General features: G+C 42.0%; 1 protein-coding gene and 1 long non-coding RNA gene across 2 annotated transcripts; both read right to left on the reverse strand.

The window, feature by feature from the left end:
• Window positions 1–26878: 26878 nt before the first annotated feature.
• Window positions 26879–57311, reverse strand: LOC308292876 (uncharacterized protein; the record flags this gene model as incomplete). The annotated part of the gene is made up of 9 exons (XM_080735299.1): window positions 56868–57311; window positions 56567–56726; window positions 55504–55600; window positions 30709–31195; window positions 30353–30509; window positions 29438–29531; window positions 27821–27940; window positions 27617–27725; window positions 26879–27031 (listed from the first exon to the last, which is right to left on the reverse strand). The coding sequence occupies exons 1-9, from the start codon at window positions 57192–57194 to the stop codon at window positions 26879–26881; spliced, it is 1704 nt and encodes a 567-aa protein (XP_080591425.1). The 5' UTR covers window positions 57195–57311.
• On the reverse strand, window positions 33925–34408 carry LOC308293429. Its single transcript, XR_013962467.1, has 3 exons — window positions 34373–34408; window positions 34175–34276; window positions 33925–34011 (listed from the first exon to the last, which is right to left on the reverse strand). It is a non-coding gene; the product is annotated as an uncharacterized lncRNA (long non-coding RNA).
• Window positions 57312–72089: the final 14778 nt, after the last annotated feature.

The following is a 72089-nucleotide window of genomic DNA, read 5'->3' on the forward strand; positions in this document are numbered from 1 at the left end:
TAGCACTGGGGCAGCAGGGGCACCAAGTTCCCCAAAGCTATTTGAGATGTTTATAGATTAGAATCTTTACACACCTGCTTCCGAATAATTAATTATATAATTCCAGATCACTGCGCATATTATGTAGGTGACAGTTCATTTCAATTAAGCTCTCACTGCAGTCTGCGCTTTTCTGAAAAGAGTCACGCAGCTCACTATAGTTTAAACTAGGCTATAAAATGACACAATAGGCTATAGAATGGATCTTCAGACAAGAAGTTAATTGTGAATGAAAACGTAGGCCTGTGCTTTCTTATTGTCACCTCAAAGTAAACGCTGGATTATTATTTCTTCAAATTGACTGGATTCAACCTGGATCACACAAGTAATGAGGTAACATCCAGCATATGCGTGTGAGCCACACTTTATATGCGGTGGCGCATGCTTAAAAATAACATATCTAACAGGATGCTATAGCTTACAGATCTGTTCTTAACCACAGGATTCATTTAGCTCTGAAACAGCGTAACAGTGTAAGCTTGCAAATCAGTTATTTTTGCGCACAGCACACGATGACAGGAGTTGGCTATGGACATCTTACTGCCGTCCCAACAAATTGTGAAAAGTTTGACTCATGAACGCCTGTCCTCAGGGGAACAGCTAGTGAGAGAGCAAAAAGAGAGCGATATCCTAATCCCTTGAAAGAAAAGCCAAGTTTGACATTTCCTTGTTGGATGTCTCCGTCTACTCCCGTGGGCCGTGTTACACACAAGATGGTGACCTTACTTTTATTTGTGACAGTATTTGCGTCAAAAACAAACAATGATCACCGTGTTCGGAGAGCGACCCCTGGAGTCACCGCACACGATGGGTCACCAGTTTCCATGTAGTGCCGCACCGCAGCGCCGACTTTCAGGGAGAAGAGATGATACTGATACAGTATGAGACAGACTGCTATGATATTACGATTTTCGATTTGTAGCGAGTAACGAGGTGTCAATTTTAATGTAGCGGAGTAAAAGTACGATTTTTTCCTTTTAAATGTAACTAAGTAAAAGTAAAAGTTCAGGGTTGAAAAAATATAAATAAAAGTACAAATTCTCAAAATGTGTACTTAAGTACAGTAACGAAGTACTTGTACTTCGTTACTTTACAACACTGCACACACACCTGTTACTGTGTTTGTGTTACTGTGGAGACGTTTGCTTGTATTTGTCTTTGAGACATGTTTTGTAGTGTTTTAGAAATTTTACTTAAAAAGAATAAGGTTTTAGGATCCCGGGCAATGGGATTTACAGTATATATCCTAGAACCCGCAGGGACAATCAGCCGTATTAGTGGTTGTTGTTGGTTTTCAGAGAGATATCACAACCAATGCATTTTCAAATCAGATCCACAAACACAATAAAAGTCATGCTCCACTCCTCAGTCTGGAGTGGCCACATAGAAGAACGCCTTGGTTATAGACATAGTGGAGGACAGATGTGATCTGGGATTGTTAACCTACAGTATATGCACTCAATATACACCTCTAGAACACATAGAATATGTACAGTAAGGTTCAGTAGAGTACAGTAAAAGTACAGTAAGGTTCAGTAGAGTACAGTAAAGTACAGTAAGGTACAGTAAAGTACAATAAAGTACAGTAAGGTACAGTGGAGTACAGTAAGGTACAGTAGAGTACAGTAAAGTACAGTAGAGTACAGTAAAGTACAGTATAGTAAGGTACAGTAGAGTACAGTACTGATTGAAATATTATTTGTAAACAACAACACCTTATTCCCATATGAGATACAATAATCCATCACAGAAATAAGACAGGAGAGTGATCAGAGTGAGAATGGAATATTTACTATGGAGAGAGAGTATTCAAGACAGGTATACAGTACATAAATAATGGTTTGTGCTCTCTCTGACATATTATGTTTTGACATGAGTATAAGTATGGTCATTTCATCAGTCAGTGTTAATAGGATATGTTTCTTGTCCACACATCACAAGACTAAGAGTCCCTGTACAGTAGGTTACTGGAGGGAAAGATGTCCTTGCTGGTGTCCCAGGCGAGCCTTAGAATCCCAAAACAATTCTCATTGTTTAGGAACAGGCTCCAGGCAGTTGATAAGGTCTGATTTCTACCAGACGGAGCGAGACCTTGTGGGTACTGTAGTGACATTATATGACAGGACACAGTCACTGTGTATGAGGGTCAGGTGGTCAACAATATGTATTGATAAAAAGATGATATGAACCATAACAAAAATACCCATCAATATCCACCGGCTGGTTAATATTGATCTTTTTTATCAAATAGATCAACAAAAGAAAACAAAATAGTCAAACAGTGGGATGAAAAATGGTTAGGGTTAGGGTTAAAACATTTCTTCAATAGCTTCAATAGCAAAAGGAACTGTAATTCGTTAGGGTTAGAGTTGACATGAAAAGCATGACATTAATGACAAAATGTTATCATGTTTACACATTAATGAAATAACCCCTTGTAGTCTTCCCCTGCAACCTGTTCAAAAGAAAAAGGACAGAATAAAAATAAAAAGGGGTCCATAAGTCCATAAGTCCTCGATATGATGAGGGCTAGAGACAGAGCAAAGTCCAGGGATCGAGTTGAGGTCGGAGATGGGTTGTAGAAGGGCGGAGACGGGTCGGAGATGGGCGGAGACGGGTCGGAGATGGGTTGTAGATGGGCCGGAGATGGGCGGAGACGGGTCGGAGATGGGTTGTAGATGGGCCGGAGAGTGGACGTGGGGTCTTTTAGGTGGGTTTCAGACAGCTCCTACGGACAGAAGCTTGCGGCAGTTCACTAATATCGATACAATGGATTCTTCAGTCATAATTATAGCGGCTTAATTCTTCGACAGTGCGATTTCAGAATACTCACAGGCCCGGGAGGCTGCAATAGCCCCCCGCTGTGATGATGGCGCGTTCGCACTGCCCTCTGGCCTCTGGTGGTTCCTTGGCTCCGCCTGGCGTCCATCGGGCCTAGAGGATGACAGTGCTTGGCGGCAGGTCACTTGTATTTCAACAATTTACAATCATAATTTCTCCACCTAAATGTTTTTCTTCACAGTGCATTTCCGTTACCCACCGACAACCAGAGCATAGCTCTGGTCCTGCGGTTGATTGGCTCGTGCACTGGTGGCCCACGTCTGTTGGTGGTGCCCCTTTTACTCTCCGCCCTCTGTCTTTTTGTCTCCGCTGTGGTGTTGTCATGGATAGCCCTTGGCCAGTTGGACAACGTCTCTTGTGCGTCATACACAACTGTAAGCCATTCTGATAGTCTGTTTGTGTTGGGCAGAAGGATTAATGCACACAACACAAACATACTCAAAACATACAAAGTTTTAAAATCAAAAGTTTCAAAATCAAAAGTAAACGTTAAACAATGAAAATCAAAGCATAAGCATACAGTAAAATTCAAAGCATATTCCAAACAATCAAGCATATTCCCCCCTCTTGACACAAGGTGTGGCAAAAATGATGTTGTTGATGTTTTGGGGCTAAATGGTAAAAATAATAAAAATAAAAATACATTTTCAAACTACAGATTTACAATCTGTTCACAGTTCTTCAATTATTCTCAAAACTTTCAAAACAAATTAAAAATGACTTAAAATCATAAAATTGTTACATCTTCAGTCAGTGTCAAATGTTTCTTAGTAGGCCAGTAAGACGCCCCAAAGAGGAATCAGCCGTCCTCCTCAGGAGTGGGATGACAAGACATTGAAGGTGGTTAATTCTTAGTGTACAGAATCAGGTCAAAACAAAGGGAATGTTGATGAAAATGAAAGATAGGAGAACAAAAACATCGAACACTTTCTCACACATAAAACCCATGGCCATGGCACACAGTCACACGCACGCTCACGCACGCAGAGGCAGAGAGGGAGTAAAGTGTCCGAGCCTCTTCTGTAACATAGGCACTGTATAACCAGGCCCCCTTTGATATGAGAACACAGACAGAAGGTTTAAATAAAAATAAAAGATAATAATAACAAAATAAATCAAATATAATGAAATGGACACCAGCCCCTAGGGAAGCAAAAAACAAAATGAACGGCTCCACCGGACATGGTGCCCCTTTCTCAACAAGACAGGAGGACAGAGAAAAACGGACAAAATCAAATGTAAATAAAACATGAGGTCAAATCCGTCCAGTCCAACCAAAATAAATAAACCTGTCATAAACCTGGAAAAACAAAACAAAATGAAATGAACAGTTGACATGAATTTATATAGTTACTGTAAGACATGATGTAATATCATGTCAAGTGGTCACCTCATGGGCTGGGTTGACCTTAATCAGTGGACAGAACACAACTGAGTTGTTGACATGATGGTGAATCTTGTTGTTGACAGCTCTTGCCGTCACCCCATGAGGATAAAGATTGTTTACTGAAATATGGTTTACCAGTGAAATATCAGAGACTTGTTACAGTGTCAAGGCTGTCGGAATCACGATGTTAGAATACCAGGGTGTGTTAAGGAACATAGAGTGGCAAACATCACTTTTAGGAGAAACACATAGAAACAGATTCACACAACAGAGTAAGACCCATTTTGAGAGAGAGAGATAGAGAAACAGTATGTAACAAGTCACTTGAAGTTTATAACGATCCCCACAGTTTCTCCAAATAAAATAAAACATAGGCAGAGCTAGCGCAAGCAGCAAGCGTAAGCAGCAAGCCTAAATGCGAGCCAGTGCTCACTTCATACTGGGTTTGATTTTTTTCCTTTTCTTTCACTCAATTGACAATCAAGGTTATAACCAGGGGAGAGAAATAGGATTAAAACACACATACATACAGTACATGTATCCATGTAGACAATATCTCCTACATTTACACATGTGGGTCAGTCAGTTCAGAGGTCATCATTCAGAAGGGGGGGCTTCTTTAGTTCTCAACACCTCAGCTGGCCTGAGATGGAATTAAAAATAATAATAAGATAAGATAAGACTGAGACGAAAACAAAGACGTGTAAGCGTAAAGCATGAAGATTTCCGTCAGAACGTTCTGTTCTGGAACATAAAGGAAATCTACCAATTAAAATAACCACGCTATTTCTTATGTGATTAAGTGGCTTGAAACAGCCGTTGTTGGGGTACCGCACTGGCCGATAAGACTTCTTCAGAACAAGAATATGTTCTGGCTCAACACAAAAGATTTCTTCTCAGAACTTAAAACCGCAGCCGTTCTGGAGTATACTCAACATGAAGATTTTTTCTCAGAACTTGAAACCGCAGCCGTTCTGGAGTATACCTGAAATCTAACTTAAGTCTCGTGCTAATAAATACACCAACTATTGACATGCAATCTCCGCGGCCAAACGGCTGCTATGTCTTCAGAATAGGAAACCTCAGTCTCTATTCTGTTACTCCTTCGTGCAACAAAAAGCGACAAAACCAACTTGACTAAAAACATTAAACATTAAAACTGCAGCTGTGTTAAGAGCTAGCTAGACTCTCAAGACAGCAGGTACAAATCTTTAAGTACTGGACACCTCTGTGATTTACAGTCCAAAAAGGCATGAATAGCCTATAATCAAAACTGAGAAATAGATTTAGAAAGTTAAGGTGTAGAAAACCACCTCAGAACTTTAAAGACTTAAAAAGAATAACACAACCGATTTAATGGCTGTTTTTAACAGGGCCGCAGATAAAAAGTAATGTGTAAGGCAAACCGGAACGGAATTTGGAACACATTATTTAGGACACAGGGGCCTCATGGACAAGGTTAAATCATGGATAAAAAATACGATTTATAACAACTTAAGCAAGTTTTTGTCTCATAACTATCGAAGGAAACGTGTAATGAGAGACATACCGGTTTTCTTTTGGGGACACGGGCCTGCCTGGAGTGGTGAGAGCAGAGAGACGTTTTATGGAACTTTGTTCTTTTATAATGTAAACAAGGCAAAGACTGCCTGTGATTCAGTGATGAAAGTAATTGAGTACATTTACTTGGGTTCTAAATTATTAGACTTCGAGACTACATTATTTGAGCTTGTAGAGCTGCTATTTTCTTTCACATTGCGAGAGAGAGGGAGATAGAGAAAGACAGGAAGTAACAGAGAGCATATTAGAGAAAGAGAAGAGTATAAATGTTGAATTGTATAAATTCAACATTTATACAAGTTTTTGTCTCTGAGCCTTTAACTTCCTGGGCCATATTAACCTAGTCTGACAGTGTGTGAGTTGTATTAGGGTACCTGGGTGGTGTCCTGGTTGGCTCTGCTGTCGGCTTGCCTCTTTACAATTTGAGTGACATGTATGATAAAACTCACATGCCGTGGTGGGGAGAAAAAAATCCTGGGGGTTCCACCGACAGCAGGTCCAATCGGGTCCACTCCTTGAGAAAGTGGAGAAGGAGACATTTTAGTTCTGTCTTAACTTAACTTGTCAGATACATTATAAACATTTGAATATTATTAGAGGCCTTCATGCCAGTTATTTTACCAGAACAGAAATGGTCAAAATACGGTCTAAAAAATAACATATAGCTTCTGACTCCCTCACTCTGCTTCGCGACGGCATGCGAGGGGGTGAGAGGCGCAGAGTAAACGGAGCGAATTCGGTACCAAAACAGACAGATAACAAAATAATACTGGACATTATTGATAAAATAACCACAACTTTTCTCATGATTAAGTTGCTGGAATCAGCCGTTGTTGGTTTAAATAACACCGGTCAAAAGATTTCCATCCGATACAGGCAAAACCTCTGTACTGGGAATCCTCCAAAGACAGGAAAAACATCTGTCTGGGTCAAAATAAGTCCACCGGTCAAAAGATTTCCATCCGATACAGGCAAAACCTCTGTACTGGGAATCCTCCAAAGACAGGAAAAACCTCTGTCTTTTACCCTTTTTTTTAGAAACAGGAACAACATCTGATTCTGTGGACCGTGACCACCGGCGGCTATGTCCAAATTCTTCAGAACCAGGCAAACCCTCTGATTCTGGTAAACAATGTGCAACAAAAAGGTACCGAAAAAAATAAAATAATAATGTTTGAAAATCACAGAAATAACGACCGATAATCTACTGTTATCCAAACGCAGATAAGGGTTAATTTACGACGCGTGTCAAACCAAAACATAATTAGGAGTTATCTGACTCCGACGGGGAGAACAATAATTCATTATTAATTCAAAATTCAAAGACACGACACGTAAATGTTATAATTTAAAAGAATGTTATAAATCTGGTCCTACTGTATTTCCCCTATGTTGGGCTGGCACAGACAATAGCCTATGATAGGATGTGTCCGAGCAATTTATGTGTTAAAACAAGTGAAGGTAAAATAGACTGAGCAATACTAAAACATTATTTAGCCTTGTCCGACTCCCTGAAATATCAAAAATCAAAACAATAATTCAAACTGAGAAGCGACTCATCGCGCACAGATAACTGAAGAAAACAGTATACTTATCTTAAAATATTATTCCGGTCACCAGTGGTGCATAAAGATCCGTCCTCGGACCGTGGAGCATGCAATCAGAAAACCATGTGTCCAGCGGTCCAGTGGCGGATGTCCAAGCAGGGAATGTTATAAAATAAATTGTACTGTTGTCAAAATAATAACCTTGTCTGAAAACACAGTAAACTTCCAAACTCACAGCTGGTTCTTTTATACGTGTTGTAACACCGACCCACCGGGGGAGAGAAAGTGCACCCACGGTCACTTGTCCATCCATCGGTCGGTCAAGATTACATCTGTATGCGGCGACGTAGGACCATTTTGATTGAAATATTATTTGTAAACAACAACACCTTCTTATTCCCATATGAGATACAATAATCCATCACAGAAATAAGACAGGAGAGTGATCAGAGTGAGAATGGAATATTTACTATGGAGAGAGAGTATTCAAGACAGGTATACAGTACATAAATAATGGTTCGTGCTCTCTCTGACATATTATGTTTTGACATGAGTATAAGTATGGTCATTTCATCAGTCAGTGTTAATAGGATATGTTTCTTGTCCACACATCACAAGACTAAGAGTCCCTGTACAGTAGGTTACTGGAGGGAAAGATGTCCTTGCTGGTGTCCCAGGCGAGCCTTAGAATCCCAAAACAATTCTCATTGTTTAGGAACAGGCTCCAGGCAGTTGATAAGGTCTGATTTCTACCAGACGGAGCGAGACCTTGTGGGTACTGTAGTGACATTATATGACAGGACACAGTCACTGTGTATGAGGGTCAGGTGGTCAACAATATGTATTGATAAAAAGATGATATGAACCATAACAAAAATACCCATCAAGTACAGTAAGGTACAGTACGGTACAGTAGAGTACAGTATAGTATAGTACAGTAAGGTACAGTACAGTACAGTACAGTAAGGTACAGTAGAGTACAGTAAAGTACAGTACAGTAAGGTACAGTACAGTAAGGTACAGTAGAGTACAGTAAAGTACAGTAGAGTACAGTAAAGTACAGTATAGTAAGGTACAGTAGAGTACAGTACAGTACAGTAGAGTACAGTATAGTATAGTACAGTAAGGTACAGTACAGTACAGTAAGGTACAGTAGAGTACAGTAAAGTACAGTACAGTAAGGTACAGTACAGTAAGGTACAGTAGAGTACAGTAAAGTACAGTAAGGTACAGTACAGTAGAGTACAGTAAAGTACAGTAAGTTACAGTAGAGTACAGTAAAGTACAGTAAGGTACAGTAAAGTACAAAACAATACAGTAAGTTACAGTAGAGTACAGTAAAGTACAGTAGAGTACAGTAAAGTACAGTAGAGTACAGTACAGTACAATAAAGTACAGTAAAGTACAATAAAGTACAGTAAGGTACAGTGGAGTACAGTAAAGTACAGTAGAGTACAGTACAGTAAGGTACAGTACGGTACAGTAGAGTACAGTATAGTATACTGTACTGTACTGTACCTTACAGTACAGTAAGGTACAGTAGAGTACAGTAAAGTACAGTACAGTAAGGTACAGTACAGTAAGGTACAGTAGAGTACAGTAAAGTACAGTAAGTTACAGTAGAGTACAGTAAAGTACAGTAAGGTACAGTACAGTAGAATACAGTAAAGTACAGTAAGTTACAGTACAGTACAGTACAGTACAGTACAGTACAGTAAGGTGCAGTACAGTATAGTAAGGTACAGTACAATACTGTAAGGTACTGTACCTTACAGTACCTTAAAGTATCCTATTTGTTGGGTTGGAAGCGAGCCCACACTGTTTCGGAGGAACAGTATTTCTAGTTTATTTATTTATCTATCAGTCAGTCAGTATCTCCTCAAAACTTTGGCGCGCTTCATCTCTTAAACGCTTACACCTTTCAACACCATTCAAATTTTTATGTGTTCAGCTTACTGAGGACACGTGTGCTTGTACTTTTGGTTTTGAAATGTTTTGTAGTATAAATATAAAAAAATAAAAATGTTTAACTTTAAGCACCCAATGCATTTCCAATGGGTTTAGTGAGTGGGGACAGAGTGGAGAGAAGGATAATAGACCCATGTTTATGTTAAGGCGCTGTGGCTGCAGTGTTCACACTTTAGATATGCTATCTATATCATTGCGTTCACACAGGTCTGCTCTCTGATTTGATCCAAATGTCTAAGCTGTGTGATGTATAAAACTATAGTTATAGTTAAAACTATAAATAAATGTCCCTCTCCACTCTACTGATTACACAGCTGTGATCAAGAATCAAGTCCGGGCGATGGGATGTAAATCCCATAGCCATATATCCTAGAGCCCGCAGGGACAGTCAGCCATATTAGTGGTTGTTGTTGGTTGTCAGGGAGATATCAAAACCAATGCATTTCCAAGTCAGATCCACAAACACAATAAAAGCCATGCTCCACTCCTCAGTCTGGAGTGGCCACATAGAAGAACGCCTTGGTTATAGACATAGTGGAGGACAGATGTGATCTGGGATTGTTAGCCTACAGTATATGCACTCAATATACTCCACTACAGTTGGAGTCCATTTGACAGTTGCTGGTTCCCAAACACAGAATCAAAAATGTAGATCTAGAACACATAGAATATGTACAGTACAGTAAGGTTCAGTAGAGTACAGTAAAAGTACAGTAAGGTTCAGTAGAGTACAGTAAAGTACAGTAAGGTACAGAAAGGTACAGTACAGAAAGGTACAGTAGAGTACAGTACAGTAAGGTACAGTAAAGTACAATACAGTACAGTAAGGTACAGTAGAGTACAGTAAAGTACAATAAAGTACAGTAAAGTAGAATAAAGTACAGTAAGGTACAGTGGAGTACAGTAAAGTACAGTAGAGTACAGTAAAGTACAGTATAGTAAGGTACAGTAGAGTACAGTACAGTAAGGTACAGTACGGTACAGTAGAGTACAGTATAGTATAGTACAGTAAGGTACAGTACAGTACAGTAAGGTACAGTAGAGTACAGTACAGTAAGGTACAGTAGAGTACAGTAAAGTACAGTAAGTTACAGTAGAATACAGTAAAGTACAGTACAGTAGAGTACAGTAAAGTACAGTAGGTTACAGTACAGTACAGTACAGTACAGTACAGTACAGTACAGTACAGTACAGTAAGGTGCAGTACAGTATAGTAAGGTACAGTACAATACTGTAAGGTACTGTACCTTACAGTAGCTTAAAGTATCCTATTTGTTGGGTTGGAAGCGAGCCCACACTGTTTCGAAGGAACAGTATTTCTAGTTGTAAACGTTATTTCATTTTGACCTGTTACTATTAAGCTCTTTATTGTCTCCGCCAGGCCGAAAGGCGTGGAGAGACTATGTTTTGCACCCTGTCTGTCCGTCCGTCCTTCTATCTGTGAACAGCTAATCTCTGGCACCGTCAACACGATGGCAGTGAAACTGTGCACGCACACTCCCTGGGTGCCAGAGCAGAACCTCTGCCACGAATCTTTCACATGGGCCTGTTATAGCGCCTAGGAGGCATATTCTTGCAATACATATTTTTCAACAGTACTCATACCGATTTTTTCCAAGAATCACGCAAATCGGTAAACAGTACTATATTAAACGAACCGGGTCTTTCATATTTCTCGTATTAAACTAAACATTAAACAAAATATCCAAAATTAGCTGTTTTGAACACATATCGTGAACACAGTGTGCGATTTCAATGAGATTTTAAACAAGTGTTTGCACTGGGTTGAGGAAGAAATCCCACTTGAAGGTTTTCAAATTAGCCAGATGGTGGCACTATAACAATAACACAACAGGTTGATTTGTGTTCTATATAACTGCAGTGACCTGTGTAAAACTTCGTATGCACAGCTCTCCAGAGCATAGTGGTTTCCAAACCTTTTGGCCTGTGACCTAAAAGAGACATTTGATAATATTCAAATTATTTTGAATGATACTAAAAAACTAAAATTAGGGGACCCACAAATGGGTCCAGACATCTGTCTTTTATAGCGCCACCAGGAGGCAGACTCTCTCTCTCTCTCTCTCTCTCTCTCTCTCTCTCTCTCTCCACACACACACACACACACACACACACACACACACACACACACAACATGGGGTTCAGGTGACAGTCAGCTTATGCTGTAAAGAACATTTGGACACTTCACTTAGATCAGCTATGGATGGAGGTAGCAGGGACAAGCTGCTGACAATAACATAATGATCCCATGTGGATCTACCCATGAGCTTATGTCCATTGTCCCATCATAGCCACCACATTAAACTAAGATTAATTATGAGAAAACAGGGGTCTGAAAAAGGAATTAAATTGCTCCATTGCATTCTCCTGATACGGTATCAAATAATAAATGCATGGCAAATAGGCATACATGATCAGGAAGGTTTTCTTTGTAAACATCTGCAACCCACACTCACCCAGGCATTGGCCTCGTCCGCAGAGGCGGAGGACCATGGACGGATTAATCCCCACAAGGGCCCCTGGCCAATAATCTTTTAGGGCCCCCCCACCCTCCACCATAACCCCCCCTCCTTCCCGACACGCACTACCCAGCTCAGGTTTTAAACCATGATGATCATCTGTGGGCCAAGAAAGCACCGGTAGACAACAGAGGAGGGGCCCACACATTTGATCTTTAATTAATGTATACATTTATTTTTTGTAAATTGTCAATGACCACGTGGCAAAGTTCTCCCAAGGGCCCCTGAGAGCCAAGGGCCCCTGGCAGCGGCAGTCCCTCTTAGCACCTGCAAATAAACAACATTCTCTGATCATCCCATCACTGTCATCACTCCTAACTTCTCTACTAGTTCCAGTGCCCTGAAAGGATTGGCAGTCTGTCTATACACTGTACAGTATCTGTGCATGTGTGCCATTGACCAACATGGTGAAACAGCCTTAAACTGAAACTAAAGTAGACCAGCAACAATCCAACATTAAGAACACATGGGCATAAATGGACACAGGCAAACAGATGGTCAAAACGGGTCCTATGACAACAGTATAATGGGGTTTGCATTAAAGGGCGGGGCATTCATTCCCTATTTACATTGTTCCCGAGTTGGCCAGGTCGCCGACTAGACGCTTCTAGTAACATATAAATGGCGGTAAAAGAGTTGAGCAGAGTGCTGAGGAATTATGGATATTTATGTATTCAATCTGAACAATGCATAACACTGTTCTTTCTGTACACTAGTATGAATGATTATAAATACATGATTATAAACTCTGTAAATGATTATAAATACATTATAAATTGTATTAATTATTATAAATACAGTGTGTGACACTGTTCTTGTATAACATAACTCTATATAAACTATTTTAGCTGGGGACCCCCTGGAACCCTCTCAGGGACGGACACCTGGGGATCCCCGGACCCCACTTTGAGAACCACTGGCATGAGAGATGTTGAAGCAGTTTGTAATGCATGTGTTTCAATTTAAATGCAAAAACAAGCAGCGATCTGATGCAACTTGTTGACATTCAACGATCAGAGGACAAAACATGTTATGATGAACACACTGAAGCAGTTTATTAAACATACAAACCAGTAAGACTCCCTAATCGGGAGATAAGCGACCGTAGGTCGCTTATCTCCACAAATAGGGCAAAAATGTGTTTTTTCCAAAATCTTCCTGATCCATGTTGATGACATGAGTGTAGACATGCTGTCTAGTGATTTTAGTGATTTTAGGGCAAAACCTGTAGGAGCAGTGTCCAAAAATGTGTTTTTAAAAATCGGCCTGAAGGTGGCGCTATATGGGACAGATTCATGTTGATGGGATGAGTGTAGACATACTGTGTAGCGATTTGTGTGATTTTAGGGCAAAAACTGTAGGAGCAGTGTCCAAAAATGTGTTTTAAAAATCGTCCTGAAGCTGGTGCTAGAAGAGGGCCATGTGAGAAATGAGGGGTGGGGTCTCCGCGTTGCCTTGGCGGACGAATAGGTACCGGCCCCGGCTCTCCCGGACGCTCCTAGCCCGAGTTACGGCATTTTATGTGAGCTGCAGTGGAGGGGGTCCTCCACTGGGGGCGCCACCACTTTTGCATCCGTTCTGGAGCACCAGGAGTGGGTGGTCCCCAGGAATTCCCCGTGAGCAGCCCCGTTGGGGTGGTCATTTGGTCATTTTTGCACATTTGGTCATTTTTTACACCTGGGGGTCCCCCAGGGACCTGGGGGTCCCTGAAGCTCCGGGTAAGGAGTGTGTGTGCAAAATTTGGCATGGATGGGGGCACCGGTTGTGGAGATATGAGCAGGGCAAAAGTGTGACGTGTGACGGACGGAGAGACAGACAGACAGCCGGTGGAGGTTTTTTGTAGTAAATGCGACCTACGGTCGCAATAAAGATGTATTCATTCATCACAATACGTGTTCAATCATTTGAAAAAAAAATATGCAAGCATAAACACGTAATTGTAAAAAAGTCTCCGCCAGATCCGATTGTTTATTGTGGGCCAACAATGTTAGGAATTTGCCAGTCAGGATAGAATATGGCAAATAGGAACATATCTGTCTTGATCACATGACTATAGAGATAATGTGTACACATTTGCATGATGTTAGGACACATTTTAGTGGTGCTATAATAACAGGACAATGTAAAATGGGTGGCGTTTCTTCCTTGGCCTAGTGGGAATGTGTGTGCAAGATTTCACGGAAATTACATACTGCATTCATGATTTGAGGCATTCTGTTCAAAACAGAATTTGGAGCAAACTTTGGAAGCCAATTTGTTCAGGATGGAATACAAAAAATCCGACAGATCTGTTCTGATCACATTACTATAGAGATAATGTGTACCGATGTGCGTGATGTTTGGACAAAATCTGTAAAAGTACTATAAGAAACGTGTTTAGTGTGACAGCAAAATAATAAACATTGAGTTAAATGATTAAAAGAAAATACTTTAATAAAAAATACAATTACGGTATTTGAGATAAAATACGCTGAGCAAGTTTGAGGTGGATCTGACCGTCCCATACCGTTACCATAAAAGTTGCATAAAATGCACTAAAAAGCCACAATAAATTCAAAATGTTCCTGTTGGGTTTATGTCATGGCTCAATATAATTAGGCCCCTTTAGAGACCAATAGATTATTTAAGTTTTCTCCACTTGAGTACACGTGCAAATTTGCGTGACTTTTTGAGTATGTTTAGGACCTCAGTCCTGTTCAGTTGTAATTCACTCAACAAACACTCAACATGTTTGTGGACTCTCTGACACCACTAATACATATTGTAATGTTTGTACAAACAGTATGGAAGTATGGAAATATTGTAAAGATAATCCAGCTGTTTCAGATTTTCTTGTTTCTTGAATTACCGGTACATTCCAGTCCAGATCAAGAATGTATAATGTAAGAGAAAATGTCCCTCTCAGATCTTTGTTAGGCAATCAAAATACTGTACATATAGGCCATGACATCAACTGAAACTCGTAATAACGTGATTGAATCTTTAAAATATATTAATATAATATATACTGTACCATGTTCATGGTCATCAGATTGGTCGATAACTCCATAGACACTTGTGTCGCCTAAACGTAAACACATTTGCATTATAATTATTATTATTTTAACAATGTTTTCTCCAACAACGGATACAGTGAGTATTCTGACAACAGGTACAATGGGTATTGCATAACCAGGTGGGACGTTCCACATTTAGATTTGCATGGTCCCTAGATGGACCAGTGACCAAAGGGCCTGGTCTAGTTATGCTAATGAGAACAAATAAACACGACTGAACTTGCAAAAAGGACATTTAATGTCCAAAGAGTGAACATGTTTAGTTTGACGTGCTTTCATTTATATATTATAATCCACCACATTTACATTGAATCCATCAGCACATCAAGGGAATGATCATCAGTTACTTTGGCCGAATCCAGCTACGATTCAAAACAGACCATTTTACTACACAGTGGGAAAACCTGGAAAAGGGGATCGTAACACTGGCTGTACAATCTCCCCCATCCTCTTCATCATGGACATGAACCTCCTAATAAAACCTGCTGGGAAGGAGTCCCAAAAATGTAATCTGGCATCCGACAACCCCCAATTAGAGGTTACATGGACAACCGTACTGTGCCGACCACAAGTCATGTGGAGGCGAGGTGAGTGCTGACAGTTCTGAACCACATGGCAACGTGGGCCAGAATGAAGCCAAAGAAATCCAGGGCCATGGTGATCAGAAAGGTAAAGTGCCGAACAGGGGTTCGGTTGCAGGTGCAAAGAGAAGTGATTTCATCGATAGAGGAGAATCAAATCAAGTGCCTCGGAAAGGGGTTCGATGATTCACTTACCGACGGGAACGACGTTACAGTACAGAAAAGCAGACAGAGGAATGGCTGAGAAGGATAAAACAAATCAGGGCTTCTGGGGAAGTTTAAAGCATGGTTTTACCAGCATGGATTGCTGCCAAGACTCATGTGGCTGTTGACAGTGTATGAAGTTCCTGTTAAGCGTAGAAGGAGTGGAGAGGAAGATCAATAAGTACCTCTGAAGATGATTGGGAATCACTCAAAGCTGCACTTCAGTAGGCCTCTATATGATCAGGGCAGCTCCAACTTCCTCTGCCATTCGTGTTGGAGGAGTTTAAGGTAGCAAATGCAGAGTCGTAATGACATACAGAGACTCCCAGGATGAACAAGTCAGACATGGAGGCATCCTCACAAGATCAGGATAAGTGGGCAGCTGACTTGTTGCTCAATCTGAAAGTATTTTGAAGCTACATGATATCATTGCAACGCCGTGCACAGAAAGACAAAGTCTTGGAACTTCCCATATAGCATATAAAATAACAGATCTACAAGCTCATAGCACGGCACCGATTGCCGCGCTGCAAGATCTGCTATTTTTGAAAAAAGTCGTGAAAATGTGTGCAAATCTTTGAATATATGTGCTTTTAAAGCGAACGTTTGTAACTCAAATTTTGCTTCTGGGGGGTCCCTGGAACTAAATATTTTGAGATGGGGGTCCGTGGCCAAATAAATATCAGTTTGGGAGTCCTTCACATGAAAATGTTTGAGAACCACTGACATTGTAGTCTCTCAAGAACAGACTAACTGAGCTCCAGTTGAGTGAAAAGGACCTTTTCATAGAAACATAGGTTTTTCAAAAAATCTTAGAAGGATTCAAAAGACACTTATAGAATCGGGTCAAAATTCAAATTTTCACGATTTTTCAAAAATAGCAGATCTACAAGCTCACAGCGCGGCACTCGGTGCCGCGCTGTGAGCTTGTATATCTGCTATTTTTCAATAATTAAAGCATAAAATAATGATACACAAAATGTGTACCCGTTCTAAATGGGTTAACTAATTATGGTATGCAAGGGACCTCTCCAAGGACCCCTGGGGGTCCCCAGACCCAACTTAGAGAACCAATGGGTTAGTGACTGTTTGAACTTTGACTCAGTAGTTTCTACAACTATTGGCTAAGCGTAAATTATAATGTTGTTACATTATTTTGTGAAACAAAACTTTTTAAACATTTATCCCATTCAAATCAAAATCATTCGATTCATTTAATGTCCTTCCTGCCCTCAAAAAGTTACAACACCAAAAGGCAAGTGGCTTTGCCCCTAAAATGACAAAATGTCCAGGCCTGGACATGACACAATGATATGCTCACAATGCACCTATTAGGTGACATGGAAAACAGAATATTGTCTCCGTTTCTGAGTATGTTTGTATATAGACCTATTTCTCAGAGCAGCACCTATGTGTGTCAGCGGTTGTGCACAGACACCGCAGTGATGTGATTCCGGCGGGAGCCTGAAAGTGGCCATTTTGGTTGCCTGGTAACATGAAGACGGAAAGCGCTGCAAACTGCTCTGCTTTGCAGTCTGCACAAAATGGTGATGTGCCGTGTGCAACCTAGGCTTTTCAGACTGCAACCCAAGTCTGGTGCCATATTAAAAAAATCCATATATTTTTTAAATTGTATAAATAAATGTAAGAAATGCCATTAAAAAAATATAATAATAACATTAAGAAGTAGTGGAACTAGCAGATCTACAAGTTCATGACGCGTCGCACCGTGCACGCCATGAGCTTGTAGATCTGCTTGGTTTGAGTCCTGGGGAGACATTTCTCTTTTGGGTCTCGATCTAAAACGTTTGGGAAGCACAGGTCTATCACGTCAAAACATAGCCTAATCTAAAGCACAGATAATTGTTTACTTAAGTAAAAGTATCAATAGTGCACTGCAGAAGTATACTGTTACGAGTAAAAGTCCGGAATTCAAAATTGTAAAAGTACAAAAGTATTGCAATCAAAATGTACTTATAGTACCAAAGGTACAGTAATACAGAATGTCCCGTTTCACAAGTTTTCAAATAAAATAAAATTAATAAAGTAATAAAAATAGCAGATCTACAAGCTCACAATATGTCGCACTAATAATTTTGAGTAGGCCATTTGTACTTTACTTGAGTATTTCCCATTTTCAATCATTTTATTTCTACTCCACCACAGGCTGCTGTTTACACCGTGGCCATGGCAGCGGCGTTCTCTACAAGGGAGCAGGCTTTTAAGCCGTGACATCATTTTGTAGGAAGAGGAGAACTCTGCCCCCAGAGCATTTTCTGTCCCTCGCTATTTCAACAGATCCGAGACCAAAATAACAACTAAAGTATAATTCTAACACTTTCCTTTCAACAACAAAGAGAAGAAAAATTTGTAAATAGTAAAAACAGTAAAAAGATTCACGGAAACTGGGGGCAGAAATTCTCCTCTGCTTACAAAATGATGTCATACTTAACAGCCCCTACTTACTTTACACCACTGCTGCAAAGCCCCCACAAAATCAATCCACCCACATGGTACCGATATGTCACATTTTGCATGTTGGTCCACATGGACCAATAAAGTGTTTGTGTGTGAACCAAGTGGTTGTAATATAATACATGTTCTTACCTTACATGAACTTTGGTCCTTTATTCACTGTGTTATGTCATGTGTAAATGTAGTCCAGACTGTTCAGTTCGCTGTCGTCTTCGTCGTGGTAAAATACTTCTCTGTGTGCCAACTTACTTTCATTTCAGATTCATATAATGATCCGCCTCTATGTACAATGTAACTGACACTCCATATATGGTAGAGGGGGGAGGAAGAAATGTCAAGACCTTTCAAGCATCTCCATAAAGTTTAATTCAAGTATATGACTAAAGGATTCATTATTAATGCCAATCAGTATCCTTGACCCTATATGAGAATGTTTCTGTATTTATCTGTACTTATCTGTATCTGTTTAATACAGACATCTTTGTACTTTGGATGAGTTATAAGTAAACAGCTGTGATAACATGACTATTGTACACGTCTGGAAAAGTGATATCAGGTATGAAAAGCTGTTTTACTCACGCATGCCTGCACAGAGGAAATCAGCATCTTATCATGTGTTTCTAAAACATTGCTTCTACAGTCGGTGCAACAGAAGCATCATAGCAGTATATGGGTGTAAAGCCCCCCCTCCCACAACACACACGCACGCACGCACGCACGCACGCACGCACGCACGCACGCACGCACACACACACACACACACACACACACACACACACACACACAGAGATGGGTTGTCTGGCTTAAGAGACAAGGACAAAGGCAACAAACAGAGCAAGTCATATTTGAGAAATAACAGTGCCCCCTTCTGGGCACCCTTATATTGTCAAATGATGTCAAACTTTGTCAATTAAAAAAAGAAAAAAAAATCTATAGGGGGCTTCACCTTCAAGGAAGAACGTTTAGGAACTACTGCTCTAGAGCAGTGGTTCTCAACCTTTTCAGGCCGTGACCCCCAAAATTAGCATATTTTAACTGGGGACCCCCACCCACCCTGACGAGCACTTAGAGTTTGGACACTACATGTTGTATAACACCGTTCTATTGTGAAAATAGCAGATCTACATGTTCACAACGCCTCGCGTTGCGAGGCGTTGTAAACATGTATATCTGCTATTTTCACAATTTCTGCCTCTAATATTTGACAATTTGGCCAATGTTTCATTTGTCAATTCAGAGGTATTAAAAAGTCCTTAAATTGTCACTTTAGAAATGTGCAGATAGATACCCACACTTTAAACTTAATGTTGGTTTGTTTACAGTTGAGTGAGAAAACAATGTTGCACATTAAGTTAATCATCTGGGGACCCCATAAAATAATTTGGGGACCCCCCTGGGGGTCCCGACCCACAGGTTGAGAACCACTGCTCTAGAGGTCCGAGCCTATTACCAGACTGCACCTCCGCTGTTCAAATCCAGACACCCACTGACCACCATTCAGATCCAGACACCCACTGACCACCATTCACATCTGGAGACTACGTTCTTGTTCAGACTGCAGGCACTTGGTGCCTTGTTGCTGTTCGCACTTGATCAGACCAATCTGGACAGGCCAGAAATCAGTGTGAACACATGCCACTATAGGTATCCAATCTGGACACCAGGTGAAAACATTAAAAATATTTAATTTGACCAAAACCACTTGAAGATGATGGGGATTTTATCTGGCAGCTGAGACAGCTGTGTGTGTGTGTGTGTGTGTGTGTGTGTGTGTGTGTGTGTGTGTGTGTGTGTGTGTGTGTGTGTGTGTGTTCTTAAGAAACAATGTCCTGTCATTTCCATACCGTTTATAATAACATATTTATTTTCTTCAACATACATAGTATTGTCGTTACTCGTAATGTAGCTTTAGTACAAACACTAATAAACAAATTACAGCCCAAAAAACAGAGCATGGGCTAGAGTCAAAAATAGTTTGAACCTTGACCTTATGACCTCTAGTGAACGGAGTTACAGTATATAATAAAACGGCTCTTACACCATCTCTATCGAAATCTAAACTCACAAAAGTTAAAATGATTTGGTGTAGAAGGACAAAAGGAGCCCTGGGAGAAACCGATTAATGAAGTGTGTTTAAGTTGTTCAGGGTTGATTCTAGAACCATTAAAATGGTTCTAAAATCACACTGAAGAACCAGTTTCAGTTCCATGATTATGTATGTGAAAACGATGGATGAATACAGTATCACAGAGACAAATATCATTGTGTTTTAATGTGTCATCTTCGCGAGTGATGTCATTTTGTAGTCTAACCGGACCTTTCCGACGAAAAGTTTGGTTTCGGAGAAAGTATGGACAGCCCTACTTGTCCTGTTCTGAGCTTCTAGTAGGCCTGTCCATACTTTGACCGAAACCGAACTTTTCGGTCAAAAAAAAAGCTCAGTGACCTGAGTGTCATCACCCCTGTTCTCATTTTTGAAGACATGATATCTGTTCCCACATTTCTCAACAAGCCTTTGGGAGGCCTCTCCTTCACTCTCTATGTACTGCTCAATGGATGTAATAGATGGTCTGTAATAGATGTGACTCCACACACTCTCACTGAGCTACATGTGCTCCCAGGGGCGTCACACCAAATTCTGGGCCCTGGGTACAAGGATTCACTGCGGGCCCCCTATGAATGTTAACTATTGAAAAATAGCAGATATGCAAGCTCACAGCGCGGCACCGTGTGCCGTACTGCGAGCTTATAGATCTGTTATTTTTGAGCGGTGGTCACAACGCTCCTATACGTGGCCGTGTGTGTATCCGTGTATGTATCCGTGTATGTATGTATGTGTGTATGTAGCCTGAACTACCACTCAGTGACCAGAGAGGGTGCTCTTGAGTCTAGTCTGAGCATCAACTGCAATATTCTCTCTCTCTCTCTCTCACACACACACACGCACACACACACGCACGCGCACGCACACACACACACACACACACACACACACACACACACACACACACACACACACACACACACACACACACACACACAACCACCGCTCAGTTCACACGGGTGTGATTTTTGAAAAATCGTGAAGATGTGTGCAAGAAACCTATGTTTCCATTTCAGTGGTGCTCAAAAGTTTTCATGTCAAGAACCCCAAAAATGTTATGTATTTGGCCACGGACCCCCATCTCAAAATATTTAGTGCCAGGGGCCTCCCAGAAGCAAGCTTACAAATGTTCGGTTAAAAAATGCATATATTCAAAGATTTGCAACCATTTTCACAACTTTTCAAAAATAGCAGATCTACAAGCTTGCAGCGCGGCACTCAATGTAATGGGTCCCGGGACCCACAGACGGTCATTCAAATGGGTCCCAGAATTATTTTATGGGTCCCGCGATGACACACGCAATATGTATCTCTACGGTGAAAACATCACAACATCACACTTTGATTTAATCAAATATTGGCAAATAGCTACTTGTATGTAGTTAATAAAGGACATAAGCATGGATTTATAAGACAATTTCAATCATCTCATCAATAATGCCAGCACGCACAGCTGTGGAGACTGCACCACATGCAGCTCAGCTTCTGCAGTGAAATGATTGATAGTAAGAAGGAGTTGTATGTGTCCCGTGGATCTAGCAGTGATGCTTAGCTTAATGCATCCTCTATTAAAAATATATGCGTCAGGGAAAGGGCTGGCAGCATCACTGAACTCAGACAGAGAGTGGCTTTCCATGGCCTTGGACACTTGCAGCTCTTTCTCCCTCTGCGTCCTCTCCTTCTGCCTCTCCAGCTCCCTCTCCATTCCCTTTGAAATGCAGAATCCACCGTCATAAGTAGATTTAACCTTTAAAGTCAGAGAAGGTCATAAAAATAGCTAAAATCTCTACAAATCCACTGGAAATCTACTGTCTTGCCAATGGCAGGATGTGTGAAATGGCACATCTGTAGTTTGACTGATACTTTTTTATTTATTTTTAGTACAGGCCTCTCAGACCACAGGGCACACAACAAACTTTAATCCATTTGTGCCAAGATGTAGGCCATATCTAGGCCAGATGTAGGCCAAGCTACACGCTAAAACTTAGTTTTATATCATTTGGGACCACGAATAGAGTTTTTTAGTAAAATGATTCGAATTGGTCCATGTGGTCACCTCCAGATATTTTGCATATGGGGGTGAGACGGTTATTATTTTTGAGTGGAGCAAACCACTCCTATATTTCACTTTGACCGTAAACACAAACATCAGAACTGACCAATCAGAAACTGTTGCCAGGTTTGTTTATTATAAGCGACTTTCGTCTTGCTTTTCTGTAAAGTCTCTTGTTGCCAGGTCTGCTTATTATGAGCGACTTTCTGAAACTAGCTGATGTAAAAGAGCTAAAGGGTGAAAATGGTTGCTTCTTTTGGGCTTGTTTCCCTGACAGAAATTAAATGTTGCAACTCTCTCAGTGAGAGAAAACAAACAAATTGCATATTTTGTGATATAGCTTTTTGATTGATTGATTGATTGATTGATTGATTGATTGAATAATGTATTCACAGTTTGCAGATTTTACACTTCAGTTAAATAAATGCTATTTTATGGCATTCAGTGTTATTAGCCTATTTTATATCAGCTATTGTGTTGTTAACCAACCTAACCATGTAATGTTCAGTAAACAGTGAAACACCAGGCATGCAGATTACAGACAGTTTGGTCTAGTTTAGTGGGTACACAGCAGAGTAGAGGAGATCTTCATAATTATGAATGACTGGCCTGACTCAACTAAAACCTAACCCCACCAGGGGGTGTAGTTGAGTCGGGCTGGAACTCAGGCTAGTGCTCTAGTCTTGTAGTGCAGTCACTCCCAAAAACTGGCATCTGTTGTAGCCAGTATAGATAATAAAAATAATGTTCAGTATTATTAGCCTATATAAAAAAATATGTGCCCCCTCTCAATTTTCAACTGTGCCCTTAGTCATTTTATCCTGCAGCCGTCTCTGCATCATATCTTACTATAAAATTATACAGTAGGCCTATATAGCCTCCCTTTGCTGCTGCTGCTGTTGCTCCTGCCGATGTCTACTCATGAACAGCTCTCTTAACTGTGGATTCATACTGACCATTTATTGTCCTTGTCCTGGCTGCATGGCCCCCTGTTGTTGTTGTTGCTGCTGCTGTTGTTGTTGTTGTTGTTGTTGTTGTTGTTGTTGTTGTTGTTGTTGTTGTTGTTGTTGTTGTTGCAGCTGCAGTAGCCGCTGTTGCTGTTGCTGCAGCAGCAGCCGATTTATTCTCATAAGCTGCTGTTGTTGCAGTAGAGAGGCTTGAAGGTGGTGGTGGTGGTGGTGATGATGATGATGATGATGATGGAAAGGAGATAATGGTAATTAATTATATATTGGACTATAATTGTGTGTGTCAGTGGCTGTGCACATACTGGTTTCACAACAAGGTGTTTCTGTTGCATCATATGTTTCATGCCAACGCATGTCTTGACTCTTTTTAACTGAGTTCTTAAAGGCCATTTCATTTGTACAACAAAAACATGATATTTTAGTTTTTTTGTCTACTCAACAACAGCTCTTTTCAAAAAGGATATGAAATTTAAAGTTTCAAAAATGTCCACATTCTATAATTATCAACTGTATTGCATTTATTATAAAACAAATAAATAAAAAGAAGAAAAGATGTATTGCATTTATACCAGAGGAATTGTGCAAGTTTGTTTATGCTTATTTCATTATAATTATCAAAATTGCTATGACAGCACCGCACCGTGGGCATTTGTCACAGTCAGTGAGCGCCACCACCATATACTGGTATGTCCGTCTTTATCTCCCTCCCCCTGGCTGGAATCCAGCCTTCAACCACCAGGCAGCGGGGGTTCTCTTCATTTCAACAAATAAGCATTAACTAACTACTTGGCATGAACAATGTTGTTAAAACTAATATATCTGAGAGGTAATTATATATGTGGCAGAGAGAGCCGCAGCCCCAGCCTGAAGCCTCAAAAGTCTAGTATCTGCTCTCATTCCATAAGGATATCCCCCTTTGGAGTGATGGTTAAGATATTGGACTTTCACGCGGGAGACCCGGGTTCGAAGCCGGGTGGGGAGCTTCGGATCACCTCTGTTACATCGGTGCCGTGACCCGGATCTGGGCTTCCCCGTAGGAGGAGGTCAAAGGGGGGTGAGTGTGGTGGAGAGAGTCGCAGCCCCAGCCTGAAGCCTCAAAAGTCTAGTATCTGCTCTCATTCCATAGGGATATCCCTTTGGAGTAATGGTTAAGATATTGGACTTTCACGCGGGAGACCCGGGTTTGTAGCCGGGTGGGGAGGTTTGGATCACCTCCGTTACACACACACATATATATATATATATATATACACACAAATTTAGTAATAAAAATACATTTTCATGTAAGGTGACTTCCTGGTTTTCATAGTGCGGGCAAGGGGAAACTGGCCGGCCAACAGTAGAGCTGTCAGTGTGCACACACACACAGATGCTATTACAGGCTAAAAATAAAAGTGAACCCAACTAAATTAGTTAAGGGTTGTGGATTTAATTTAGGTTCATTTTGTGTGTTTTTTTTAATAAGAGAATAATATTAGGTTACAACTTCTTACCGCGCGAATATAATGGCCATAGATAGATAGGGTCTGTGTGCTAGTGCCTGTTTTTTTGCTTCAATGTACAATGGTGTCGCTCAGGGGGAAAAGCTAGCCACTGACGCGTTGTGGGCTTGCAGATCAGTTGAGGCGGGGCTAGCTTAACTGATGTTGTTGCACAGATAGACACATTGAAGAAGCAGCTTCTCGATACCAGACCAGTGCGACAGAGAAAGGAGCAGAGAAGAGAAGCTAAGCTCCTCCACACTAAAGGCGGACAACTTTCGATGTTGTCATAATAATTACCGTTTCTGATAGAACTTTACAACGCCTAAGGTCGCACCATCTGTCTTGACCATACATGGATTCTGTTAGTGCGGTTCTCCTAACAGGGCATCATCTGGGATACACTCACTTTTATGCCCATATATGGAGATCCTTGCTCTGAGTATCTGACATAACAAATCCCTTTTATGCCCATATGAGGAGATCCCTAACACAATCCCTTTTATGCCCATATATGGAGATCCCTGCTCTGAGTATGTGACATCACTGTGATGTCACCTGTTCATGCCTATATATGGAGATCCCTGCACTGAGTATCTGACATCACTGCGATGTCACCTGTGATGTCACAGTGATGACACCACAGTGTCAGGCGTCACACGTATAGGCTACATGTATACATACGGTCAAGCTGTGACGATTCTCATAGTAAACTTGCTCCCTACGGTCGCAATAATGACCTGTTTATATAATGTTATTATCCATTTCATAATAATTGAACAACGTATATAAATAGCTTGTAAATGATTTGTTCTTTATCTACAAATAGCTCGTATATATGATGTAATAATCATTTACAAATGTACATAAATGGCTTATTTATTTTATAGACTGTCAAATGTGTATTTCCTACTTACATTCAATGTTGTAGAACTTAGTTTAAAGCAAATCTCACACTAATTTAGATTTACCTGCAGCTGTCAATCCAACAGCTGACATCCTCCTGTTACTTCTACTTCTCTGTGTCAGCATAATAGTCTGTCCTAAAGGTCAATGCTAACTTAACCAGTCAGTCTTATTTATTATATTATATACTGTATGGTACTTAGTATAGATGTTTCTATTCTATCTCCATTTATGGAGAGCATCTATGTGTACAAGAGGTGTCCCATATGACACTTCAGGAGATCTTCTGCCACACTGGGTGTAAGCTCTGGCCAGAAGGCCAGATCTCTGATGCTGTGTATGCTGTTTCTCTGTTGCTGAACTTTCTTCAATAAATTGTCAACTTGTCACCTGATTGGATTAATATTTTTCCATCATACCATCTATCCACGTTACTTTGTAGACTGAGCTGCAATCCCGCTGGTGACCAAGTGGCGCTGTTGAGTCACACACACGGCCACACACATACGCACCACCGCTTACTTCAAACTCGGTTTGATGTTTTTCTTCTGTCCGAAAACGCCAAGACGCTCACATTAAAAACCCTTCCAACAGTAGTAACAAGACTATGGTTTAGTGATGAGTCATCACTTTTCGCAGTCTTTTGGGGTCCGTTTTTAGCCCAAGGAATGTTTTTCATGCAAAACAAATGCTTGCAATGGATTCACTTGAAGCAGATTTTTTGGGAGTGTTATTTTTCTTTATAGTATAGTGTATAGTAAGTGGATGAGACCCAGACCTTCAGCGGCTGTCAAACATTTTGCTCACATTTTTGCGAGGGACATGGGAGCTCAATTTGTTATTTAACCTTCATAGTTGACAAAACCACTGAGAAACGGACCTATACTCTCACGGTCACGAAAATGTCGGATTCGCCCCAACTACTGGCCGATTGGAAGTACATCAGAAATACTTTAACTCTCAGCAAGCAGATACAAATACCACACGTGAACTTATGAGTTCAAAATAAACACTCAGCATCCCATCACACTGCTTGTGTTTAAAAAAAAAACAGCATTCCCATTGTAAACAATGCAAAATATAGGGAGAGAAAAATCGTTTTGTTGGACACGTTCCATCACACAAATGGTTTAATTAGACCTTAGGGTTCATACAGGTCATGGATGTCTCACTCACTTGGAGGTCGTCCCGTGGGAGGTTGACCCGTCCCGGGGGGCCACTGCAGCCCCAGGACCTGCTTCTGTTGCCTGGTCCTCCTTTTCTCCTCCAACTCATCCTGGATCTTAAAGATCTTCTCCACTATCAGGTCGTAGTACTCATCCTAGGCAGGGGGAAAAGGGTAAGATAGGAGAGGAGGGGAAAGACAATTAGGACAGTGGAGGGATAAAGTCATACTGCCGTAGTATTGCCACAGTATTTATTCTAACTACGTACCGTATATAAATTTCCATTGCCTATGTTGTTTGTCAGGTTGTCTAAAAAACACATGCATGTGAAAAATATACCAGAGCAAGATTATATCAAAATATCAATTAATAAATGTATCTAAAAGGTTACATACAGTAGTATGACTTTAAGAGTCTTGGGGAAATGTTTTTGTTCCTGTCTTTGTCCCATATAAATGTGGATGTGGGCTGTAGTAGCAGCCAAGGGAAAACAACACACAGGGTCCTGTTCACAAGATAACAACAAGATGTACAGAAGAGGTGGAATAACCTGGGAGGGCGAGGTATCAATTCAACACCCATCTCAGGCATTTTAGTGAATTTGTCAACATCACATCAAACATTATGGTACTGCTCATTTACTCACTGGCCTGTGACACCTCCAAAAGACCTATTACAACAAATGTCTTATTCATGTCAGTGATTATTAATATTAGAGGATATCTCATAATGTTGCTTACTGTGCTGTTGGCCGATTCATACATGTCTCCCTCCACCTTCCTGGCATAGGCCACCAAGTTGTCTTTTAGAACGGTGGGTTCTGGGTTAGGAAAGGAAAGTAACTGGACACTGTGGATGAGAAGAGATAGAGGTGTGGTGTTAGAGGAGAACCAGGTAAACCACTAGGGCTATATTATATAGTGAGGATGTTCCCTGTCCCTTACAGTGTGTTCACCAGGTAGTTTCTCATGTCCTGTGTCATGTACTCATGCCATCTCTTCCTCACGCCCAGGGCAGAGGGAGGGTCGCCCGTCAGCATTGAACCCACGCCATCGTTCATCAGCCTGAGCCAGGGAGAAATAAAACAAAAATAAATTCATCCTTTGTAGCGCTAGTATGAGTGTGTGTGTGTGTGTGTGTGTGTGTGTGTGTGTGTGTGTGTGTGTGTGTGTGTGTGTGTGTGTGTGTGTGTGATATTCTCCATCTCAACGTTTCCTAAACATTTTAGCAAAAGACATTTTTTGTGCTTTTACCCCTCAGGCCAGGAACACATTTCTTTGTATTACAGTAGGTACAGTATGTAGTAGCCTACAGTAGTTTTTTGGAAAAATATCTTTCTATGAAAGCCAAAGGTAAAGCTATCAAATAGTTTTTGGAATTTTGTTACTAGCTGCTACAGAGGCTGAGTAATAGTTTTCCAGGAAAACAGTGGGTTAAAAGACGCTATATATAAAAAATAATTTCATTGTATGTTAAAATTGTAAATGGTGCATTTGTAGCGCCTTTATCCAAGGCGATTTACATAGATTGTGCATTACATTCACCCATTCACACACACGTTCATACACCGATGGCAGAGGAAACCATGCAAGGCACCAACCTGCTGCCCGGGAGCAACTAGGGGTTCAGAGTCTTGCTCAAGGACTCTTCGGGGGAACTTGGGATCGAATTGGGAACCCTCCATGTTCTAATGGTAGTTTCTCTACCCCTGAGCCACTGCCGCCCCCTGGTCATTGAGGGTAGGCGAGTGCTATGCTACGGTAAGTGCTATGGGCTAATAGTCTAGTAATTCTAGGAAAAAAATCCACTCAGGTTGGAAGAAATTGTGTTATTTAGTTTCTCAACTGATTCTGACAGGAAATTAGGTCTACTAGCCAGGATAAAAAATCTACCATAATCTGCTCACTGCAAATACCCACAGTGGCCAAATCAAGTTGGGCTCCCATCGACTTTCTATACAGGAGGAAAATACCCAGAAAAAAAATCTGTTTAAGTAGGATGTGAGGGGTCTAACTAGGGGTTTGTCATGATGCTGAATCCATTGCAAGCATTTGTTTTGCACAAAAAACATTCCTTGGGCTAAAAATGGCCCCAGAAAATCATGGTTTAGTGATGAAAAGTGATGAGTCATCATTTTACATCAGTTTTGTGGGCGTTTTCTGGGGCCAATGAATGTTTTTTGTGCAAAACAAATGCTAGGACGAGTAGATTTTTGTCCTCTGTTTTTTAGTGAGGGTTCTGTCAGCATCCCTGTGTTACCTGATCTGAGTGAACGGGTGGGGTTGTAGGGATCGATCAGGTTTTGGAGGTAGGGAGGTGCCATACCAGCTTGCTTTGAAGGCCAGCATCAATGTTTTTTAATCTGTGCGAGCAGCAACTGGGAGCCAGTGGAGGGAGCGGAGAAGGGGGGAGACTGTGAGAACTTTGGCTGGTTTAAGACCATGTCGTGCCGTGGCATTTTGGATCAGTTGAAGAGGAACATTCTGTTAGTAAGGCTGGTGGCTACACAGGTGTCAGTATGTATCATGATGTATTTTGTTGGGATGTGTCCATGCTCTCACCCCTGGCTGTTATTCAGATACATCATACTGTCCTGTAGCAGGCTGGCGTGTTGACTCTGAGGAGAGACACCACCTCCTTCCATTGGATTACCACCTGGACACAGAGAGGGCCAGAGGGGGAGCAACATTAGGATAGGCTAAAACGGAGACCCGGGTTCGATTCCCTGTGACTGGAAAATATTCCAGTAAACACATGTCGGCGCATGCGTACTAAGACTCTCCGTTCTCATCGCTTTGGAACGCTGTAAAGCGTCGCAGGGGTGAAGCAGAAAGCGAGTTGGGAACGCGTCGGGAAGGTGAAGCAGAGGGGGTGAGAATGGGCTGTCATTTGGGCTTTTTAACTGAGTTCTTAAAGGTGTCATGTCAATCCCCAAAAATGTACATTATGATACAGTATAGGTCACGTGGTATCTCTGTAAACAGTGTGAAATAGTCTTAAAGTCTCTCTGCCTATCACTCGTAAAACAAATAAAATATCACTTCCTTGTAAAATGCGTGGCCACACTCTTCTCTACCTGAACAAGAAGTACAACAGCACCAAGCGTATCCCATAATACACCTCTGCAGCCCACCAACTACTTAAAGGCATATTTAAAGGCATATACCGCTGGCCCTGTGTATATACACACACTCTCGCGATCGTCCTCGCAAAATAGGGTAAAAACACTGAAAACGCTGGCAGGATTAATTCTTCAATAGCTGGCACGATTTGTGTTAAGAAATAATTAGCCAATCTTGATTTGGGTCCTGCGGGGAGACACCAAATGTATCTTTTTGGTTTCGAGCTCAAAAGGTTTGGGAAAGCTTGATGTGGAAAACTGATATGAGACACTGACACTGAGGAGAGACGATACAGAGCATATGAGTTATTTTCTCAATACATCATGTTCAATATGCAAGGGGTCAGAGGGTCACCTTTCTCCTGTAGAGGTTGTAGATGTGTGGAGACATTCTTCAGGTCAGATTGCTCCAGGCTGCCATGTTGGAACGTCTCTTCCTTTTCAACCTCCATCTTCCTCCTCTTACTTTCAACCTCCTGATGATCTTCAGACTCACTATCCTCAAACGATTCCTACAATAATGATGACAAGGCTTATTTAGATAAGCATTTGATCTAAATAATAGACTAAGCTACAGTAATTCTCTGTTCTAACTATAGTTTGCATGTTTCAATGGAAATGAGAAAAAAATAATTATAAAAAAAGAAAAACTGTTTGACAACATACATTAAAGCCCTAATGACCACAGGTGTGTACAAACATTACTTTCACCTCTTTGATGTCCTCCATTTTCACAGAGTTCCTCCCCCACTGTGAGAGTTTGGTGTCTTCATTGACCTGGACCAGGGTGTGTTTCTGCAGGGCTGGGTCAGTGTAGTGTTGCCTGACATGACTCTCACAGTAGGAGGCGCTACACGTCACACAGGTCTTGACGGCTCGGAGCTTGAGGCCAGAGCAGATATCACAAGCTACATCTCCTGGTCCAGCCTGTGGCAGAGTGGGACAGGCTGGACTAAAGCTGGTCTCCTGGAGAGCCTGCAGTGTCCAGTCCAACGCTAGGTTAACTGAGAGTACAGGACGGGTTGAGTAGCTGGTCATACACTGGGGACACGCATAGTCCCCAGTTGGGCCTGGCTGGGACCAGTAATTATTGATGCAATGATTGCAGTAACTGTGTCCACAGTGAATGGAGACAGGATTCGTCAGAATGGAAGAACACAAACTGCACCTGACGCAGGCTGAGCTCAGCAGAATGGAGCTGAACTCACTGAGAGAGGAGAGAGAAGAGACAGTGTGAGAGAGAAAAAGAGATAACATACGTGAATGTTTAGCTGCGTTTATTTGAAAAGCATCTTTGTATGACATTCTACACAGAGTAGTCTAGTGTCAACTTCATTTGGAAGTGCATGGGTTTGATCACTGAGCTATGGGATTGACAGATGTCAGTCATCAATGTTAGTGGTTGAAATTGGTCCGAATATAATGTAATGTAGAAAAAAAGTTAAAAAAACACAACACAATCTACTGATGTACTGTATACTGTATGTCTGAACCTGTGAATAGACAATGACATTGTTTAACACAAAACACACTAATGGTGTAACTTACATTACAGATTCTCTAAAGTTGACAGGGATACCCTTGGACCTGTCACTTCTCACAGACAGACAGCTTGGTGCAGGGGACGCTCCCACACTGAAACAAAACAGAAATGTATGCTGGTAACCAAAACATAAAATAACAATTATTATTACCCTTATTAGTATTACCGTAGCCTACTATTATTATTATTACGTGACTATTACATATTTAGTTGTGCAAGCAACCATCTAACTGAAGCATTTTAGTTCATTCTCACCCTAAGTCTGGAGTAGTGAGTTCTCTTTTAAAGTTACCAATGAGACTCCTGGACCTGTCACTGCTAATAGACAGACAGCTGGGAGCAGGGGACGCTCCCACACTGAAACAAAGCAGAAATGTATGCTGGTAACCAAAACATCAACAACAATTATTATTATTGTTGTTGTTAATATTAATGTTATTTGTTCATTCTCACCCCGAGTCAGGAGTAGTGAGTTCTCTTTTAAAGTTAAAAGGGATATCCATGGACCTGTCACTATTCATACTGACAGCAGGAGACACCCCTCTATCCTGCATCATCCTGTGGCTGACACACACACACGCACACGCACGCACGCACGCACGCACGCACGCACGCACGCACGCACACACACACACACACACACACACACACACACACACTTACATAAGGGTCTGTAGTATTTTAAAGACCAGCTGAAATAGCTTTTTCTGACACATCTTGATGTATTTCCTATTGCTCCTATCACCTAGGGGCTGGGGAAATGGGATTTAAACTTTGCAAGTTAGCAAATGTTTACATGTTTACAAAGTGTGTGCTAGAATAGAGCTATATGCTGTGTTCACCAAGTTAGTATGACATACTACACAGAGTAACACTGCCCTCTAGTGTCTCAGCTTCATGTGGAAAATGGAGTGACCATTGTAGCCTTGTGGCCAGACAGACTCAGAATAAGTCTGAGCAACGCCATGCTATGACCATTGAGATATGTGATTGACAGTTGTTAGTCTCTGGCATTAATATTGGAGGTTGACATTGTTTAGGACCTGCTGATGTAATCACACATTATGTATTTGTTTGACAGAAAGCAATTAAAATTGTCCTGACATCTAAAATTAAGGCATCAATGGGAAAATAGTTGTATGTACAGCATATGGCTGAACCTGTGAGTAGACAATGACATGTACAGTATTTATGTTGGTATTGTCCTTTAACAGAAACAGCAATGTAACTTACATTGCAGATTCTCTAAAGTTAAGAGGCTGACCCATGGATGCGTCACTTCTCATAGACAGACAGCTGGGTGCAGGGGACACTCTCTCTGGTTTTACAAAGTGAACCTCACTGAAACAAAGAAGAAATTTATGTCCAGGGGGTGAGGTGGAGTCTGAAGAGGTGGGGGGGGCAAGTGGCCAAGACCTGAGGGCAAGTAGAACATGACCTGTTCCAGGCATTATTGTGCTGCACAGCCTCTGAGACCTTAGTGTCAACCCCTGACTCTCCTACATGAGCCTGTTTAACTTCAAACCCCATTTTTAATTTAATTCATTCAGAACACCCGTTAACAAGTTAACAGCTTGTGACTTAATAATACATTGGATCCATTACAACACAGCCTTTTCATTTCCTGAATAACTGTTGGACACACAGAATAATTACTCGCGCAAGCAGAGCTGGCAAGTACTGCGATCGGCTGGGTACGTATGTATGTACCCCCTTGTTGAAGACCGTAGCCCAATCAGGGACCAGCATTTCTGGCAACATCATCATTAACAGCCAATGAGGGACCAGCATTCCAGGTGATGCCACTAGGGATGTCAGCAGAGTTTGGTATATAAGAGCATTCCTGTTAATGTCATCATTAACTGCTAATGAGGCCAGCAGAGCACACCTCATGGTGCGCTCTGCTGGCGCACAAGTAGGCCATGTACGGCCTACTTGTGCACAAGGCTCAAGTTGGCACCTCGACAGTGTGCAGTTCTAGTTAGACCTATGGTTGACCTATGGTTGACATTGGCTGCGTTTACATGCACAACATTTATTCATTCCGAATGAATTCATTCCGAATAGAGATTCAGAGCCCGACCACACCAAGCCGGGTAAATTCTTGCCCGGGAGGAACATTTACGGTTGCCCATGGGTGTCCACATGCAAGTAGTCTAGTGTCAACTTCATTTGGAAGTGCATGGGTTTGATCACTGAGCTATGGGATTGACAGATGTCAGTCATCAATGTTAGTGGTTGAAATTGGTCCGAATATAATGTAATGTAGAAAAAAAGTTAAAAAAACACAACACAATCTACTGATGTACTGTATACTGTATGTCTGAACCTGTGAATAGACAATGACATTGTTTAACACAAAACACACTAATGGTGTAACTTACATTACAGATTCTCTAAAGTTGACAGGGATACCCTTGGACCTGTCACTTCTCACAGACAGACAGCTTGGTGCAGGGGACGCTCCCACACTGAAACAAAACAGAAATGTATGCTGGTAACCAAAACATAAAATAACAATTATTATTACCCTTATTAGTATTACCGTAGCCTACTATTATTATTATTACGTGACTATTACATATTTAGTTGTGCAAGCAACCATCTAACTGAAGCATTTTAGTTCATTCTCACCCTAAGTCTGGAGTAGTGAGTTCTCTTTTAAAGTTACCAATGAGACTCCTGGACCTGTCACTGCTAATAGACAGACAGCTGGGAGCAGGGGACGCTCCCACACTGAAACAAAGCAGAAATGTATGCTGGTAACCAAAACATCAACAACAATTATTATTATTGTTGTTGTTAATATTAATGTTATTTGTTCATTCTCACCCCGAGTCAGGAGTAGTGAGTTCTCTTTTAAAGTTAAAAGGGATATCCATGGACCTGTCACTATTCATACTGACAGCAGGAGACACCCCTCTATCCTGCATCATCCTGTGGCTGACACACACACACGCACACGCACGCACGCACGCGCGCACGCACGCACGCGCACACACATACACACACACACGCACGCACGCACGCACGCACGCACGCACGCACGCACGCACGCACGCACACACACACACACACACACACACACACACACACACACACACACACACACTTACATAAGGGTCTGTAGTATTTTAAAGACCAGCTGAAATAGCTTTTTCTGACACATCTTGATGTATTTCCTATTGCTCCTATCACCTAGGGGCTGGGGAAATGGGATTTAAACTTTGCAAGTTAGCAAATGTTTACATGTTTACAAAGTGTGTGCTAGAATAGAGCTATATGCTGTGTTCACCAAGTTAGTATGACATACTACACAGAGTAACACTGCCCTCTAGTGTCTCAGCTTCATGTGGAAAATGGAGTGACCATTGTAGCCTTGTGGCCAGACAGACTCAGAATAAGTCTGAGCAACGCCATGCTATGACCATTGAGATATGTGATTGACAGTTGTTAGTCTCTGGCATTAATATTGGAGGTTGACATTGTTTAGGACCTGCTGATGTAATCACACATTATGTATTTGTTTGACAGAAAGCAATTAAAATTGTCCTGACATCTAAAATTAAGGCATCAATGGGAAAATAGTTGTATGTACAGCATATGGCTGAACCTGTGAGTAGACAATGACATGTACAGTATTTATGTTGGTATTGTCCTTTAACAGAAACAGCAATGTAACTTACATTGCAGATTCTCTAAAGTTAAGAGGCTGACCCATGGATGCGTCACTTCTCATAGACAGACAGCTGGGTGCAGGGGACACTCTCTCTGGTTTTACAAAGTGAACCTCACTGAAACAAAGAAGAAATTTATGTCCAGGGGGTGAGGTGGAGTCTGAAGAGGTGGGGGGGGCAAGTGGCCAAGACCTGAGGGCAAGTAGAACATGACCTGTTCCAGGCATTATTGTGCTGCACAGCCTCTGAGACCTTAGTGTCAACCCCTGACTCTCCTACATGAGCCTGTTTAACTTCAAACCCCATTTTTAATTTAATTCATTCAGAACACCCGTTAACAAGTTAACAGCTTGTGACTTAATAATACATTGGATCCATTACAACACAGCCTTTTCATTTCCTGAATAACTGTTGGACACACAGAATAATTACTCGCGCAAGCAGAGCTGGCAAGTACTGCGATCGGCTGGGTACGTATGTATGTACCCCCTTGTTGAAGACCGTAGCCCAATCAGGGACCAGCATTTCTGGCAACATCATCATTAACAGCCAATGAGGGACCAGCATTCCAGGTGATGCCACTAGGGATGTCAGCAGAGTTTGGTATATAAGAGCATTCCTGTTAATGTCATCATTAACTGCTAATGAGGCCAGCAGAGCACACCTCATGGTGCGCTCTGCTGGCGCACAAGTAGGCCATGTACGGCCTACTTGTGCACAAGGCTCAAGTTGGCACATCGACAGTGTGCAGTTCTAGTTAGACCTATGGTTGACATATGGTTGACATTGGCTGCGTTTACATGCACAACATTTATTCATTCCGAATGAATTCATTCCGAATAGAGATTCAGAGCCCGACCACACCAAGCCGGGTAAATTCTTGCCCGGGAGGAACATTTACGGTTGCCCATGGGTGTCCACATGCAAACGCATGAAACGGAGGACGTAAATGAATAAATTCCAAAACTCTGGCCACAGTGCATTTTTGTTACCCGGCCGTATTTATTTTGCCGTGTGGACAGCATAAATGGTGAAGTTCTTTGCCTGGTTACGTCACCTTATGCTTCTCCTCCTTGCTACGTGGTCTCTGTAGAATATCCATATTATGAGGAGCAATAAGGTGCTCATTATCAATAAAAAATAACAAGCTCCATCCCTTATTCTTGCGAGGCGACTGCCTCTTCTCTTGGTCAAATTATGGCCATGAAAAGAAGACTGACAGGCTGACAGCACTTGCGTTATAAGCCAGCGATTATTATAATTCAAATTAGGCTAATCTGTGAGAAGTCTGTTTTAATTTGCTGTATGAGTCATGATTTTATTCTCTCTGTGTCAAACGATATAAGCATAATAAAGCGGGGAGGCAGAGAATTCATTTCACTGCATTATAGCCATGCAGGCATTATTGTGCTGCATTTAAAACTGTTAATAAAGGAATAGGGACCTGCACGAATATTCAGGTATCCCAACGGTTTGTAAACCACTATTCGTTTTGAAAATACTATAGTAGCGTTTAGTCAGACTTGAGCAGTAGTCAGACTTGAGCACAGGGGCAGTAAGGGGTTAAGTGTCTTGCTCAAGGACACCTCAACACATTGCCAGAGCCAGGATTTGAACCTGGGACCTTCTGTTAACCATGGGCAGGCCCTCTACCATTCAGCTGCATGGACACCCGAAACATACATAAAAGGTTTCCACCCGGCTGTGACAATATCTTACAAGTACCAAGTCAATTGTGGGGTAGGAAAAAAAATAAATTAAAATAAAACCCTGAATCTGTTGCGTTCCAAGTTCCAACCTGTTTTGTGGGATCCTGGTGACTGTGTTGTTGAAGTTATCATGTGGATCCTTAGACGGTTTTCTCTCCACAACCACATCACTGCTGCTGGCAGACATCTCTGTTCTCTGTGCTTCAGACTCCTGCATGATGCTGTGAATAGGTTTCTATACACGCACGCACGCACGCACGCACGCACGCACGCACGCACGCACGCACACACACACACACACACACACACACACACACACACACACACACACACACACACACACACACACACACACACAGCCTAACTAAACTACATGACTTGGATGTGGTTGTTGGTATTATTGTATTAACATACTCTACCATGTTTTAAAATCATGTTTTATTCTCTACAAAACGTGTGGAGTTCTTTTCAACACCGTCAAAGGAGATATTTTTACGATAAAATGATGTTCACTGTAAACCAAATAAAATACGACATTCACAAATAAAAAAGGACTAACATAATACCACACCATAAAGAAACCCCGTGCAGCTTCCCCAGAAGTAACGTGATTTCCTGTAAACTGCTAGACTTTGTTCATTTGCTTGCTGATCCGGTCTGAGTCTGGAGCGGATACGGAAACAGTGCATGCATGTATGTGTGAGTTTACTGTAAATGAGGCTATAATACGGTAGGCGGGCTCTACGAAGGATCACACTGGTTAATTCACAATGAAAACCATCCATCAATGGGTTCTGCGGAAAGCCTGGAGGTGACACGAGGTTAGCTAAGGTGGAGACACTTGTCAAATAAATTACACAGACCTGCTAATGCTACATGTCACTTATTGCATTAGATAAACATTCCTGCTCTGTCTTCTACACACTTTGGTAATGACATCATAACCAGAGAGAGAGAGAGAGAGAGAGAGAGAGAGAGAGAGAGAGGGGGGGGGGGGGGGGGGAGAGAGAGAGAGAGAGAGAGAGAGAGAGAGAGAGAGAGAGAGAGAGAGAGAGAGAGAGAGAGATCGGAGGAAGAGTGGGGGAGGGGTGAGCGAGAGGAACTCACTGAAATAATGTGTATTAAAAAGTGCTCATACCGGTATGTGAACCCTTGGTTGTAGTAGGCTATAATAAAAGTTCTTACCTTACATTAAGCTGTGCACTTTGGTCCTTTATTTGCTTTGTTGCGTTGTGTAGCCTACATGTCGACTACAGTTCACCGTTGTTTTGTCCTTCCTTGTGTTGAAAATGGTTGTCTGTGTGTCTACACTACATTTAGTTTCTGTTTCATCATGACCCGCCTCTATGACTATACAGTATAGCTGACACTCCATATATTGTCAACACAGCCTTAACCTAGGCAACTGCTGCTTTTAAACATACAGTCACACACAAACACAAACACAAACATAGCCTGCCCTACACCGACCAAAGAACACAATGATCATGATAATGATGATAACAACAACTATAAGGGTAATAATAGGGGTAATAATAATAATGAATCAATCCATTCCCAGTCATAATTAATTAGTTATTGTCCAGCACTGACACCAGGGTCATACTGACGGTTCTAAAGTCTGGACTCTGGTCACTATAAGTTCACAGGGCTTCTACCATGCAAGCTCCTGGCTGTGGAACTTCCTGGATCTCAGGAAGGCAAACTCTGTGACTCATTTAATTGTTCTCACTTCTATCACACTGCTTTTTATTAACTTACACATTGTTGTAAACGTTATTTCATCTTGACCTTGGATTTATTCACTGTTACTGTAAAGCACCGTGTGTGGGGAGACTATGTTTTGCACCATCTGTCTGTCCATCCGTCCGCGTGTGTGTCCATCCGTCCGTCCTTCTGACAGCTAATCTTCTGGCACCGTTGGCCGCAAAACTGTGCACACACACTCCCTGGGTGCCAGAGTAGAACCTCTGCCCCCAATCTTTCACATGGGCCTGTTATAGCGCCACCAGGAGGCAGATTTGTGCTGTTATAGCGCCACCAGGAGGCAGATTTGTGCAAAACACTTTTTTTTTTACAGTACTCATACAGATTTGGTCCATATATCACGCAAATCGGTACACAGTATCTCTATAGTCATTATACAAAACGGGTCTTTCAGATTTTTCATATTACATTCTGACTGGCTAAGATTGGCTTCCAAAGTTTGCAGGAGTACTCTTAGTCGGGGACCCACATGGCCAAAAGCTCAAAGAAAAGAGGGGTACCTGTGATTTTCTGCCGTACTTTTTATTTCAGTTTTATCTATTAGGTTGGTCATTAAGGTCCACAGAATGAGAGGCCTGCTCTGCCAGAAACATCGCGAAAAAAAGTTATGGCCATTTGTATATTCACTGTCCCATTGACTCCACTACACTGTGACTACACAGGAAAAGAAACATATTAAAAAAAGAAAAAAATCTACTTTAAGTAGCATGTGAGGGGTCAAACTGGGGGTTCTTCATGATTCTGAATCCATTGCAAGCATTTGTTTTGCATGAAAAACATTCCTTGGGCAAAAATTCAGACCCAGAAAACAGTGAAAAGTGATGAATCATCACCTTTTTTTTAACTTTTTTTTTGATGACTCATCACCTTTCACAATTGTCTGGGGTCGAAATGTAGCCCAAGGAATGTTTTTCATGCAAAACAAATGCTTGCAATGGATTCAGAATCATGAAGAACCCCCAGTTCTTCATGAACTGGGGGTCACATGCTACTTAAAGCAGATTTCTTTTTTTTTTTAATATGTTTCTTTTCCTGTGTAGTCACAGTGTAGTGGAGTCAATGGGAGAGGAAATATACAAACGGCCATAACTTGTTTTCGCGATGTTTCCAGCAGAGCAGGCCTCTCATTCTGTGGACCTTAATGACCAAACTAATAGATAAAACAGAAATAAAAAGTACGGCAGAAAATCACAGGTCCCCTCCCATTTTGGGGACTGGGTCCCCGACTACTAAGAGACATTGAGCGATATAAACATTGCATTTCAAGGATAGATCATACAATCATACATCGGAGCCCCTTGGAAAGGAGATGGTTCATCTCAAGGGGTTATTCCCAATAAAGACATTTCAATATACATAGGGTTTCAAGTCTTTATTTCAAAAAAACAAAAAAAGGTCACAACTGTGTGTTTGAAAAGCTGAAAAGGTGCTATAATAATCTTTCTATTCATTTCTGTTTTTAGAATAAAGCTAAACTTTTAAACTTTTTGGCCACTGCCATTGTAAATACATAACATCCAATAGAAACAGGATGAATTATAATGCATGTTAAAATCTTAACATGAGCTAGCCTATGACCAAACTATTCATACTAAAAACGGAAAGGTTCTGAATGTTATTTAAGAAAGCAAAAACACGGTATGGGTTCACACTCACAGAGATCAACAGGACTTGCAAAGAATTATTAATCATTTAATGATAAAACAGAAGGTTGCTATAAATCCAGGATAATAAATAAAAGCAGATATCAGAGGTCATAATCTTGAATAAGCCTTGACAGTGAGCTCCAAAACATTTAATTGTACCATACAAAAAGGTCCAGACTGTTATCCTGAAGAGTCACAAAGGAATTGTGTAACATTTACAAGAGAACACGGGAACTCATAAATTCAGATTTCCATGAGTGGTGGGAAAAGATAAAGCACACCTCCTGTGCTGGAGACTGAATAAGTTACACAACAGATAGTATGCTTTTGTTACAAAGCAACAAAGCAAAAAAGCTAAAAGTGCAGCAATGGTGCAAACCATTCTTTATGTTTGGGTAGTTTATTATTATTAGAATGTTTTCTTTTTCTAACGGAAAGAGTTTAGACAGTTCTGACAGTATAAAAAAGTACTACAGAAAACAAACAAATACAAACACCAACATATTATATCTAATCCCTGAGAAAATTATTTAAAGCCGTCTTCTTTCTCAAGCCACAACACAAGTCATGGGTAAAAAAAAAGGTTCCTGACATACTTTTTAGTTACCATGATGACATTGCAGAGCACATCGTTCTGTGCATGTTGGAAACCATAGAGACAGTCATAGGTGAGATTGTGCTATATGTAACACCATGGTCATCTTAATTGAAACGGGGAAATAAATAGCTACATTTCATAATTCAGATCAACATGGAGCCCAGAAGTGTCCTGTCTGTGGTAATCTCCATCAGAGTGGAACAGACAACACTGACGAGGGCTGGTCGCTGCTCCCTTATTCCTGACCCAGGTGAGGCGACTTGGATTTCCGGCTGTTGACTTTACGCTGACATTTCTGCTTGCCTGTATTCCCAACAGACAGAATCCAGGACTGTGAACAATACATGTTGAATATGTGATCGAGCTGAACACATAAGAGGAACTTCTGAGACTCGGGGCTCTATTTTGATTGTCTTAAGTACCAGCTCTTATGCCTTAACTTAAAGGCCTGTAGTGTCCATACTGTCTCCGACCACCAAAGTTTTGGTTGGAAAGGCCCGCTTCAACTACAAAATTACGTCAATCGCATCTAGCATTAACCCGAATTAGAGTTCGGAAAGTTGCACGTCCAAAAGTCGAAATTTTCAGACAAAAGGTTCGGTGGTTGGAGACAGTATGGACAGGGCTTTAAGTTAAGGCACAAGAGCTGGTACTTATGAAATGAAAATACAGCCTGACTCTGGGTGACATGCTGTGGCGATTTTAGATTAGATTTTAGCGTTTTATCTCCACAAAGCTAAAATAATGTTTCCAAAGCTACAAAGCTATCCACCAGGGGAGAGGTTCATGCCCATCAGTGCCCCTGTGGTCCTGTGCCAGGGCCGGATCTAAGCTTTAGTAGTAGGTGGGGCATGAAGAAATGCCAGAGGGGCGACTTCTTGCCCGCGCCGCAAAGCGGCGCGGGCGAAGTTTTTGGAGGGGTCATAATGCCCGAAATGCATAAAAACCTATGTATAACCTCTCTTCCAGAGTAGAGAGAGACACTAGAAACTCTGCTGGAGAGACAAAACAAACTGCTGAATGAAATGAATTAGGGAAAAAAAGGACTCAAGTCACTCTCAACTCGAAGGGACTATATGGCATTATTTGTGCAAGTGGTAAATACACCCACAATCAATCAATCAATCAATCTTTATTTCAGACTCTACAGGTCCATATATCAGCAATCAACAATACAAGAGACAACAGAGATTAAAACAAAAACAACAACAACAGGGCACAACAGAAAAGGCACTAAAAAACATACAGACACTCAATCCAATGTCTCCAGAGACAAGAGGAGTATCTAATGCTGCTCTTTTTAGGCATAATTAGAGTCATTATAATTTCATTTTTTGAGTCCTTCAACCTCATCATGAAACTGTACATCAGATACCCTAACCCTAACCCAAACCCTAACCCTAACCCTAATCATCACTTTTAACACAATTAAAAAGGTCTTTGTAGTGTCGCTTCCACATTTCTGCAATCTTTGCACTCCCTGTGATCCCGTCAATATTGGAAGGCAACGGTATTTTACTATTATTAATTATCTTGATTTCTTTCCAGAAATCCAAGACATCTTTTTGCTGCAGCTTTCTGGCCATTGAGTTTGCTCTCAAGGTCAGCTTGTTTCTCTTAATGAATCGAACTGCACTTTTGAACCGAGCTACAGCCTGCTTTTTTGCATCACATACAGGACCATTCCTAGGTTTGCCCGCATTAACCCACATCTTAAAAGTTTCTCTGGCCTGCTGGTGTAATTCCTCTACATGCTCATTCCAACCCGGCCTGAGTTTATGCAGCTTTCCTCTTCTCTGGCAGAGTACTGCACTAGACTTGTTTAGTCCTTTAACAATCATATCATACATTATGCACAGTTCATCATTATGTTTAGAATTATCACAGTTAATATTGTCACACAGAATAGCATTATATGGGATTTCAATACCCCCAAGATTCTTCTCAGTATGATCATCATAAGACCTCAGTTCATCCTCTGAGAGCCTGGCCCACTGGAGTTTGCCACCACGCTTGCTTGTATCACTACTAGTGGTCAACTCTGGAACTGTTAGGTTCTCCACCTTTATCTTCATAGAGACAGGCATATGGTCAGTTGCTGCCAGCCCATATAGGATCTCAACTTGCTCCACACAATCATGAGCATCCGCTGTACATATAATATGGTCCAGCCAGGATGTTGTGTTCCAAGCCTCACTGACATGTGTAACACTAGCTGCTGGCAGCAGGACCCTACTAGATAAGATTAACTTATTGTCAATACAAAACTGAAGCAAATGCCGACCAAACAAGGACTTATCATCACTGATATCAGCATTCAGATCCCCCATTATGTATATTATGTATATACACGTATATTCATTTTCCTCTATAAAAGCGTTTATAAAGTCTTTCAAGATATAGATCCTCATTGCTGTAGCTTTCATATGGTGTGTATACATTTATTATTATAAACACATTGTTATTATAGACAATTTTAACTGCTATACACCAGTCAGTCCCCATCCTAATCACACTTATCAGGGGGTCATATTTTTTATGCCATAATATAGCGACACCTCCAGGTATTCTCCCCTGTACAAGCCCCATGCTCAAATCCGTTGTGGACTCCCCTGCCCCATGGAAATTACTATTAACAGCGTTAAGTTTGTCCAAGTCTTGCTTGGGAAGAAATGTTTCTTGAATACATAAAATGTCAGTGTCCTCAAGGAGTTTGTCTACAGCAAGGCGCCGCGCCTTGTCAGCTGCAGTTTGTCCCAGACGCAGGCCGCGTGTCTTATATGACACAACTCTCATGAGAACCAAACAGTCATCTACTCTGTATAGCAGACAGACTCTCCTCCACCACTACCGCCCCTCCTGAGACAACAGTGGTCCTAGGTTTGCGTGCCTCATAGTAGCGCCGCACCATAGCACCGTCCGGCCACAGAGCCGCATCGTACATGTCCTTCACATCAAGACATTCAGCAGTAACTTTGAATGAACTGCATCTGCTCTGTGCGGTTGCTATTTTAACGCAGGTTACATCGCGACAAAGTTTGTCTTTCAAGTACTTTGTCAGTATGTGTGCATCCAGCTCTGGCGCGAACTTTGTGGCAAATACACTCACCAGCTTTGTCTTTACCGTCTGGATGTTACCTCCCGAGCCAGTCCCGACGACAACAACTTTCTTGTCACGCCGAGGCTCCAGCCTGGCTTTGGGTCGCACAGGTACTCCAGCAGCCTGTACGCCGCGGCTCCCCCGCTTAGCCACGTAGCTCCATGTTTCAGTCACCACAGCAGCAGCAGTAGCGTCCCCGCCCCCCTCCGTTGTATCCTTCTCAGCCTCAGGCACAGAGCACTCATCGCAGGCCAGCGTATTCCAGCTCATCTGTCGTTGACGTTGAGCCGGTGGTTTGAGCAACGGCCCAGCTCCTCTTCCATTGCCTTTGTCCTGTTGTTTAGGAGTCTCCTTCTCTGTCTGAGTAGAGACCAACACGTTCCCCTTCACCAAACCAAGTTTCTCCGCGACACATAGCCGCTGGTTTAGATCCACGGACATAGTACGAAGCTCATCAGAAGCTGTAACCTGCATGGCCATACCTTGCTTCATTATAGCAACATCTGCAGCCAGCTTCTCAATCTTTGCCAGCAGACATGAAACATCAATGCTGTTAAAGGACACAGGTGGCAGTTTGTCAATATTGTGTGACACAAAGCGAGGGATTTTGTCCCCAAGCTCGTTAATTAGTCCGATGCAACTTTTAACGTTATTCACGTCCTTTTGCTCTCCTCTGTGCTGTACACAGCGCTGGCTGGTTTCTGGGCAGAGTTCAAACAAGGCTTTCTTAGAACTCGCAATCCACTCAGACGAGAAATGGCTTGTAGTCAACAATATTAGCTCATCCTGGCCCATCGTTTTCATTTTGATGACTAAAAAGTTCAGAAACTCATCTTCCACAATGATGTTGCCATCAGCATCCGTATATTTCAAAGGTTTAGATCTCAAAGTTGCAGCTGCAGCCGACGCTGCTGCTGCCGCCGCCATGACATATGTGACCACAGATGTGCTGAGTCTTTACATGCTGCTTGCTTGCTTTCATTCACAAGGTGCCCTTTTTTCACTTGAGCACCCCCTCCTCAAAATGTCTGTGCACGCCCCTGCATATTCTTCACTTGAGCACCCCCTCCTCAAAACGTCTGTACACACCCCTGCATATTGTGGGATGTGTTTGTTAATTTCATTAAACGTGGGGTCCGTCCTTTGCAACCATTTTCAAGAAGAGTCCTGCAGAGAATTCCTGTTCATCATGTGAGCTTTCCAGAGTGCCACAAAGTGGGAGTTCATTAACTACAAGGAACTTTACTGAACTACACAAGGAACTTTACTGAACTACTTCTCCTATGGTTTTGCAGATAGTTGAAACGTATCCTCTGCGTTTTACCCATCCTGTAAGAACCAGGAGCAGTGAGATGTCATTCAGCTATGGCTATGGTCAACTTGATACAGTATTTTGTCATTCTAATTTACAAACAGTAGAGCAAACCTGTAGCCAGGCAGGTGCATAGAAAGAAGAAAAAGCTTCCTATTTGCAATTATGTGCTGTTATCGGCGACCGCTGCTGCGTTGCGAACGGTGACGCTTTCAGCTGGTGTTGCCGTGCTTGTGGAACTCAATTGGGGGTTAGGGTTTGGGTCGGGTTGAGGAGCAGCTGTACCCCGAGTCGACGATGGCTCGGAGCCTGCCTCTGGACTGACTGGAGCCGTAGCAGCAGTGCTACTCGCGTCGCGAGGTTTAGAAACCAGAAATCGACGCATATTGACCGAAAGAGCCAGAGAAAGAGAACAGATAGTGAAACAAGCTGCAAGCACAACTAAAAAACAAACTGTTCTCTCAATTAGTTCCTTCTTAATGCGCTGGACAGCCTGGACAAAATTGAAGTTAGTTGTCAACCAGAAGTGGTGCGTGCGAGACTTACTGCTGTTCCCTCCTACGCATCAACCCATATCAGGGCGGAGCTGCTGGCCTGGAACATTATTATTTGTTTTACTTATTTTGAGGTGCAGAGAGAGGGAGAGAGATGGCATTGGCGATCAGAGTTTTTAAAATGTATATATAATGAAATGGTGTTGGTTTTGGTGGTGCGACACCTGTAGCATAATATATATATAAAAAAAGGAGAAAAAAAAAGAAAAAAAAAACATTTTTATTTTTTCATGCCATCTTGTTTGGTGGGGCAGACAGGGCATTTAGGGGGGCAATGCCCCCCCCCTTGCCTATGGGGAAATCCGGCCACGTCCTGTGCTGTTTTGGTTGGGCAACCCCTGTTGAGGCGGTGGTCCAGCGCGGAGGAGTTCGGAGAGCTGTTTGTGTTTGGCGGCCGTGTCTAGGCTGGCATGGAGTTGGCTGAGGTCCCCTCCATTGACCAGCCCCAGCGCAGATGACGTGACAAGCTCATCGGGAAGGTCGTCCTCCAAATCAAAAATAAGCTTCAAATCAAAAAGTGAAACAAAATCTGTGAGGAAAAGAGAGACATTCATGTAATTTATTTGGAGAAGCCATCACTCAAGAAGCAACAGCTTAGGAAACTAATCATTTGGAATTCATAACTTACGTTGAAAGGCAAAATAATTCTTAAGTTTAAAATAACCACTGAGTCTCTGTACTTGCTCATAGGGTCTAGACTCCTCTCCTGGGCATCAGCTTGTGGTTTGATGGGGTGCCAAACATGGAGAGTGCATGCAGTGGGGTCAGGGTGAGAAGCCACAGAGGTGTAAATACTGACTAATTTAAAATTGTATTATTATTAAGCTGTAGGAAATATTTGCCATTAATATAGTCGTTGCAAAGGTATTCATTGGTTGCCAGAGTCCCGTGGTCAGAGCTTTATCAATATATATATCAATATATATCAATATATATCAATATATATATCAATATATATCAATATATATATATATATATATATATATATATATATATATATATATATATATATATATATATATATATATATATAAATTACCATGTGACAGAGGGGTCAAAGTTTTTTTTTTTTTTTTTTTTTTTTTAATTTTTGAATTTTTTTTTTTTTTTTTTGGACCCCATCAAATCTGGTGAACATGATTTCAATCGCGATTTTGCATGTTCCACCCCCATACAACCCCATCTAACATACAGGGCAGCCATTTTTGTTTACATTACATGTAAAACATAATGGCGATTATCTCAAGAATGCCTGAACGGATTTCCAATCGGATTTTTTTGTTTGAAAGCTGTGAACAAACTGCACAAATCAATTTTTTAGAGCTCATTCTTCTCTGTTTTTTTCCCATGCATGAGGTGTGCAAGGTTTAATCATGGCTAAGTTGACGAAAATAAGGCTTCTAAAATGCTTGGTAGCCAATAGCTAACTTCAAGCTAACTTCATCCTCTTCCTGTACATGCACAAAGGAAAGTGTCCTTTCCTTTGTAAAAAAAGTCATGGCTCCAGGGCTTGGGCATGCATTACCAGCATATCTCTATTATTCTCTGGTCACTGGGCGCCCTCTAGTGGTGATAGGCTGGCACTCAATGAGAAGCTCAATGGACTTTTGGGGTTAAAGAAAAGGTTACAGAAAACGTCCATAGAACTCAATGGACTTTTGAGGTTAAAGGGAAACTAGGTAACTAACTTTTTTTATTTTTTTATGTAAATTTGTTTAGCTGTCATTTCCCTTCATCAGTCACTATATTATTGTGCTGGGGTGTTTCCCCTGGCTGTATTTTGGTTCACTGTTTATGTTGATATTATTCATCCCTTGGAGGGACATTTTTGTCAGGGGGAGCTCAGCCAGACCTCTTAATTGCCTCCTTTGAACTTCAAAAGGGGTTGTGCACTGAGGTAATTGATTGGGCCATAAAGGTGTCAAGTGCTTGTTAGTGATCTCTCTTTTCAATGAAAGCATCAAAGACAACTACCTGCTTGATGCCTGTCGTACAGGGGAGGGGGAGGGGGGGATGTTTTTGTATACACAGACTTGCCTAGTTCCCCTTAACAGAAACAAAGTTCTACTCTGGGTGAAATAAAGGTTTACAGAAAAAAAGGTTTACTATAGGTGAAATAAAAATCACACACAGTGTTAAGTGAGCGTACTAACAGACACCAATTGACCAATGACAGTCCCGACAGACACAGGACAAACAGACAAAGCCAGATGTAGAAGCGGTTAGCACCGTTCAAAAATGGTTCCCTAACAACGCTCAGAGAAGATGAAAGGAAACTATTACATGAACTTATGAACAGTCCCAAGGTCTAATCTGATGATGCAAGCCAAGCTATTGCAACTTACAACTGCTAGAAGAGTCTGAACTCTGGTAGACTCTCTCTCGCTCTCGGGAGTCTTTGTCTGAAGCAATTTTCCAATATTGTTTTAAATATTTATTTTGCTGGTGAAAGTTATAGGAGTTCTTACTTTATGGCGTATAATATGGAATGTAAGCTTACAATAACCACAGTAATAATTCATCATGTCTTCTATCATATTCAAGTTTTTTTTTGGAAAGTATAGGTGTCCAGCTGATGCTCATTGATGCTCTTTAATGTTACATGCATCAAAGCAATTATGTTTCTGCACTCTCAAATAGGCCTACATCTAGTCTAACACAACAGTAGTGTGCATGTAGTGTAGTGTGCATGCCAGGTGGCTAGGTGGCGGTGACGCACTGCCAGATAGAGCGGTAACACATGAGTGGAACCACTTCCATTCTACTTCCTATCACAGCTGTTTCTTTACATTCACCAATACATTCTTTCACATCAGAATGTTTTATGAGGTCATCTTTCTCTTGTTCAGGCTGTACCCACTGGAGGGTAAACATTGTGTTTCATCATAAACATAAGTTTTATATATTTCTTGCAGTGTACACTTATCTACCTCTCAGAACATTGTATTCAATTTATGATCATAGCATAACCCTACAGTATATGTTACCTTTTCTAGGCACACACGCACACGCACACGCACACGCACACACACACACACACACACACACACACTTTGTTTACTATTATAAAGTGCCACAATAAAAAAATAATAGACAAACGTTTGGCAAAAATAGGATTGAACCACTGCAAATCAGGATCTGGTAATCGTGAAAAGTCTGAATCTGGATCAGGGTGATCCTAGCCTGAATTTCTTTGAAATACCAGGACATCATTTGGCTGGATTATCTGATCCTGGATCACAAAATATACGATTTCAAAATCTTACCCAATCGGATAGGGTTTAAAATCTTTGAACTCGTGGGCCCAGAGGATCAAATGAATCTTGTCAAATGGCTACAAGGTCACAGCAAGTAAGACCTGACGTACGGCAAAATGTATCTCTTACCTGGACCCTGCATCCTGTTGACCATCGGGTTGGGTCCTGGAGGTAGATAGATAGATAGATAGATAGCTATCTAGATAGCTATCTAAAATGTTACTTGGACCCTGCATCCTGTTGACCATCGGGTTGGGTCCTGGAGGTCTCACCATTGGTGGGTCAGGGAGGGGACCGTCTGTAAACGAGAATACAAGAAGATTTCACGACTGTTTGATTTAAAGCAGCGCAGATATATCATCTCAACTCAACTCAACTCAACTTTATTTATATAGCACATTTAACATGACAAGTCAACCAAAGTGCTTTACAAGTTAAAAACAAAGAGCGAACAGTGCAATAAAAACAAAACAATAGCATACAATGAAATAAGCACGAAAAGAAAAAGCAATTATTACCAATAAAGGAAGTCAGGTGTCGCTAAAAGCCAGGGAGAAGAAATACGTTTTTAAGAGGGATTTAAAAATAGATATTGACTGGGCAGCTCGGATGTGAATAGGCAAGTTATTCCAGAGCCTAGGGGCAGCTGCCGCAAAGGCCCGGTCACCCCTAGTTGTTCTGTTTGTTGCTAACTCAGTCAACAGCAACTGGTCAGCGGACCTCAGGGCTCTGGCTGGGGAGTAGTCGGAAATGAGTTCTGAGAGTGATGGGGGTGCCGTCCCATTCCTGATTTTAAAAACATACATCAGAATCTTAAAATTAATTCGGAAGCGGACAGGGAGCCAGTGGAGTGAAGCCAAGACTGGTGTAATATGGTCACGTTTCTTTTTGCCGGTGAGGAGGCGGGCAGCGGCATTTTGGACCATCTGTAGGCGTCTAAGTAGTGCTTGATCTATACCGACATACAGGGAGTTACAGTAGTCCAACCTAGAGGAGATGAAAGCATGGATAACCTTCTCAAGGTCGTTATGGGATAAATATGGTTTGATTTTTGCTAAAAGTCTGAGGTGAAAGAAGCTGGTTTTGATGACAGAACTAACCTGTTTGTCCAATTTGAAAGCTGTGTCAAAAATTACACCGAGGTTTTTAACGGAGGAGTGAATGTATGGACTAAGGGGACCAAGGATGTCAGAGGGGGGGATAGGAGAGTGTAGACCAAAGGTGATAATTTCAGTTTTACTGTCATTGAGATTAAGGAAATTTGAGGCCATCCATGATTTAATATCTGCCAGGCAGTTTTGCAGTAACTGTAGTGGGTTGTAGGCTGGGTCGTTGTATTTTGACTTGAGGGGCAGGTAGAATTGAATGTCATCAGCGAAGCAATGAAATGAAATATTATGTTGTGTTATGATTTCTCCTAGGGGCAGAATGTACAGTAAAAATAAAATGGGTCCCAGGATCGAGCCCTGGGGGACCCCACAGGTGAGAGGGGCCTTACTAGAAGAGAATTCCCCAAGCTTCACGGAAAAACTCCGGTTTGTTAAGTAGGATTTGAACCACTGCAGGGCGGTACCAGTGATGCCTATACTTTGTTCGAGGCGAGATAATAAAATATTATGGTCAACCGTGTCGAATGCAGCCGTCAGGTCAAGAAGAACCAGAACAGCTGGGCAGCCGTCATCTACAGTTAAAAGGAGATCATTAAAAACTCTTAAGAGTGCCGTTTCTGTACTGTGGCCTGGTTTAAAACCAGACTGGAACTTTTCGTGAATACCATGGGTGGTTAAAAACTGCTGCAACTGTGCGTACACTGTCTTTTCTAAGACCTTCGATAAAAAAGGCAACTGGGAGATGGGTCTAAAATTTGATAAGACAGAGGGGTCCAGATTTTTTTTTTTTATTAAAGGCTGCACCACAGCATGTTTGAAGACAGCTGGGACGCAACCTGTGATGAGACATGTGTTAATGATAGATAAAATTGTAGGACCGACAGAGCTAAAAACATCTTTAAGAAGGCGAGAGGGAATACAATCAGATGGACAGTTTGTGGGGCGTAGGTGACTGACTATATCCGACAGTGCAGTGAGGGGTATAGGGTCAAAATTCTCAAGAGATGCATGGCAGAGGGGAGGAACTGGGGAAAGAATGGCAGGCGTGTGAGCTGATCTAAGGGTTGCAATTTTATCAATAAAATATGTTAAAAAGTGCTCACAGAGGGTGGGTGATGGCACAACAGACGGTATAGTGCATGGATTAATTAGGGAATTAAAAACATTAAAAAGAACCTGGGGTTTGTGGCAATTAGTTGAAACTATGTTTGAGATGTGTTCTGTTTTGGCACGTTTGACCGCGTTCTGATAATCAGAAAGACAGCAACGTAAGATCTCTAGTGAGACATGCAATTTGTCTTTTTGCCATTTTCTCTCAGCTTGCCTACAAGCTCGTCTGAGAGCGCGGGTGGAATCATTGAGCCATGGCTCATAAAGTGTCTTTGTGCGTGTGGTCCTGAGGGGAGCAACAGAATTCAAAATATCAGTGCATGTTTGGTTAAAACTAGAGATTAGTATCTCAGCACTGGGATCACTAATACAATCCAGGGTGGGGAACGATGTAGCATCAAACATAGCAGAGAATTGTAATGGAGTTGAGGGTTTAATTGCACGTGAGCGTCGTGTGGGAGCAGATGAAATAAGCTCTGCACATGGAATAGAAATAGTGAATAGGACAGGAGTATGGTCAGAAATGGTTGTAGATATGGGGGACAGTGTAACGGGGGAAACAGATAGTCCATAGGACAAAACAAGGTCCAGTGTATGGCCCTTTTCGTGAGTCGGGACATTTACAGACTGGGTAAGATTAAAACAATCCAAAAGATTTAGGAATTCCTTAACTAAGGGTTTAGACTCACAGCATACATGCACGTTAAAATCACCAGTTAAAAGTATGTGGTCATATTTCACCATAATTCCAGAGAGAAAATCACTAAAATCATTTATGAAGTCCTTGTTGTATTTTGGAGGCCGGTATATTACTGCACAAAAAACAGGGGATGACAGGCTCAATTCAAAAGACTGCAGTTCGAAACTGGGGTAACTGGCTTCAGATTGGATCAAATGGCATTTATAGGTATCTTTGAATACTGAGGCTGTGCCACCACCAGTACCACCAGTGGTACGTGGGGAGCTGAAGAAGGTGCAGCCAGGGGGAAGCAGTTCAGAATAAGACACACACTCGCCAGCGTGGGACCAGGTTTCAGTTAAAAACATAAAATCCAAGTGTCGTGAGGTAAAAAAGTCATTTAAAATAAAGGTTTTGCTTGTGAGTGATCTGGTGTTAAACAGGACCATGTTAAGGTTAACCACTGGGCTAGGACGGGATGGGGCACGCTTTAAAGCACGGAGATTGGTGTGACCAATGCCACGGCTATAGCAGGGAACATCCAACTTTGGATGTCTAATGCTAATTAATGTTGGGATGTAGGATGGGTAGGTGATTTGACGGGTGGAAATAGCTATTACAGGTTGTGATAGTGGAGTGACATGCTTTACAAGACCACCTGGCCATGAGGGGGAGCAAGCATGGTATTGGGCGAGAATTTGCTGTGAACCGGAAGTAAATCGGGAGTAACCGGAAGTACTTGTATCTGCGGTGTAAACATACTGGTCGTTTGGAAGTGAAAGTGAAACAGACAGTCAATGGAGTGGCTGTATAGACGCAGCGCGTCGCAAATTAAATGCGAGCATTTGGGACCCATATCTGCTTAGATGCAGGCCGTCAGACATATAATAAGTGGGGCGGTCCCAAAACAAAAAGAAGTTTGAAATGAAGACAATGTGAGAGGGACCTGCTCCAACATCAAGTTCAACAGCCACTTCATAGGGACCTGTCAGAAAACGCCAATTCGCTCGCATGAAAAACCCTTCCAACCAGCCGATTGGAAGTACTTCAGCTCTCATGCAGATAAAAATACCTGAATGTATGAGTGCAAAATAAACACTCAGCATTCCATCAAACTGCTGGCGTTTAAAGAAAAACGCCATTCCCACTGTAAACGATGCAAAACATTTGGAGAGAAAAATCGTCTTGTTGGACACGTCACATCACACAAATGGTTTAATTAGACCTTAGGGTTCATACAGGTGCTGGATGAACCACACTGTGGGGACAACGTGCAGCATGTCTCACTCACTTGGAGGTTGTCCTGTGGGAGGTTGACCCGTCCCGGGGGGGCAATGCAGCCCCAGGCCCTGCTTCTGTAGCCTGGTCCTCCTTTTCTCCTCCCACTCCTTCTGGATCTTACAGACCTTCTCCGCTATCAGGTGGTAGTACTCTGCCTAGGCAGGGGGGAAGGGGAAAGATAGAAGAGTAGGGCAGGGGAGAGGAGGGGAAAGACAATTAGGAGAGTGGAATACAGCAGGAATAAGACAAAAAAAGTTCTAAGTTAAAGTCATACTGCCGTAGTATTGCCACAGTATTTGTTCTAACTACGTACCGTATATACATTTCCATTGCCTATGTTGTTTGTCAAATTGTCTAAAAAACACATGCATGTGAAAAATATATCAGATCAAGATTATATCAAAATATCAATTAATAAATGTATCTAAAAGGTTACATACAGTAGTATGACTTTAAGAGTCTTGGGAAAATGTTTTTGTTCCTGTCTTTGTCCCATATAAATGTGGAAGTGGGCTGTAGTAGCAGCCAAGGGAAAACAACACACAGGTCCTGTTACAAGATAACAACAAGATGTACAGAAGAGGTGGAATAACCTGGGAGGGCGAGGTATCAATTCAACACCCATCTCAGGCATTTTACTGAATTTGTCAACATCACGTCATACATTATGTTACTGCTCATTCACTCACTGGCCTGTGACACCTCCAAAATACATTTTTACAACAAATGTCTTATTCATGTCAGTGATTATTAATATTAGAGGATATCTCATAATGTTGCTTACTCTGCTGTTGGCCGATTCATACATGTCTCCCTCCATCTTCCTGGCATAGGCCACCAAGTTCTCTATCCGTCTGTCTTTAAGGGCGGCGGGATCTTTGATAGGAATGATTTTCTGGACACTGTGGGAGAGAAGAGATAGAGGTGTGGTGTTAGAGGAAAACCAGGTAAACCACTGGGGCTACATTATATAGAGATGATGTTCCCAGTCCCTTACATTCTGTACACTATGTGGTCTCTCACGTCCTGTGTGTGGTCCTCATGCCAGCTCTTCCTCACGCCCGGGGCGGAGGGAGGGTCGCCCGTCACCATTGAACCCACGTCATCGTTCATCAGCCTGAGCCAGGGAGAAATAAAACAAAAATATATTCATCCGTTGTAGCGCTAGTGTGTGTGTGTGTGTGTGTGTGTGTGTGTGTGTGTGTGTGTGTGTGTGTGTGTGTGTGTGTGTGTGTGTGTGTGTGCGTGCGTGTTTGTATGTGTGATATTCTCCATCTCAACGTTTCCTAAACTTTTTAGCAAAAGACATTTTTGTGCTTTTACCCCTCAGGCCAGGAACACATTTATTTGTATTACAGTAGGTACAGTATGTAGTAGCCTACAGTAGTTTTTGGAAATCTTTCTATGAAAGCCAAAGGTGTAAGGCAAGCTATCAAATAGTTTTGGGAATTTTGTTTCTAGCTGCTACAGAGTAATTGTTTTCCAGAAACAGTGGTTTAAAAAACTCTATATAAAACCTAAAGACTTCAGAGTCTTGCTCAAGGACTCTTTGACGCTAACTCTGGGGAAACTTGGGATCGAACTGGGAACCCTTTGGGAACCCTCTGTGTTCTAATGACGGTTTCTCTACCCCTGAGCCACTGCCGCCCCCTGGTCATTGAGGGCAGGCGAGTGCTATGCTACGGTAAGTGCTATGGGTTAAGGTGGAGTCTGAAGAGGTGAGTCTTCAAACCACGGTGGAAGCTAGGGAGTGAGTCTGTTGTTGTAAGTGCAACGTGGAGTTTATTCTGCAGTTTGGGGGCCAGGAGGACGAGTAGATTTCTGTCCACTAGTTTTTAGTGAGGGTTCTGTCAGCATCCCTGTGTTACCTGATCTGAGTGAACGGGTGGGGTTGTAGGGATCGATCAGGCTTTGGAGGTATGGAGGAGCCGTACCTTTGGCTGCTTTGAAGGCCAGCATCAGTGTTTTTTAATCTGTGCGGGCAGCAACCGGGAGCCAGTGGAGGGAGCGGCGAAGAGGGGAGACTTTGTGTGAATTTTGTCTGGTTGAAGACCATGTCGTGCCGCGGCATTTTGGATCAGTTGAAGAGGAACATTCTGTTAATGAGGCTGGTGGCTACACAGGTGTCATGAAGTGTTTTGTTGTGATGTGTCCATGCTCTCACCCCTGGCTGTTGACGTTGTCATGCATCCTGGTGTCCTGTAGCAGGCTGGCCTGTTGACTCTGAGGAGAGGCCCCACCTCCTCCCATTGGATTATCACCTGGACACAGAGAGGGCCAGAGGGGGAGCAACATTAGGATCATTTGGGCTTTTTAACCGAGTTCTTAAAGGTGTCATGTCAAGCCCCGAAAATGTACATTATGATACAGTAGGTCACGTGGTCTCTCTGTAAACACTCTGAAAATAGTCCAAAAGTCTCTCTGCCTATCACCCGTAAAACAAATAAAATATCACTTCCTTGTAAAATGCGTGGCCACACCTGAACAAGAATTACAACAGCACCAAGCGTATCCCATAATACACCTCTGCAACCCACTAAAGGCATATTTAAAGGCACATACCCCTGGCCCTGAGGGGGTGGTGGAGAATAGTGAAAACAGACACCAGGAAAATGGAAGTATTCCACAATAGATGCCTCAGACGAATATGCCAGAACTTTTGGCCGAATCAAATTTCAAACAACGAACTGTACAAAAAACAGGGAGCCGGAGCATCACCAAGGACATAACTCAGAGACGCCTGAGATGGCTGGGTCAAGTGCTTAGAATGGAGCAGGACCACATTACAAAGGTGGCCTTAAGATGGACCCCGCCAGGCAAAAGAAAACCTGGAAGGCCCAAAACCACCTGGCGCAGAACTGTGACACAAGAGCTGGAACAGATGAACCTGTCATGGGGAGAGGCGCAACATGCTGCCAGGGATCGAATGCAATGGAGATCGCTCATTGAAGCCTTATGTCCCATAGGGGACGAAGAGGAGTAAGTAAGTAAGTACCCCTGGCCCTGTGTATATACACACGCTCTCGCGATCGCCCTCGGAAAATACGGTAAAAACACTGAAAACGCTGGCGGGATTAATTCATAAATAGTCCTGCAGGGAGACACCATTGAGAAACCTTGATGTGGAAAACTGATATGAGACACTGACACTGAGGAGAGACGATACAGAGCACATGAGTTATTTTCTCAATACATCATGTTCAATATGCAAGGGGTCAGAGGGTCACCTTTCTCCTGTAGAGGTTGTAGATGTGTGGAGACATTCTTCAGGTCAGATTGCTCCAGGCTGCCATGTTGGAACGTCTCATCTTCCTTTTCAACCTCCATCTTCATCCTCTTACTTTCAACCTCCTGATGATCTTCAGACTCACTATCCACAAACGGTTCCTACAATAATGATGACAAGGCTTATTTAGATAAGCATTTGATCTAAATAATAGACTAAATAATAGACTAGACTAGACTAAGCTACAGTAATTCTCTGTTCTAGCCCTAATGACCACAGGTGTGTACAAACATAACGTTCACCTCTTTGATGTCCTCCATTTTCACAGAGTTCCTCTCCCACTGTGAGAGTTTGGTGTCTTCATTGACCTGGACCATGGTGTGTTTCTGCAGTGCTGGGTCAGTGTAGTGTTGCCTGACATGACTCTCACAGTAGGAGGCGCTACACGTCACACAGGTCTTGACGGCTCGGAGCTTGAGGCCGGAGCAGATATCACAAGCTACATCTCCTGGTCCAGCTTGTGGCAGAGTGGGACAGGCTGGACTAAAGCTGGTCTCCTGGAGAGCCTGCAGTGTCCAGTCCAACGCTAAGTTAACAGAGAGTACAGGACGGGTTGGGTAGCTGGTCATACACTGGGGACACGCATAGTCCCCAGTTGGGCTTGGCTGGGACCAGTAATTATTGATGCAATGATTGCAGTAACTGTGTCCACAGGGAATGGAGACAGGATTCGTCAGAATGGAAGAACACAAACTGCAAACTCTGTGTCCTCATTATTTTTCTTAAAACTCACTTCTATCACACTGCTTTTTGGAGCTGTGTGGAACAAGCTCCCTATAGGCAGCAATGTGTGTCCACACAAGTCTGTGTCCAGTCAAGTTTGAACAGGATTTGCGCATGCGCGACCGCACGCACGCACGCACACGCGCACGCACAGTCGCACACGCACACACACACACACACACACACACACACACACACACACACACACACACACACACACACACACACAGCTCGAAGGACCGAACGAACACTTGGAGAGGAGAATGTGGCAATTAGCAAATCTACAAACTCACAATAGTCGCATCCCGGCCGAAATTGTACAAACCCGTGGCACGGAGGGACACAGTTTGATCTTGGAAATCTAATGTTCTGTGCGCCACAGTCATACAACTAATCATAAATCAGGTACCATGAGAAGCAGACAGCACGCAGCACTTGACAAGTAGTGATAGAGAGAGGGTAAAAGTCAGAGAGTTGAACAGAGGCATGGATGGACATGAAACGTGTGTATTAAAGTGAACTCATATTATTTTTATTTACATATCTATTGCATAGTACTGTGTTCTATTTGTCTGTCATTCTGTTATATGAGATACTTAAATGGTTTCCTGTGGAAATAAGCTTAGTCTTTTCATGGATCTCCTTTTAGTAGACCTTGTACCAGTGAACTGTACCGTCATGAAACTGTACCTTTTCCTATGCAAACTTCTAATAAAGTCTTCAATCAATCAAATTCCTTATTGAAGCGTTTTTTTTCCTCCATTGCGCGAAGCGATGCGATGGTGTGTTGTGTGGATAACGTTAATGTGTGTGTGTGTGTTGCAAGGCGAAGAACAGCCCCCGTGCCATTTTTTCTTTACTGACAAATTGTTGTAAACGTTATTCCATCTTGACCTTGGATTTATTCACTGTTACTGTAAATCACTTCATTGTCTCTGCCAGGCCGATAGGCGTGGGGAGACTATATTTTGCACCCTGTCATACGTCCGTCCGTCCGTCCGACCGTCCGTCCGTCCGTCCGTCCGTCCGTCCGTCCGTCCGTCCGTCCGTCCATCCGTCCGTGTGTGTGTCCGTCCCAAGCCCCCAGAACCCTGGGTGAGCCCTGAGGCGCAATGGACATGGTGGCCGTTTTGAGGTACTGCAGTTGGAGCCACTAACATGAACGCGCGTCTAGGCTTCTTTGTATTGACGCACGTTCATACCGGAAGTGCTCGTTCATGAATTGGAGCCACAGCGCGTCCATGAACACAAACTATGACGAAAAATGTGTCACAGTGGCCCCACTACATCACGGTTTTACTACCCGGAAGAAGGGGTGAAATCACCTCATGCGCTGGGTGAGCAACTCAATACAAGTGGACGGGCGGGATATCTGGTGTCCTCTCTATTCTTCTTATAATTCTATGGTCCGTCCGTCCTTCTATCTGTGAACAGCTAATCTCTGGCACCGTCAACACGATGGCAGCAAAACTGTGCACGCACACTCCCTGGGTGCCAGGGCAGAACCTCTGCCACCAATCTTTCACATGGGCCTGTTATAGCGCCACCAGGAGGCAGATTCTTGCAAAACATATTTTTCAACAGTATAGCCATTTTTCCAAGAATCACGCAAATCGGTACACACTATACCAGTAAGACTCCCTAATCGGGAGATAAGCGACCGTTGGTCGCTTATCTCCACAAATAGTCCAAAAGTTTGTTTTACCATTTATCAAGACATACGGGCAGTTGACAGTTTGCCATGGTTACTCATTGAAGTTGAATCTCCATATATGGAGATAACCTACGCATCACACTAAATCTGACCTCACCAGCCCATATTTAGGCATGAGCAACTTATGTCTCCATATATGGAGATATGATGACATCACACAGTCCTCAGCCGATGATGTGGCGTGATGTCATACAATACACAAACGAGCCCTACAGTATAAAGGGGCAATTCTTGCCAGGAAAGAAGCATTTCTTCGACTCAGACCTTATCGGGTTGGCTTATACAGTAGCAGCTGTCGGTAGATAATGCCGGTCTTATATACTCATTGAAGTTGAATCTCCATATATGGAGATAACCTACGCATCACACTAAGTCTGACCTCACCAGCCCATATTTGGGCATGAGCAACTTATGTCTCCATATATGGAGATATGATGACATCACACAGTCCTCAGCCGATGATGTGGCGTGATGTCATACAATACACAAACGAGCCCTGCAGTATAAAGGGGGTTGCTAAGGTGGTTGCTAACGTACACTAACAGACCAGCAACAACAGACTGTTGCCACAGCAACGTACACAAAGGTTTGTGTACACATGTGGTGTGATGTCATACTGATGCGGAGATATGAGCAGGGCAAAGGTGTGACGTGTGACGTGTGACGTGTGACGTGTGACGTGTGACCGACCGACCGACCCACCGACCGACCGACGGCCGGTGGAGGTTTTGATACTAAACTGCGACCTTATGGTCGCAATTAAACTAACAAGGTCTTTCAGATTTCTCGTATTAAACTAAGAATAAACAAAATATCCAAAATTAGCAGGAGTCCTCTGTTTTGAACAAAACTACACACATCATGAATACAGCGTGCGATTTCAATGAGATTTTAAACAAGTGTTTGCACTAGGCTGAGGAAGAAATCCCACTTGAAGGTTTTCAAATTAGCCCCATGGTGGCACTGTAACACAACAGGTTGATTTGTGTTCTATAACTGCAGTGATCTGTGTAAAAGTTTGTATGCACAGGTCTCCATGCAGAGCATAGTGGTTTCCAAACCTTTTGGCATGTGACCCAAAAGAGACATTTGATAATATTAACATCTGTCTTTTATAGCGCCACCAGGAGGCCGACTCTCTCTCTCTCTCCCGGGGAACTAGGAACTAGGGGGGTCCCTAAATAATTTTTGGGGGTTTCCAGATGAGTGTAGCCTATACAGGGTATCTGCACATTTCTAAAGTTACAAATAAATTAATATCTAGACCTTTTTAATACCAGATTGGCCAAATTCTACTGAAGAAAGAGACAAAGGTTGTGAAAATAGCCATCTACAAGCTCACAATATGTCGCACTAATATAGACCGATTTCCTGAGCGACACCCTGTAGAGGCCACCGCCGCCATTAGCTGCGGTGTAAGCAGTTGTGTAAAGTAACTTGTAACCTACATTTACTTACCTGTAAGTACAGTACTTAAGTACAATTTTGAGTAGGCTATTTGTACTTTACTTGAGTGTTTCCCATTTTCAATCATCTTACTTCTACTCCACCACGGGCTGCTGTTTACACTGTGGCCATGGCAGCGGCGCTCTCTACAGGGGAGCACTCAGGAAAACGGTCTATAGGCCTACTTACTTTACACCACTGCTGCAAAGGGTCGATCCATACCGTTATAAGGAGCCTAACTAATTTCGGTTCGGCAGTAGGCGAACCCAAATATGGTTCGCATCCCCCGGTTCGGGGGGGCGTCAACCGACTAAATTCGGCTCTACGGTGCTGACGAAATGTTGTGACCTCCCTACTTAATTTCGGTACTCAGCGGTGTCTTCTCATTCATTCATCCCGGCTTCACGTTCATATTCTCGGCTGTGAATCCAAGGAAACAGCCGTCGTTTGTGTGGGAGACACGCCGACTTCCAAATGCTTGTGTGGCCGTGTATTGGGCATCAGAGAGCGGATACTGGAGACGAAGAGTGGTGGACTGGGAGGCGCGCGCGCGCGCGCGACACACACACACACACACACACACACACACACACACACACACGCCTTTGCTGCGTGTATCGCTGCTAACGCGTCGCCGACCGTTTTAAAGAGAAAAGAAGAGCTTAAACACAACTTTGCTAATTGCTAGTGTTCCGTGTTGATATGTTTTTTTTCCACGACGAGTTGTGTGACTGCGTGATGACATGCATGCAGCAAGGGACCTCCAGTCATTCAGCGTGCAGCGCGAGGGCAAGTCAGATGAATACCAGTAGAGTCGCCGAAATGAATAAAAGTTGCCCACAAACATGGTACCAATATGTCACATTTTGCATCTTGGTCCACATGGACAATAATAAAGTGTTTGTGTGTGAACCACATATATTACATATTGTAATATAATACACGTTCTTACGTTCTTACCTTACATGAACTTTGGTCCTTTATTCACTTTGTTATGTCACGTGTAAATGTAGTCCAGACTGTTCAGTTCACTGTCGTCGTCGTCGTCGTCGTGGGTAAAATGTTACTTACTTTCATTTCACTTTATAATGATCTGCCTCTATGTACAGTGTAACTGACACTCCATATATGGTAGAGGGGAGGAAGAAATGTCAAAGTTTAATTCAAGTAATGTATGACTAAAGGATTCATTATTAATGCCAATCAGTGTCCTTGACCCTATAGCCTATGAGAACTTGAAAGGATATGTATCTGTATATGGGTCAGTGACGTGACGCCCCAAAAAATGTGTTTTTAAAAAAACTTTAAATTGCAGGCATAAAAGTTATTTACTTTTGTTCTACTCACTCTCAACCTTATGGAAATACATTTTGTTTTTAGATATTTTATTGGAATCAGACTTTATTCAGCAGTTTGTTGTACTTGTGCCTAAAATCGTCATATGGTGTGACATGAAAATAATTGTTCATAAAATGAAAATGGAGTACATCTTTCTTAAGTTACTCACTTTATCAAAGTCCTTTATCATAACTAACCAGTGATCCACTATAGTTTTTTGAAAATTAATTATATCTGTATATTTTTTTCATAATCGACACTCTGTGTGAGGCCCATGTTCATGATCTTACAACATATTTTAAATGTATTCTGTCAAAACTTTCTCTAAAATTACACAAATATTTGTGACTCTTCCTGATAATATTCTCTATGTAATCCATAAACATTTTTTTGGTTTAATCATTAATAAAGGTATGATTTCTCACTATTTGGAATGTCACACCAAATGATTTAGTGTCACACCGTATGATCATATCTTCATGTGTCAAAGCAAACTGTGTTTTAACCTACCTATTAGTGAGTACTGAACTGAACTACTGATTGATTAAACAATTACCCAGGATAACATGGCCTTAATATTTCTGAACAGGATATTATTGTAGGGCTTTAACATGGGATAAGAAAGAATTGTAGTAGTAGATGGATGATGAGGATGTGCACAGGAATGCTACGCACACCTAAGTCTTCTGCCGGCCCACGGCAGAAGGATCCTAAAGGGACAATAAGGCGCATAGCCACACTTGGAGCAAAGGCATTGAAGGCAACATTTTATTAACACCAATTAGTGGAAACAGAACTCAGCATTCAGGTAAATTGCTTTTTTCCGAAGTCTCCTGAACTTGAACACAGCATTTTGTGTTGAACAAATGTAATTAGGAATCATGACATTACACCACATCTCCACTAGCTAAAGAGTGCTGAGTTGCGCAACTCCGAAAATAGCTGATCTACAAGCTCTCGCAGCACAACGTGTTGAGAGCTTGTAGATCAGCTATTTTCGCTAGTTTTGTCTCGGGTCCTACCTTAACACTGTCCACTGTCCAGTCCAGTGAGTGAAAGTACAAAAGTATTAGATCAGATTAGATTATACATTTAGACTGTATTGTACATCAGCCAGTCGTATTTGGTGAGGGTAGCAAACCGGCTGCCTTGTTGCGGTTCTGCTATGCCACAGACAACCTCCTGCTCTTCGTAGAAAATGCAGTCTCGCCCCTTTGGCTCCTCTCTCCTTGCTGGGTCATTGTTTAGTTTCTCCCTGTACTTTCTCGTTCTCTCAGCACTTGTCATTTTCCAGCTGACAAAAGAAAATGCAATGTATAGTTTAAGACAAAGAGAAAATATTGTTTAGATTGAAACAATATGTTAAGGTTTCTGTGAAGGGGTTTCTGCTCTGTCTGATGAATTTGAAGTATCACTGAATGAAGCTAAATTACATTTTATGTAAAAATGTTTAAAACAAATGTTTAAATGTACAAAAGAAACATGGAACTTTGTTATTTGTTGTTATATCTGTAGTTAAATACAGTATAAATCATATGGTGTGACAGTCAAGTCATATGGTGTGACAAGCAGACATGTCACACCATATGATTAAGTGTCACACCATATTACTGTTTTCTCCATTTAGGTTTACCTTGAGGCTACTATGTACACATTAGCATGCTAACAGCATGCTAGCTATAACAAAGCAGCCTAGATCTACATGGAAATATGACCAAAACTTCAAATAACTTAAGCTTTTTTTAAAGAAAAGGTGTCACACCAAAAGACATCCAGAATGGTGAGTTTGTCAACGTTTCAACAAGATGGCATTTCATGAAAATGTTAAAATCATAACTCACCTCAGACACCTGTCTTGCAGTTGTGCTGGGAGTGCTGAATAGCCTTACAGAAGAAGGACCTCTCTAGCCAATAGGTGTCCAAATAATTGCCTGTTTAATTTTTCCAAACTAGTGTCACACCAAATGATTTTGGGTTGGGGGACAAAATGTTTTTGATCAGAAATGACTGAAAACATTATGCTTTGACTTTGAAAAGATATAGGCTCAAAATAGACATTTTTTTTAGCCTAAATTCATTTTCAAATGATTTTTAGCAATTCTTTTTCTTAGTTTTATTCAAGTTCCCACTTTGAGAAACAAGGTCAGGACAGTCACACCATATGAGTTTTGCCATGTTTGGTTGAAGATTCTGAAGAAATGAGGAATGAAATGTTTTAATCTTGAGTAAGTTCACATAAAGCTTAATGTCCTGCACAATATTCAGAAGGTTTTTGACAAATATATTTTTTATTTATACATGTTTGACACCGAGGACAGCGAAAACGTTACGTCACGTCACCCACCCATATCCTACTTATCTGTATCTGTTTAATACAGACATCTGTGTACTTTGGATGAGTTATAAGTAAACAGCTGTGATAACATGACTATTGTACACGTCTGGAAAAGTGATATCAGGTATGAAAAGCTGTTTCACTCACGCATGCCTGCTGCACAAAGGAAATCATCATCCTGTGTTTCTTAAACATTGCTTCTACAGTCGGTGCAACAGAAGCATTTTAGCAGTATATGGGTGTAAAGCCCCCCCTCCCACAACACACACACACACACACACACACACACACACACACACACACACACACACACACACACACACACACACACACACACACACACACACACACACACACACACACGGCTGTCTCAGCTGCCAGATAAAATCCCCATCATCATCTTCAAGTGGTTTTGGTCAAATGAAATACTTTGAATGTTTTCACCTGGTGTCCAGATTGGATACCTATAGTGGCATGTGTTCACACTGATTTCTGGCCTGTCCAGATTGGTTTGATCAAGTGTGAACAGCAACAAGGCACCAAGTGCCTGCAGTCTGAACAAGAACGTAGTCTCCAGATGTGAATGGTGGTCAGTGGGTGTCTGGATCTGAACAGTGGAGGTGCAGTCTGGTAATAGGCTCGCACCTCTAGAGCAGTGGTTCTCAACCTGTGGGTCGGGGGGGGTCCCCAAATTATTTTATGGGGTCCCCAGATGATTAACTTAATGTGCAACATTGTTTTCTCACTCAACTGTAAACAAACCAACATTAAGTTTAAAGTGTGGGTATCTGCACATTTCTAAAGTGACAATTTAAGGACTTTTTAATACCTCTAAATTGACAAATGAAACATTGGCCAAATTGTCAAATATTAGAGGCAGAAATTGTGAAAATAGCAGATCTATATGTTGCGAGGCGTTGTGAACATGTAGATCTGCTATTTTCACAATAGAACCGTGTTATACAAAATGTAGTGTCCAAACTCTAAGTGCTCGTCAGGGTGGGTGGGGGGGGGGGGGGTCCCCAGTTAAAATATGATAATTTTGGGGGTCACAGCCTGAAAAGGTTGAGAACCACTGCTCTAGAGCAGTAGTTCCTAAACTTTTTTTTTTTTTAATTGACAATGTTTGACTGTCATTTGACAATATAAGGGTGCCCAGAAGGGGGCACTGTTATCTCTCAAATATGACTTGCTCTGTTTGTTTTCTTTGTCCTTGTCTCCTAAGCCAGACATCTCTGAATGCATAGTCTGGAACAACGCCTCTTATAGCCTATTTGTCGTGTGTGTGTGTGTGTGTGTGTGTGTGTGTGTGTGTGTGTGTGTGTGTGTGTGTGTGTGTGTGTGTGTGTGTGTGTGTGTGTGTGTGTGTGTGTGTGTGTGTGTTCATTCTCAAGAAACAATGTCCAGTCATTTCCATACCGTTTATAATAACATATTTATTTTCTTCAACATGCAGAGTATTGTCGTTACTCTTAAGGTGGTTGCACACTGCTGCGTTTTTCGTTGCAAAATGCGTTTTTCAGGACAAGGAGAGAGAGGGAGATAGAGAGAGCAAGGGACTGAGTGGTGCTTGAAACGGGCGGCAGTGTGCAAACGTGACTGACACAACGTGAGGTTGATTTTTTTATTTGCGTGCTCCGAAATTCACTCCGATATTCGGCCCGAAAAACGCAGCAGTGTGCAACCAGCTTAACTCGTAGCTTTAGTACAAACACTAATAAAGAAATTACAGCCCAAAAAACAGAGCATGGGCTACAGTCAAAAATAGTTTGAAACTTGACCTTCACCTTATGACCTCTAGTGAACAGAGTTATAAAATAAAACGGCTCTTATACCATCTCTATCGAAATCGAAACTCACAAAAGTTAAAATGATTTGGTGTAGAAGGACAAAAGGAGCCCTGAGAGAAATCGATTAATGAAGTGTGTTTAAGTTGTTCAGGGTTGATTCTAGAACCATTAAAATGGTTCTTGTACAAAATCACGCTGAAGAACCAGTTTCAGTTCCATGATTACCGGTATGTGAAGAAAACGATGGATGAATACAGTATGACAGAGACAAATATCATTGTGTTTTAACTTGTCATCGTGGATGCTGAATGCTGTTTCATTTCTCCACATTGTCCTTCACTATTCTTGTTTTTTCCGAGTTAACCTGCCAAAGGCCTGTCCATAGTATCTCTGAAAACCTCCGAAATGTTCAGTGAGTTGCGACTTTCCACCGTGCAAATTCCCGAACTCTAATTTAGTGTAATGCTTTTCAGAAGTCGCGACTCGCGAGTCATTTTGTAGTCGAACCGGACCTTTCCGACGAAAAGTTTGGTTTCGGAGAAAGTATGGACAGCCCTACTTGTCCTGTTCTGAGCTGCTAGTAAAGGCCTGTCCATACTTTGACCGAAACCGAACCTTTCGGTCAAAGAAAAGCTCAGTGACCTGAGTGCCATCACCCCTGTTCTCATTGTGGAAGACATGATATCTGTTCACACATTTCTCAACAAGCCTCTGGAGGGCCTCTCCTTCACTCTCAATGAACTGCTCAATGGATGTACCGGTACCTAATAGATGGTCTCCATGGGTGAACAGTACTATAGTGTGACTCCACACACTCTCACTGAGCTTCATGTGCTCCCAGGGGCGTCACACCACATTATGGGCCCTGGGTACAAGGATTCACTGCGGGCCCCCCATGAATGTTAACTATTGAAAAATAGCAGATATACAAGCTCAAAGCGCGGCACCGAGTGCTGCACTGCAAGCTTGTAGATCTGTTATTTTTGAAAAATTGTGAAAATGTGTGCAAGAAACCTATGTTTCCATGTCAGTGGTGCTCAAACGTTTTCATGTCAAGAACCCCAAAAATGATATGTATTTGGCCACGGACCCCAATCTCAAAATATTAAGTGCCAGGGGCCTCCCAGAAGCAAGCTTACAAATGTTCGGTTAAAAAAATGCATATATTCAAAGATTTGCACACATTTTCACGACTTTTCAAAAATAGCAGATCTACAAGCTCGCAGCGCAGCACTCGGTGCCGCGCTGTGAGCTTGTATATCTGCTATTTTTCAATAGCTAAAGTTTCTAGGGCACCTCCACCTTGGGCCCTATGGTGGGGCGGTTAACCAAACCAATTGTGCATTTTATGACAGAAGCATGAAACCTTCTACAGTGTTTCTATATACTATGAAGTTTGTTTTCAGACGTGGAACCACAAAAGTGTTTTTACCTTTATAACTCCAAATGCATTGATTTTAAGACCCATAAATGTATTAAATGTATTTAAATCCCTGTGCTGCTAATTGACGTCCGCACTGTTTTGAAATTGTTATTTCTCTGCTTAATTGTAATCATTTTAATTATTTCTTTTCATTCTGTATTTTTTATTTTTATTTTACTTTTTCTCTGTTAACACTTTCAGTGCCAGGGCGTCATATGACGTCCGACACGACCTTGGCAATGATGCCAGAAAATAATATTGGCGTCATATGACGCCAGATGCTTTTTTTTCATATTACAGTAGTACAGTGTTGGATCTATGCGGTAACCAAGATACAGCCCTTTTGGACGATGGGACGGTCGTCATGCATGACAATTCAGTGGCGTCAGTTCAGAACAAGCTAAGGTATGGCAACATGACTGGTGTCTGGTGAAGACACCAGTCATGTTGCCATACCTTAGCAACAGGCACGATGAAAAGTACATTTTTATTATTTCCCCCTGTCAAGGTATGGCAGCTGCATACCCCTGCCATACCCAATTGACGCCCCTGCATGACATCACACGCTTATGTGACCAAATTCAAGCATGCTGGTTGGCCGGTTCCCCCCAGAAACAAGAGTCTCAAAGAGTTCAGTGACTTTTACCGTACCGGACACATAGCAATCAGAGGGAGAGAGAGATATATTGAGAGAATGAGCTAGAATTAGTTATAAAATCATTAGATTTAGTATTATTTAGAGAGATAGAGATATCACGGAGGTACTCGGCTGCTACACCCACGGGCCACGGCCTCGATTTTGGTTCTGGCGGCCAGAAAAGCTCCTTCTACGGGCGATCGGTTCATCAGCGAAGGCCTCGGCTGGAACATCCACGGCCTCGATTTTGGTTCTGGCGGCCAGAAGAGCTCCTTCTACGGGCGATCGGTTCATCAGCGAGGACCTCCGCTGGTACATCCACGGCCTCGATTTTGGTTCTGGCGGCCAGAAGAGCTCCTTCTACGGGCGATCGGTTCATCAGCGAGGACCTCCGCTGGTACATCCACGGCCTCGATTTTGGTTCTGGCGGCCAGAAGGGCTCCTTCTACGGCGAGGCATGCATGCTGCCAGGGACAGACCACCGATTGCTACGGTTTCTCCGCGCGCCCTGTAGGATGCACTGCTGAGCTGTGCTGCGGTATGTTCTCTACGTTTCACTTTGTTATACGTCTGTCTTTCAATGTTATATGAGATAAGTGCTGTATAATGTATCAAAATGTATGAAATATATGGCCCATAAACCATAAAACTGTCTCCGCGACTCACAAATGGGTCCCGACCCAAACGAGAGAAGCATCCATTTCATTGTAAAGTCGACATTCAGAAACGCTGATTTTAGGCTATATTCTTCACTGCATACTACGTGCCACTCACGTTAGAAGTAGAACATTGTTTATTTTGGCGATAATGAGCCAAGGACATCACATCACAGCCTAGTATAGAACAGTGGTTCCCAAAAGGTTTGATCGCGAGCCCCGGGGTGGGGGCGCTCGCCCTGGAACCTCCAAAGCACTAGCGACCACCCTCCACAACTCAAGCCCGATTTGGGAGACCCTCCTGGGCATGGCGCCGCTCGGCGTCGGCCTCTATACCTCCGTGATGGAGGGAGTGAAAACTTTTTATGTCCAAAACCGCTCGTTTTGCATTTATCATTTGAAATTATTTAGACTAGTGAAAACAGCCGATCTACAACAACAGCCGATCTCCTTTTTAGGCACTAACTAGTAACTAACAATAAAATATGAGTCTAGAACACACCACTGTATGAGCTGCATAAAGTGTGGTTCCTGTTGAAATGAGCCATGCATCTGTAGCCTACTTTGATTGATTGATTGAAGACTTTATTAGAAGTTTGCATAGGAAAAGGTACAGTTTCATGACGGTACAGTTCACTGGTACAAGGTCTACTAAAAGGAGATCCATGAAAAGACTAAGCTTATTTCCACTGGAAAGTGGAAACCATTGAAGTATCTCATATAACATTGAATGACAGACAGATAGAACACAGTACTATGCAGTAGATATGTAAAGAAAAACAAAAAAAGACAGTAAGTCTAAACAAACAGTATATACAAAGAAGGGGAGGGTAGGGTGGGGCTAGGTTCTTTTTTTTACCACCTCTTTCTAATACATTCTTCAATCAATCAATAAGCCTGACCTGCTATTGTTTTTTTTTTTTTTTTGTGCATTTTTTTGGGTCCACATTATACAATTCAATTCAATTCAAAGGAGCTTTATTGGCATGAGAAAACATATGTTTACATTGCCAAAGCAAGTATAACAAATACAATATAAAAACCAGTTGAAAATGGGGAACATATATACAGTTGGAGGGGGTACAGCATTGTTCATTTTACAGAGCTATGTCGCATTGTGACATTTTATATATATACAGGGTACACATAGCAGCATTATTTTCCTACATAAAGGTATCGGCTCTGTTTCATACTGTATGTGCAATCTACAAGCACACAACGCCTCGCACCGCGAGGCGTTATGTGCTTGTAGATCTGCTGTTTTCACTACTTTTGTGCGACAGCCTTTGCTAAAGAACATACAAATTATACAGAAGCACGATCATTTAGTATTTTTTATTTATTTCTATCATATACAGGGCCCGTGGAGTCTGACTGGATGGAGGAAGGATGGAGAGGACAGTATGATGGCTGAGATAGCGAGAGCGGAGGAGTCAGGCATAGGTCATACACACTGTAGGTTCGCTGCCTGGACCAATGTCACTCTAGGGGAGCTGAAGAACTTTCTGGGACTTCTCTTCCTCACAGCTATCGTTCACAAGGCGGAGATTGCCATGCACTGCTCAAAAAACCCTGTCATTGCATGCCGTACTTTCCCAGAACAATGGCAAGAAACAGGTACCAGGCCATTTTGAGGTACCTGAGGCGCACACACACACACACAACACACACACACACACACACACACACACACACACACACACACACACACACACACACACACACACACACACACACACACACACACGGTGAACAGTACCATCTTTGACCTTTATTTGTGGTGCCTTTGACTCCTGAATGTTGGCTTGTTGAATGCCTTTTTTTGAGAATACAGTACAGTACAGTACAGTACTGACTTTTATATTATTTTATTTATTCTTTACTTGCTGCACATTTATTTTATTTTACTTTTATCCAGTTATATTTTATTTTTGTGAAGTCATATTTGTGATTTCTTTTTTTTGGGAAATATTTGTAAATATTGTTGAACATAAATATGTTCATGCTGGATGTGTGAGGTACTCACCAGGGTTAGGGTTCGATGTTGCCATAAAATAAAAGGTTGACATCGCTTTTCTGACTTTTTGTCTTCCTGACCTTCTAGACCAGGTAAAAACACAGTGAATTCACAGTGCATAGTTCTATCAAAATGTAAGGCAATTTCTACCTTCTGAGTCATTTCATACTTTTTCACTTTGCCCCCTTGAAACTAGACGATGGTACAATATTTTTTTAACTTTTTTTGCACATAATGAAAGTAGGCATGTCATTCTTTCTGTCAAGGGTACTTGTGTTCCGTTACCATTTACCAATTTGTTGCTATGGCTTCCTAAAGTTTTTTTTCTTTGAACTCAAATATCTCAGAATCTAGATTTCTGAGGTTATTGACTGGTTTGCGCAGTGCGCACTCTCGAGCACCTATCTCCAAAACCGCTCACCGAAATCACTCCAAAATTTTTTTGGTAAAAAAAAAAATCCTCTTTTACCAAACCTCCCATTTTTGTTCCGATGTGAATATCGGATCATTTCCAATTTATTCCCTGGAATTGGGGCAGAAATGAATGGGACCTAATGGTGGCACTGGTAAGGGACGGGGGGCAGGGGGGGCTGGCACTCAAAGTGTTAAGCACTTGTGCTTCATTTTCTGCTCTGTAAAGCGCTTTGAGCTGCATTTCATGTCATGAAAGGTGCTATACAAATAAAGTTTTATTATTATTATTATTATTAAAGTTGAATATAAAATCAGGCATTGCGGACATTTTGGTACCAGGTACGTGTCTGTATCCATTTCAGTTCTTGAGATACAGCATATAGGTACACCTGAGTCTGTAAAAGTACCTATATGTTGTATCTCAAAAATGCCCATGCCCAGTCCGCAATGCCCAACTTTATATTCAACTATAATATGTTTATGGGTCTTAAAACCAATGCTTTTGGAGTTATAAAGGAAAAAACACTTTTTTGGACGGACATTTTGGATTTCGGGGGCCGCCATCTTTGATTTTCACGTGGCTCGGCTTCTTAAATCAAAGAGTGGCCTCCAAAGATGATGTGTACCAATGTTCACGCTTGTATCACCGAGTGAACGATTGCTCTTATTATTTCCTGTACTATGAGGCAAGACTCCTGATCAAGATCTAATTCTTCATTGTCAGTTTCTTCATTGTCAAATTAGTTTTTGTACCAAGCTGCACAGGCACATCCATATGCTCCACTTCAGTAAAGCCCTCGTTTATGACAGAGACAATGCCCTATACTGCACTGGTTTACACTTGCCTGTAAGTGGAAACCAGTGCACAAACTGTTCCAAGCATCTGGCCTGAAGAGGTTCTTAAGTTTAAAGCTGGGGGACCTTCGACCTTCTACCAAAGGCAGGTCCTTCTACCATATGCGAGAGACACC

Source organism: Nannobrachium achirus, assembly GCF_963921795.1.
Source record: "Nannobrachium achirus genome assembly, chromosome: 10".
Lineage (NCBI taxonomy): Eukaryota > Metazoa > Chordata > Actinopteri > Myctophiformes > Myctophidae > Nannobrachium > Nannobrachium achirus.